Consider the following 71,832-nt stretch of genomic DNA (forward strand, 5'->3'; position numbering starts at 1 on the left):
AGACCACTAAAGGGTACCTGAGTGGCTCAGTCGGTTAAGCACCTGCCATTGGCTCAGGTCATGACCCCAGGGTTCTGGGATCAAGCCCCATATGGGGGAGCCTGCTTCTCCCTCTCCCTCTGCCTGCTGCTCCCCCTGCTGTGCTCTGTCAAATAAATAGATAAAATCTAGAAAGAGAGAAAGGAAAAGGAAAGAAAAGAAAAATGGCAAGACCACTGTGGAGGGCGCCTGGGTGGCTCAGTGGGTTAAGCCGCTGCTTTCGGCTCAGGTCATGATCTCAGGGTCCTGGGATCGAGTCCCGCATGGGGCTCTCTGCTCAGCAGGGAGCCTGCTTCCCTTCCTCTCTCTCTGCCTGGCCTCTCTGCCTACTTGTGATCTCTCTCTGTCAAATAAATAAATAAAATCTTTGAAGAAAAAAAAAAAGACCACTGTGGAAAGGGTTAGTAGTGGAATCTCTTATGAAGATATTTGACATGAATATGATCCTGAGTAATTTTAGCACAGACCTTAATTATATGGAGTGATAATAGATAGCAATGAACAGCTACACACTATAAACTCTACATGTCAAACAAAAGGAAATGGTGAGGGCGCCTGGGTGGCTCAGTGGGTTAAGCCGCTGCCTTCGGCTCAGGTCATGATCTCAGAGTCCTGAGATCGAGTCCCGCATCGGGCTCTCTGCTCAGCAGAAAGCCTGCTTCCCTCTCTCTCTCTCTCTCTGGCTGCCTCTCCGTCTACTTGTGATTTCTCTCTGTCAAATTAATAAAAATAAAATCTTTAAAAAAAAAAAAAGGAAATGGTGACAGGATACCCTTAAAAAAGAAGCACAAGAAAAAATATCTGTCTAGTGAGGTTGTAGGATCCTCTATTCAGGATTCTTCTCCGGAATGGTTCTAAAATTGAGAAGCTTTTGGTTTTTTGGTGGGGGGGATGGGCAGAATATGAATAAAAATTATTCATTGTACTTGAATGACACTTGCAACTAATGGCTCTTCCTTCACTATAGGATTTTGAAGCATATTTTGTTGAGGGAAGAAAAGAGAAGCATCAAAGTCCTCCTGTTAAGGAGAGTCCATTTATCAAAGAACAACCAAACTTTTACCAAGTGAGAAGGCTGCTGGGGGTGATTTCAGAAATGAGGCTTCTATATAGCCAGGGAAAAATACAACAATCTAGCAGATATGCAAAATAATTTCCAACACACATTGTTTGAATCAGCCAACCTTTATGAATGCTACATACCCAGTCCTTTTATTATTCCTTATTACTGGGTGTAAAAAGAAAACTCAGAATACCAGAAGTTTGAAATTTTAACAGAGGGGCAAGTGCCTTAGAAAAATGTAACTATTTCAGAATTTTATAACAGCAAAGGGGTCCTACTGATAATCTAGTTGAAGTTCTTCCCCAAATTTCTATCTATTAAGGTAACTGAGGTCCTCACTCACAGACTAAATGACTCACAAGGTCAAAACTCTCCCCTCCTGTGGGCACCTGGGTGGCTCAGTGGGTTAAAGCCTCTGCCTTCGGCTCGGGTCATGGTCCCAGGGTTCTGGGATTGAGCCCCGCATCAGGCTCTCTGTTAGGCGGGGAGCCTGCTTCCTCCTCTCTCTCTCTCTCTCTCTCTCTGCCTGCCTCTCTGCCTACTTGTGATCTCTGTCTGTCAAATAAATAAATAAAATATTAAAAACAAAAACAAAAAAAAAACTCTTCCCTCCTGCCTTTTTGTATATATCACATATTTGGGCTGCACTCCTGAAAACACTAGTTTATTTTAGCTAGAAACAGTCTGTGTATCTTATCTACTTCAATCTTTTAAAGCTATATAATACAAAAGCAATTATGTTAATCCTTAAAATGTCATACCAACAAACTTGTGATATATTGCAACCATTTTATTAATATGAAGCAATGAGATAAATCCTTTAACAGGAGTACTGATTCACTATCATGATTGTGTATCAATACCATGATGCAGTATCATACTTGTTTCAGTCAATTTATGTGTGAATTACTTTCACTTCCACATGTATAAAACAGAGATTTCACTGTTTGAAAGAATAGCACACAACCATGCACCTCCTCTTTCTGGTTTAAATGCATGTAAATACACTCATGTACACTGGATTTTTCATGACTCAAGGACTTAATAATACATGAACAACTTTTCAGTACACTATTTCTGCTCTTTTTCTTTCTTTTTTTTTAACTGAAGGGGTTCGGGAAAGCAATACTGTGGTACAAAAGACCTTTTTAAGGTTTCTTCTGGAAAAAATGTTCGAGAATACAGTTATAGTCCTATAATGACTGTAATCAAGATCATCCTACAAGGACATGAAGGTTGATTCGCTCTCCTGGAGAGTTTCTGATCTTAATAAGAATATTATGACGGGGAAAAATAATATAAGCACATTCTGGCAGAAGACTCTCCTAGAGAGATATTTTGAACATATTTCAATCCTAGAATGACTATAATGAGATGACATGACAGTTGAAATCATTTTGCCAAAGAAGTCTGTGTCTAAAGACACAATGTAATTAGAATTTTTTATGTTTTGTGAAAATATTAGAGGCCATGGAAGCAGAAAAATGTAGCACTGTAACAAAGAAAAAGGAAACACTTATAAAGAATAAACAACACGTGAAAATTTTAAATGGTATCTAATAAATTTTCATGTCAAATCTTTTAACTAAACATATAAAAATTTTAAATGGCAACAAGTAAATCTTCATGTCAGATCATTTAACAAAATCCACAAATAGATTATAAAAATTGAACAATCATAATAAATGTCTTATGTATAAAGTTTTAAGGGAAAATTTAAATTTCTACATTATTCTGTTTAATCAAATATTTGAGGAATTTTAAGTACTGCTGAGGAGCAGTTGATACATTTCTAAAATAATTCAGTTATGAAAATATCACAATTAAGGTTTGGCATAGTAGCACTCCAGCAATCCTCAATCATCCACAAACGTTAACCGTCCAGGCCCTTCATTCTTCATCCATCTCCTGTATCTCTTCCATCTGGGGTCATTTGCCAATTTTTTCTTTAGTTCTTCTTCTTGTTCTTGTTTATAAACCTGTACATATAAATAACACTAAATGACTTTACTACCCAAAGGGAAACATTTGTCATTATCTTATGGCATATTTACATTTTTCAAATATAACTTTAGGTAAACGTTTCCTATGAATGTACTGACTTGTCTTCTGAAGACCATGCATCTAAAAATACTAAGCAGTTAAGCACCTTAACATTCGGTGTTAAATTAAAAAAAAAAAAAAAAAAAAAAAAAGACAAGAGCTTAGTAATTTTTGTCACTGGTTTCTGTAACCTAAGAATATATTCCTTTCCTCATTGACATCATACATCAGCTGAGTTTAATCATTTTCTCTCTACAACTAATGTTCAATCTTAAAGAATCCCATTTTATTTCTTTAATATGGTGCTCTGAAAAAAAATTTTTTTTTAAGATTTTATTCATTTATTTGACAGACAGAGATCACAAGTAGGAAGGGAAGCAGGCAGAGAGCCCGATTTGGGACTCCATCTCAGGACCCCAGGTTCATGACCTGAGTCAAAGGTAGAGGCTTTAACCCACTGAGCCACCCAGCACCTTGTGCTCTGAAATTGATGACTTTCAGTATTTGTTGATCTTAACCAAGGAATAAAATGACCTTAAGTATACAACTGTCTCCAAATTCAAAGATAATTACTGGTTTTTCAAAATATTTTATTAAGGTTCCCAAAAAGGGTTAACAAACCACACAGGTTAAGGACAAAGAAAATCTTCATTTCTGTAACTTTTGTGGAAGTCAGATGAAACTAAATGGACAAGTTTTCATAACCAGTTTCATCAAATTTTAGAAAGAAATGACTTTACTTCCAAATTTTGGGAAGTAATGACTAAGATCACCTCATAGAATAATATGATAATTCAGGATAGTACTCCATGAAAGATCCAGTTTTGTGAACTGGGCTGCTTACCCTACTTAAGAGAAAACTTTTCAAGTACTTTAGGAGCAAAGTAGTATGTTACCTTCCATTTTTACATTAATTACAAGCAGGCTAACTATATCTACTTGCCAAAACATTCTGGCAATTCATAGTAAGTTACTTAAATATAATTCCAACTGGTACTCTACTTTCAGTAAAACCTATTTAGGATGCCACATATAAAAAGGAATGTCTATGAAACTAAAAACACAAATACATTCAGATTTCTTAAGAAGATTTTACTATACTGGGGCGCCTGGGTGGCTCAGTGGGTTAAGCCGCTGCCTTCGGCTCAGGTCATGATCTCAGGGTCCTGGGATCGAGTCCCGCATCGGGCTCTCTGCTTAGCAGGGAGCCTGCTTCCCTCTCTCTCTCTCTGCCTGCCTCTCCATCTACTTGTGATTTCTCTCTGTCAAATAAATAAATAAAATCTTTAAAAAAAAAAAAAAAAAAAAAAAAAAAGAAGATTTTACTATACTGTATTCTTTTTATTTTTTAATATCTTTTTAAAATTAACATATGTATTATTTGTTTCAGGGGTACAGGTCTGTAATTCATCAGTCTTACACAATTCACAGCACTCACCGTAGCACATACCCTCCCTATAGTTTGTTTTGTTTTAAATAAACTCTACCCTGATGTGAGGTTCAAACTAATGACCTTGAGATCAAGAGTCACATGCTTTACAGACTGAGCCAGCCAGGTGCCTCATCACTGTGCTTTATTCTTATCTTTAATACATTAGCCAATTAATTCTGCCTAAAACCTAAAATAATATCATTATGATGAGATAAATAGTTCCTTTAAGACTTCAGCTAAGCGGCTGATCACCTCAAGGTAACTGACAATTATAGAATATAACATTTATTAAGCTGCCCAAACTTTAGAGGCATTTTTAAGAAAATGAAAGTAACCTTTCATACATAAGTTAGTTATTACACAGAAGCATCTGTGCTCTGTTTTGAAATGAAGTTATTTCAACATTTCCATGTCCTCCTCCCTCCCTTATTCCCATGTTTGCTTTGTTTTTTAATCCCTGTAGCTAAGTTTATATGATTGAAAGAAAATGTGGGAAAGAACAAATTTTAATTAGAGCAATTAATAGAAAGTTGTTGTGACATGCTTGCAATCATACATTATTATCCCACTGCTGTTTAACATAACAAATTAGACCATCATAAAGATTTTTAGCATGAGTCAGTTAAAATATTGGAAGTTCATCTCTTAAGACAAATTACAGGTTAAAAACTTACTTTCCACTACCAAATATAGTCACACTTTCAATAAAAATAAGACCTTTATTCATAATTTTAAATCCTGGATTTCAGAAACTGGAGTGCATTTCTATAATCCCTTCTCCTACACCAAATTTTAATTTCATAAGTAAGATGACACAAAAACTCCAGCAAATAATTACTCACCTCATAATTCTCCTTTATCCAGAGCTCTCGTTTAAGAAAAGTTTCTTTCTGATGATCTTCTAGACTATCAAACTGAGATTTCGACATCTTCATGGATTTCCGTATGATATATAGTCTTTCTTCTTCTCCATATTCTTTACCTTTGATGTTAAAATTATAGATCCACCGACAATACCAGACTATATATGAGCACAGGTGAAAAGGTGCTAAGAGAATTTGAAACAGGAGAAGATCACATATCTGGGGTTTCTGATAGCCTCCCTTTATATCTATTTTACTTTTTATAATGTTTTTTATGATATTCTCCTCCTCGTCACGAATTTCCTCTTTGGACTTTTTGTTTCTGCCCTTCTCTTTGGCTTTTCTGAGTAACCCCTGCTGCTTGGCAATCTCCATGGCTTGGATACGATATTTGGGCACTGTGGCTAGGTAGCTGATTGCCTTGTCGTAGCTGTTCCACCAGCTGAAAAACTGAAATATTTAACAAAGAAAAATAGGTCATTTTTACTATCAAAGTGCACCCTGGTGAACACCATCCCCCCTACCCAAAGCAATTCTGATTAAAAACAGGGACCTCGGGACGCCTGGGTGGCTCAGTTGGTTAAGCAGCTGCCTTCAGCTCAGGTCATGATCCCAGCGTCCTGGGATCGAGTCCCACATCGGGCTCCTTGCTCGCAGGGAGCCTGCTTCTCCCTCTGACTCTGCCTGCCTCTCTGTCTGCCTGTGCTCGCTCTCGCTGACAAATAAATAAATAAAATCTTTAAAAAAAAAAAACAAAAAAAAAACAGGGACCTCAAGGGGTACCTGGTTGGCTCAGTCAGTACAGCATACAACTCTTGATCTTGGGGTCATGATTTTAAGCCCCACATTCAGCATAGAGCTTACTTAATTTAAAAAAATAGGGACCTCAATCTTCTTTCTCTGTTAAGTAAAAGATAAACCTGAATAATGCCCACCCACATGTACATGGCACCTGAAGCTGGATAAATCAGGTAAGCCCTAACCTAGGCCAAAAGCCATTAATTCAGAAAGGAGATACCCAAGATTAGGTGATGAATCAATAGAATCATATCACATCTATGACTTCAAATCTACCATTTGGCTTTCCCTAGATCACCATTAAGAAATCTTTCTTTTGTTTTTAAGACTGTGAGACTGTGATCTACGTTCTGGCGGGGGAAGAGTTACATGGCAAAACTTGCCGGTGAGGAACTTGTTTAAAAGAAGAAAAATCACAGGCTATAGACTAAGGCAACTATATTTATTCCCATCTCTTTCCTAAACCATCTCAATATATACAGTTAATGCTCATCATATTCTGAAGTAAAGGATTCTAACATGTTTGAACTCTTATTTGACTGGAAAACATATAACTTATTTGATAAATATACATAAAGGGTTTCATTAATTGTCAGGAAACATCCTATTCTTCAATTTCCACATTTCATTTGCTGTTTTACTGAAAGAATACTGCAGTTATACCAATAATATCTTGAAATATTATAGTAGCACTCTATTAGGACTAGGGGGAAAAATGTTACCAGGGTATTATATCTAAAACAGAAAGGCAAAATTATCCCTGCTTCCCCTTTGAAAGGAAAATATTCCTGCAAAAGCAAATATATTTAAAATGCACAACCTTAGTATTCAATAGTAATTCTTTTTGTCATATAAAGTGAATCCTATTTCTGGGAATTAAACTAGAGAAGCATTTTTCAGACTAGCAAATTGATTCATTCTAGTCACCTGACATGTTCCTTTCCTCTAAAATAAGACATGATAGCTGTGGTTAATTTAACAGTAGGAAAAACTCATTTCAAGCTGAAGTTAAATTTTTATGACATTTAAAACAACATCAAAGATTACTATTTTAATCTATTTCAGTAGTTTCAACCAAAGCAAAACTGCCCTTAGCAGGCAGTGGAAATGCAAGGGACATTTTTGGTTGTTACAGTGATGGCAAGCACTTCCTGGCATTTGGTGGATAGGGGCCAAGACTTGTCAGGTCATATTAAGAAATTCAGGTTTTTCACAAATATAATGGGCAATCATTGAAAAGTCCTACAAAAGTAATATTATCAGGTTAGGAGGGAAATACTCTAAAAGAAACAATGAAAAAAAGATCTTTGTTGGGTTTTCTTATTATATAATGATGTTATTCATCAATTTCTTGGATTTGCCACTGACAAAGATTCCAATGTTAATAGGTTGGTTGAATAAATGATTACTTTTCTAGTCTAAAAAATAGTAGCCTCAAGTACAGGTAAAATTTTACAAAAAGGTACTTCTAATTCACTTTTAATAACCAGCACTAGGCAACGTGCACTCAGGAACACACATGCAGACACACACCTCCATCAATACACACCTGAAACACTGAAATAGCACATACACTGACCAAAATCACAACTCTAACATCCACTTTAGGGGCTAAGCGCCTGCTGTAGTAGTGGTAGTAATGGCTATAGTACTCTTCTGGGTGATCCAGCATGTAGTCATAATCTTTTCGTGTTTCTTCATCCTGTAAAATAACAAGATACCCAATTTCATAGGGTATTTCAGAAAATGGCCATAATTTATAATCTGTTAAGTCAAAAAAAATTTTATAACCATGTACAATTAATCTGAATAAAAGTGAAACTATCAGAATCAAAAAATTCCCTACCACTCTTCAAAAGCACATATTAACTGGTTTCTAGAACTTTCATATTAGGTATAACCATAATAAAAGTAATCTCTCCAAATTCTCAAGTATTGTTAGTCCTCCTGGAAAAAGAAAAACATTTTAATAACTATTAAGCATGCCGTTTTAGCCAGTGTTATGGTGGTAATAAGGATGTTGTGTTCTTGTAACTTAAGAAAACATGTTGATACCTTCTCTCAATAATTGTTGATAGGGGGGCACCTGGGTGGCTCAGTGGGTTAAGGCCTCTGCCTTTGGGTCCTGGGATAGAGCCCCACGTCGGGCTCTCTGCTCGGCAGGGAGCCTGCTTCTTCCTCTCTCTGCCTGCCTCTCTGTCTACTTGTGATCTCTGTCTATCAAGTAAATAAATAAATTAAATCTTTTTTAAAAAATTGTTGATAGGAATAAATGTTTGTCTCTACTACGGATATTCACAATCCTTTTCTAGCCTTGTGTAGAAAGTTTTCTGTTAAAAGCAATGATTAAGACAATAAAATGCAGACGAAGCCAGTCTGTGCCTATAAAACTGAATTATGCTCATCTCAAAGAAGCCTTGATGCAATATAATGGTGTTTAACTCTGTGACTTCAAGTGGTATTTTTAGCCTCTCTGAGCCTCACTCTTCCTCATTTGTAAAACAGATGGTATCTGCTCTACTAGTTTTAGTGTTTTGAATATCAAATGGCAACATTATACAAAAACACACTACAAATACATAACACATTATAATACTATTATTTTTTTTAAAGATTTTATTTGTTTATTTGACAGACAGAGATCACAGTAGACAGAGAGGCAGGCAGAGAGAGAGAGAGCAGAAAGCCCGATGTGGGACTCGATCCCAGGACCCTGAGATCATGACCTGAAAGGCAGTGGCTTAACCCACTGAGCCACCCAGGCGCCCTATAATACTATTATTAACATTGTCACAGCCCAGCTCATAATAAACTAACATATACATACTTCTTAATCATACAAACACATTGAAAAAAAAAATCACTGCATTCTGAGTGTTCACAAATAAAACACTTCTTAAAACCTTTAATTTTAAATAGGGATAAATGCAAATCTCTTACTGAGCTACATACACTGAAGAACAATTAAATTGGGTTATGATTTGATTTTTTTTTTCTTTGTCACACAGGAAACCTATTTTGTCTTTTTTTTTTTTTAAAGTAAACTCTACCCCCATGTGGGGCTTGAACTCACAATCCAGAGATTAAGAGTTGCATATTATAGCCAGCCAACTGAGCCAGCCATGCACCCCCATTTTTTCTTTGTTCAAAAAATGTTAGAGTAAAACCACAACAAATTCTTTACTCTTATATAAGGGAGTATACTATAAATCATTAGGAAAATTTAAAAAACCTTTTTTAACCTAGAGGATGTCTTTCTAGGATGAAGTATTCAACATTCATAAAGTTGCAAATACTTAACTAAAGGCATTTCAAAATCTACACTTAGTGCTTTCCTACCACAGACAGAGGCTCTTAGGTCTATTAGGGACCACCTAATCCTCCAACGTGCAGTTTCTTAGATTTAAAATAATGACATAGCTAATGACAAAATATCTTCTGTACCATTAAAATCATATATTTTCTACTAAGAATTCTGAATTTGTGGAGCATTTGGGTGGTTTAGTAGTTAAGCACCTGACTCTTGATTTTGGCTCAGGTCATGATCTAGGCTCCTGAAATTCGAGCCCCATTTCGGGCTCTGCACTCAGCATGGAGTCTGCTTGTCCCTCTTCCTCTGTTTCTTTCCTTGTGCACACGCACTTTCTCTCATAAATAAATAAATAAATAAATAAATAAATAAATAAATTTTATTTATTTTATTTTTTTTAAGAATTCTGGAAGCACCTGGGGGACTCAGTCAGTTAAATGTCTGCTCTGACTCAGGTAAAGATCCTAGAGTCCTAGGATTGAGCCCTGTGTCAGGCTGCCTGCTCAGCAGGGAGCCTGTTTCTCCCTCTGTCCCTCTGCTCCTCCCCTGACTTGTATATGCTCTTTCTCAAATAATTAAAATCCTAAATTTAAAAAAAATTTTTTTTAAGAAATTAAAAAAAAAAAACTCTGACGGGGCGCCTGGGTGGCTCAGTGGGTTAAGCCGCTGCCTTCGGCTCAGGTCATGATCCCAGGGTCCTGGGATCAAGTCCCGCATCGGGCTCTCTGCTGAGCAGAGAGAGCCCGCTTTCCTCTCTCTCTCTCTCTGCCTGCCTCTTTGCCTACTTGTGATCTCTCTCTGTCAAATAAATACATAAAATATTTTAAAAAAAGAAAAACTCTTGGGACACCTGGGTGGCTCAGTTGGTTAAGCAGCTGCCTTCAGCTCAGGTCATGATCCCAGTGTCCTGGGATCGAGTCCCACATCAGGCTCCTTGCTCTGCAGGGAGCCTGCTTCTCCCTCTGACTCTGCCTGCCACTCTGTCTGCCTGTGCTTGCTCTCCCTCTCTCTCTCTCTGACAAATAAATAAATAAAATCTTTAAAAAAAAAAACCTCTGAGTTTGAATGACAATTCTCTTAGGTTCAGTACCTTCAAAATATTTTTTACCTCTGACTAGAATTTCAAACTAGATAAACTAGTATCTAGTAGAATTAAATATAAATATATTTAAATTCTATTCCATAGGACTATTTAGAGGGTCAGTATGAGAACTGTTCTATAAGGAGGGCTGAGCTCAGGCTGTTATCATTTTCAGATTTACTCCTTGAATGTTCCTTTCTATCAAAAAAGATTTTCTGTGATAACTGCCACACACCTCAATTGTCAATGTATTATTCTTTCTATAAGCAATTATCATACTTTAGAGCTTCTAACCTAAAGAGGGTAAAACTTTATAGGACAGACAGAAACTTTATAGGTCACAGATAGCTCTGAAGACTAAAGCCTACAACTCTTTTTTTTTTTAAGGTTTTATTTATTTATTTGACAGAGATCACAATTAGGCAGAGAGGCAGGCAGAGAGCTGAGCAGAGAGCCCGATGCGGGGCTCGATCCCAGGACCCCGGGATCATGACCTGAGCTGAAGGCAGAGGCTTTAACCCACTGAGCCACCCAGGCGCCCCTAAAGCCTACTACTCTTGATGTATCTCATTTTGAGTACCTCAAGACATCTTTTAAGAATTTTTCGATTTTTCCCTCCAGTTTTTGCTTTTTGGACTAATTTTATAGAAATGTTCTGCTTTTGGCCTAGAATCTGTGACTTTTAATTCAGCTTCCCAATCTTAGCAGATGACTTTTGAAATGTATTTCTTCAAATACGATTCTTCTCCTTGTTCCAACTAGATTACATGTCGTTTTGAAACCAACTGCCATACTGAGGTCAGATTCCAACAGATCTCCAGCATCCTTATCTATATAGAGCCATTTGCCCAACTTGACTGTATTCCTTCTGGTTAAAGTATACAGCAAGATCTTTGAATGTCATTAAAATCTACTATGTGAATGTCACAGATCCAATAATAATATCCTTCCTTCTTTTTTCCCTTATCTTAGTAAAGGTCACAATCCACAGAATGCAGAAATCCCTATTTGAACAGTTCACCCAGATCTTCCACTAGGGTCACCATCTTCTCCCTGGTCCCTAAATGTGTGACTTACTTTACTGAGTCTTGAGCTCCTCTAAAATAGGATGGTCAACTAACACTTCAACAAACAGCCACTCCAAAATCTGTACCTTGTGTCTGGCGTCTCTCCTGCAACCAGGACTCTCTAATAAGTCCTCAAATTAACTAATTCCTGCAGAAGATTTCAGGATCAAGTCTGACTTCTCTTACGATGATTTTCTTTTCCATGGTGGGGGGGAGGGTCACCATAAATTTATGATCTTGTTTTTAAAGACAAGAAGAGTTGGCCACCTCCTTGTTACAGCATTAGTTAACCAACATCTTTACTCTTGGGTTTACAGCTTTCTCTCCAGAATGAAGAAAATTATTTTAGGTTGAGACATGCAGAATACACTTTGGAAGGTGTTCCAGGTTGGCACAAATTGGAGAGTTAGTTCTCAATAGTCTAAATCAAAATCCTACTCTCCAGTAACCTACAAAGTTTAGAATCAATCTAGTAAGAACACAAGGATAGAGGAATATTAGCAAAAAAAGACAAGACAAGAGACTGGGACCCCACTGAGAGCTACAGGCACATACTTATTTTAAAACCAGTATACTTATTTTTTCTCCTATCCATCTTAAAACTCAGGTAGTCCCACAATTGTTTTCATCTTCAGTGCTGCCCCATGGCTTATTAAGTAAGCTAAAAATTCCCTAGCATCCAACAAGACCTCCATAATTAATCCACTCCCACCTAGCAACACTTGCCCCTCTTCTGCCCCACAGCAAACATCAGGTAATTTCTGCAATTTGGTGTGTTCTTACAATACAGCACACTCTTTCATACCTATGTTTTTAAACATATAACTCCCTCTACCTCAAATATCCATCCCTTTCTTCCAGCCTCAAGAGCTTCCATTAATCCTTTAGGGCACAAACATAACTGCTTCAGATTTAGACCACTCTTATATTACACATGTGACCTATTTATTATAGCACTTATCACATTGTAATCATCAGGGTTTTTTTCTTTCCTTGAATAAGAACTTCTGGAAGATAGGTAGGGTGACTGACACTTTAATCTCTGTATATCCAAGGCCTACCACAGTGCCTGGCATTCAGTAAATGTCATTTAAAAAATGAGTACAATTTTATAAAAGCTCTCCCTCACTATAAACATCCCTTGAGCCATACAGGTCTTTATCTCACCAGGAAGGCTGGATGGGTGATTATTTCACAAAAACCTTGACTTAGCGGAAATGACTGCTTGATTTCACAGCTTATGAAAACATGCTACTGTGGCTAAAACGGCTTAAACCTTAAAACAGTTTAATGTCTTACCTTTCAATAAGGTAGTACTTTTTCTTTCAGCAATTTTGTGGATCTTAAGGTCCCAGGGTCAGGAGATTCCAACTTCTTTCCAAAACCAAAACCTTTATACTTGTTTCTTCCTCCTCTCTGTCCTGAGCCTTGACAAGCAGGGCAAAAAGCTCCTTGTTTCTAATGTCTACAGGAAAAAATGGTGCTTCTGCTGGTGTCCACTCCACTCCCAATCCTTGTGGGCACATGCAGGAGGACTGGAACATAACCACCAATATCTAGATCAAAAGTGAACAAGAGGAAACCCACAAGCAAAGAAAGCACTGAATCCTTCCTTCTCTTAGGAAAATGATCATTCTCCCCCCTCCCCAGAGGCAAAAATATATTACGTTCTTGCCCTTGAAAGAAATAATGAACTGTTTGATCTCAAGATACATAATTGCAATAATTTGATATTGCAACCACCTTTACAGTAAAAATTTTCAGTTACACAGATAGTAGAAACCATTTTAGGATGTTAAAGGCCAGGAATCAAAAATATATGAAAATATAATATATTTTGTACATTTTTTTAAAATTCTGTAAATTCCATTTAGTTAGCACATACTATATTATTAGTTTCAGGGCAGAATTTAGTGATTCATCAGTTGCATATAATGCCCAGTGCTCATTACAACAAGTGCCCTCCTTAAAGCCCATCACCCAGTAACCCCTTACCCCCAACCACCTCTCCTCTAGCAGCCCTCAGTTTGTTTCCTATCTTTAAGAGTCTCTTATGGGAGGCGCCTGGGTGGCTCAGTGGGTTAAAGCCTCTGCCTTCGGCTCAGGTCATGATCCCAGGGTCCTGGGATCGAGCCCCACATCGGGCTCTCTGCTCCGCAGGGAGCCTGCTTCCTCCTCTCTCTCTGCCTGCCTCTCAGCCTACTTGTGATCTCTGTGAAATAAATAAATAAAATCTTTAAAAAAAAAAAAAAAAGAGTCTCTTATGGTTTGCCTCCCTCTCTACTTTTATCTTATTTTTCTTTCCCTTCCTCTATGTTCATCTTTGTTTCTTAAATCCCATATATGAGTGAAATCAGAGGTATTTGTCTCTCTGATTTATTTTACTTAACATAATAAATAAGTTCCATCCACATCATTGTAAATGGCACAATTTCATTCTTTTTGATGGCTGAGTAATACTCCAGTGGATATATATACATATATACACATATACATATATATATATATATATATGTATATATCTTTATCTTTATCCAGTCATGAGCTGATGGACATGTGGCCTCATTCCATAATTTGGCTACTGTTTATAATGCTGCTATAAATACTGGGGCACATGTGCCCCTTCAAATTACTGTTTGTATCCTTGGATAAATACCTAGTAGTGCAATCACTAGTTGTAGCGTATCTCTATTTTTAACTTGTCACAGAAAACCCATACTGCTTTCCAGAGTGGCTGTACCAGTTTGGATTCCCACTAGCAGTGTAAGAGGGTTCCCCTTTCTCTACATCCTCCCCATCTTGAGTTGTTAATTTTAGCCATTCTGATAGGTGGGAGGTGGTACACCTCATTGTGGTTTTGATTGGTATTTCCCTGATGCCAAGTGATGTTGAGCATTTTTCATGTGTCTATTGGCCATCTGTATGTGTTCTTTGGAGAAATGTCTGTTCATGTCTTCTGCCTATTTCTTGACTGTATTTTTTGTTCTTTGGGTATTGAGTTCAAAAAGGTCTTTACAGATTTTGAATATTAGCCCTTTATCTGCTAAGTCATTTGCAAATATCTTTTCCCATTCCATAGGTTGCCTTTAGTTTTACTATTTCTTTTGTTGTGCAAAAGCTTTTTATCTTGATGAAGTCCCAGTAGTTCATTTTTTAAGATTTAATTTATTTATTTGACAGAGAGAGACACAGCAAGAGAGGGAACACAAGCAGGGGGAGTGAGAGAGGGAGAAGCAGGATTCCTGCCAAGCAGGGAGCCCGATGCGGAGCTCGATCCCAGGACCCTGAGATCATGACCTGAGCTGAAGGCAGATGCTTAACGACTGAGCCACCCAGGCATCCCCCACCCCATAGTTCATTTTTGCTTTTGTTTCTCTTGCCTTTGGAGATATGTCTAGTAAGAAGTTGCCATGGCCAAGGTCAGAGAGTTGCTGCTTGCTGGGCAGCAACTCCAAAAAACGCCAAATTTTTAATAGGATTTTGATGGATTCCTGTCTCATATTTAGTCTTTTATCCCTTTGGAGTTTATTTTTCTGTATGGTGTAAGAAAATGGTCCAGTTTCATTCTTTTACATGTGGCTGTCCAATTTTCCCAGCACCACTTGTTGAAGAAACTTTTTTCCATTGGATATTCTTTCCTGCTTTGCTGAAGAATAGTACCATAGAGTTGGGGGTTCATTTCTGGGTTCTCTATTCTGTTCCATTGATCTATTCTTCTGTTTTTGTGCCAGTACCACATTGTCTTGATGATTTTAGTTTTGTAATATAGCTTGAAGTCCGGAATGTGATGCTATCAGCTTTGGTTTCCTTTTTTCAACATTCCTTTGGCTATTCAGACTCTTTTCTGGTTCCATACAAATTTAGGATTATTTGTTCCAGCTCTGTGAAAAAAGTTGGTTGTATTTTGATAGGGATTGCACTGAATGTATAGATTGCTCTAGGTAGCATAGACATTTTAACAATATTTGTTCTTCTAATCCAAGAGTATAGAACATTTTTCTATTTCTTTGTGTCTTCCTCAATTTCTTTCATGAGTGTTCTATAGTTTTCTGAGTACAGATCCTTTGCCCTTTTTGTTAGGTTTATTCCTAGTTATCTTATAATTTTTGGTGCAATTGTAAATGAGACTGACTCCTGATTTCTCTTTCTTTTGTCACATTGTTAGTGTATAGAAACGCAACGGATTTGCCACTTTGCTGAATTCCTGTATGAGTTCTAGCAATTTTGAGGTGGAGTCTTTGGGATTTCCACACAGAGTATCATATCTTCTGGGAAAAGTGCGAGTTTGACTTCTTTGCTGATTCAGATGCATTCTATTTCATTTTGTGTCTGATTGCTGAGGCTAGGACTTCTAGTACTATGTTGGACAACAGTAGTGATGGTGGACATATCTGTTGTGTTCCTGACTTTAGGGGAAAAGCCCTCAGTTTTTCCCCATTGAGAACGATATCTGCTGTGTTCTTCATAGATGGCTTTTATGATATTGAGGTATGTACCCTTATCTCTACACTGTTAAGAGTTTTAATCAAGAAAGGATGCTGTGCTTTGTCAAATGCTTTTTCTGCATCTACTGAGAGAATATGGTTTTTGTCCTTTCTTTTATTAATGTAGTGTATCACACTGATTGGTTTGTTGATGCTGAGCCACCCTTGCAGCCCTGGAATAAATCCCACTAGGTCGTGACGAATCATCCTTTTATTGTACTGTTTAATTCTACTGGCTAATTATCTTGTTGAGAATTTTTGCATCCATGTTCATCAGAGATAGTGGTCTGTAATTCTCCTTTTTGGTGGGGTCTTTGTCTAGTTTAGGGATCAAGGTAATACTGGCCTCACTGAAAGAGTTTAGAAGTTTCCTTCCATTTCTGTTTTTTTAAACAGTTTCAGAAGAACTGGTTATTATTTCTTCTTTAAAATGCTCGTAGAATTCCCCTGGGAGGCCGTCTGGTCCTGGACTCTTGTTTGTTAGGAGATTTTTAATTATTGCTTCAATTTTCTTGGTGGTTATTGTTCTGTTCAGATTTTCTATTTCTTCCTGTTTCAGTTTTGGTAGTTTGTATGTTTCTAGGAATGAACCACTTCTTCCAGATTACCGAATTTGTTGGCATATAATTGCCCTATAATGTGTTTTTTATTTTTTTTATTTTTATTTTTTTTTTTAAGATTTTATTTATTTATTTGACAGAGAGAAATCACAAGTACACTGAGAGGCAGGCAGAGAGAGAAGGAAGCAGGCTCCCTGCTGAGCAGAGAGCCCGATGCGGGACTCGATCCCAGGACCCTGAGATCATGACCTGAGCCGAAGGCAGCGGCTTAACCCACTGAGCCACCCAGGCGCCCCCTTTTTTTTTTTTTTTTTTTTTAAAGGCCCTATAATGTGTTTTTTAAAACGGTATTTCTTTGATGTTGGTTGTGATCTCTCCTCTTTCATTCATGATTTTATTTACTTGGGTCCTTCCTTTCTTTTTCTTGATAAGCCTGGCTAGCAGTTTATCAATCTTATTAAGTCTTTCAAAGAACAAGCTCCTAGTTTCACTGATTTGTTCTACAGGTTTTTAAACTTCTGTATCATTGATTTCTGCTCTGATCTTTATTCTTTCTCTTCTCCTGTTGGATTTAGGCTTTATCTGCTGTTTCTGGTGGGGTTTTTGTTGTTGTTGTTGTTTAATTAGAGAGAAAGAGAGAGTACACATGTTAGGGGGGAGGGCAGAGGAAGAGGGAGAGAAGCAGACTCCCTGCTGAGTGGTAAGCCTAATAGCCTAATTTGGGGCTTGATCCTAGGACTCTGGGATCATAACCTGAGCTGAAATCAAGAGTCAGTTATTTAACTGACTGAGCCACTCAGGCACCCTATTTGCTGTTCTTTCTCCAGCTCTTTTAGTGTAATGTTAGGTTGGGTATTTGAGACTTTTCTTGTTTCTTAAGAAAGGCCTGTGTTGCTATATAGTTCCATTTTCACTTTCATTTGCTTCTATGCATTTTTTAAAAATTCTTCTTTAATTTCCTGGTTTACGCAGTCATTCTTTTTTTTTTTTTTTTTTTTTTAAAGATTCTATTTATTGGGGAGCCTGGGTGGCTCAGTGGGTTAAAGCCTCTGCCTTCGACTCAGGTCATGATCCCAGTGTCATGGGATAGAGCCCCGTGTCAGGCTCTCTGCTCGGCGGGGAGCCTGCTTCCTCCTCTCTCTCTCTCTCTACCTGCCTATCAGCCTCTGTCTGTCAAATAAATTAATAAAATCTTTTAAAAATAAATAAATAAATAAAGATTCTATTTATTTATTTGAGAGACCGACAGAGATAGTAAGAGAGAACATGAGTAGGGAGGAGAGGGAGAAGCAGGCTCCCTATAGGGAGCCTGACACAGGGCTCAATCTCAGGACCTTGGCATCATGATCTGAGCCGAAGGCATATGCATAACCAACTAAGCCATGCCAGTGCCCCCTCCCCACCCACCATTCGTTATTTAGTAGGATGCTCTTTAACCTCCATGTATTTGTGGTCCTTCCAAATTTTTTCTTGTGGTTGACTTCAAGTTTTAAAGCATAGTGGTCTGAGAATTATGCATGGCATAATCTTGGATTTTTTTTGTACTGGTTGAGACCTGATTTGTGGCCCAGCATGTGATCTATTCTGGAAAATGCTCCATATGTACTCGAGAAGAATGTGTATACTGTTGCTTTAGGATGACTATATCTGTTAAATACACCTGGTCCAGTGTATCATTCAAAACTCTTGTTTCCTTGTTGATCTGTTTAACTGATCTATATTTTGCTATGACAGACATTATTATTTTATTATTATATTGTATTATCATCAGTAAGTTTCTTTAATTTTGTTATTAATTGGTTCATATATTTGGCTACTCCCAAGTTAGGGGCATAAATATATACAATTGTTAATCTTCTTGTTGGATAGACCCTTTTATTATGCTATAGTGCCCTTCTTTATCTCTCAGTATAGTTTTTGGTTTAAACTCTAGTTTGTCTGATATAAGGATGGCTACTCCAGCTTTCTTTTGATATTCACTGGCATGATAAATGGTGCTCCAACCCTTCACTTTCACTCTGGAGGTGTCTTTTGGTCTAAATTGAATGTCTTATAAACAGTGTATTGATGGGTCTTATTTTTTTATCCATTTTAATACCCTGTGTCTTTTGATTGGAGCATTACTCCATTTACATTATTGAAAGATATGAATTTACTACCATTGTATTACTTGTAAAGTCACTGTTTCTGTACATTCTCTCTGTTTCTATCTAATCTTTGTCACTTTGGGGCTCTCTCTTCATTCAAAGGATCCCCTTTAATAGCTCTTGCAGGGCTGGTTTACTGTTCACAAATTCCTTTAGTTTTTGTTTGTCCTAGAAACTCATTAGCTCTCCTTCTAATCTGAATTCTTGCTGGATAAAGTATTCTTGGCTGCATATTTTTCCCATTATCTTATTGAGTATATATCATGTCAGTCCTTTCTGGTCTGCCAGGTCTCTGTGGACAGGTCTGTTGCCAGCCTTGTTTCTTCCCTTGCAGATTAAGGGCCTCTTGCCTCAAACTACTTTCAGAATTTTCTCTTTATCTTTGACATTTGCAGACTTCACTATTATATGTTGAAATGTTGAACTATTTTTACTGATTTTGAGGGGGGTGGTTCTCTGTGCCTCCTGGACTTAAATGCCTCTTTCCTTCCCCAGGTTAGGGAAGTTCTCAGCTATAATTTGTTCAAATAAACCTTCTGCCCCTCTCTCCTGCTCTTCATCTTCTGAGACCCTTATTATTTGGATATTATTTCACTTATGGAATCACTGAGTTCTCTAAGTCTCCTTTCAAGATCCAGTAGTTTTCTTTCTTCTTTTCAGCTTATTTTCCACCATTTTATCATCTACATCACTGACTCTTTCTTCTGTCTATTTCATCCTCATTTTTATAGCCTCCATTTGGGACTGCATCTCAGTAATAGCATTTTTATTTTCTGCCTGACTAGATTTTAGTTCTTTTATTTCTACAGTAAGGGGTTCTATAGTGTCTTCTATGCTTTTTTCAAGCCCACTAGTATCGTTATAATAGTTGTTTTAAATTTAGTTCAGACATCTTACTTATATTCATACTGATTTAATCCCTGGCAGTGAGTACTACCTCCTGTTCTTTCTTTTGGGGGAAATTTCTCAGTCTCATCATTTTGTCCAGAAAAGAATAGAAGAAAGAATGAGAAAAACAATAACAATAACAACAGAAAAAAAATGCACACACAAAATAAATCAGAAAAAAACAAAAACAAGAAGAAAAATAAATAAGAAACAAAAAAATAAAACAAAACACTAGATCCTGGGTGTGTTTTGGTCTGCTTGTTAAGGGAAACTAGATCTCAAAATAAGAAAGAAAATTTATATACATACACACACCACACACACACACAAATATATATATATATATATATATATATATACACAAAAATAAAATACAAGGAAAAGAAACAAAGAATAAAATATATGTATACATATATATAAAAATAGAAATTGAAAAAATAATAACAAGAAAAGGATACTGAAAGACTAAAGAATAAAAAAAAAAAAAACCACAAATGCTATATATACTATTTTCCCCAAGAGCTGTAGCCATCTATGATCAGTAAATTTGGTGCAAGCCACTTGTTCCTGGTCATCTTCTGGGGGAGGGGCCTATGGCACTGATTCTCAAGTGCCTTGTCCTAGTAGAAATGTGCCTCCCTTGCCAGGGGCCCAGGCTCAGCACAAGCTGCTCTCGGTTCCACTATGTGGCACTGTTTTGCTCTCTGAAGGCTTCAGCACTGATGGGTGGGGAAAAAATGGCAGCACCCTGCTCTCTAGTCCTAAAGCTGAAAGTTCAGACCAGTGGGCTCTCACAGAAAAGCAGTCAATCACTCTCATCTCCCTGGTTTCTGTCTGAACTCTGCATTCACCCGGCCTGGGATCAAGCATTTTTATCCCAGGCACACCACTGAGTTTCAAAACTCCACATTTTACAGTTTCTGGTCACACAGACCTGTGCTATTCCTCCCACCATGCTTCTGCCTTTTGCTTGACACCAGCCAAGAGAGCTGCTACACAACTGTGTAGCAGTTCCTGGGTTTATGGCAACCCAGAGCAGTAAGCCAGCACCTAAACTTGCTGTTTTCAGCCATGTTCCCCACTCTTGTACCTGGGAAACCTGCCACACTCAGGCACCCCTGTTCTTCTTGTGACTCCAGGGATCCTGATACCAAACTCCCACCTGGGATTCTGCCCTGTTTTGCCACCTAGGCACCTTTAAGCCAGGGACTACCACACTGTAGCAGGCTTCTAAAAGTTCTGATTTTGTGTTCCACTGCTTATAATGCTTTGTGGTAGCCTTTTTTTTTTTTTTAAGATTTTATTTATTTATTTGACAGAGAGACAGTGAGAGAGAGCATGAGAGAGGAGAAGGTCAGAGGGAGAAGCAGACTCCCCATGGAGCAGGGAGCCCAATGTGGGACTCAGTCCCAGGACTCTGGGATCATGACCTGAGCCAAAGGCAGTCGCCCAACCAACTGAGCCACCCAGGTGCCCTGTGGTAGCCTTCTTAAGCAAGCTCCCTCCCCTTCATCATAGCCTCCAATATATCATCTCAGATTCAAGTCTCCCCATCTCCTACCTTGCAAAAGTGATTGCTTTCCTATCTGTAGAATTGCATTTCTTTTCTCAGATTTCCAGTTGATTTTGCAGGTGTTCAGAATGATTTGATAAATATCTAGCTGTTTGAGGGACCAAATTTAGGGTCCTCTAGTCCTCCACTATCTTAATTCCCTCTCTTTTGTTCATTCTTTTTTTTTAATTAAAGATTTTATTTATTTATTTGACAGAGAGAGATCACAAGCAGGCAGAGAGGCAGGCAGAGAGAGAGGAGGAAGCAGGCTCCCTGCTGAGCAGAGAGCCCGATTCAGGCCTTGATCCCAGGACCCAGAGATCATGACCTGAGCCGAAGGCAGCAGCTTAACCCACTGAGCCACCCAGGCGTCCTCTTTTGTTCATTCTTAAAAATATGTACTAATCCCATTGGGGTGACTGGGTGGCACAGTTGGATGAGCAACCAACTCTTGGTTCTGGCTTGGGTCATGATCTCAGGATCATGAGATTGGTCTCCCATCAGGCTCCACACTCAGTGTGGAGTCTGCTTGCGACTCACTCTCCCTCTCTCTCTCTCAAAAAAAAAAAAAAAATTAATAAATCTTTTAAAGAAAATTTATTAACCCCATTTTTAAAGAAATACATATATATAAATGATCCTTAAAAAAATAATATCTGTTTCCCTAAATTTATTTCCAAGCCATTACATCTTATTAAAGAGGAAGAAAATTAACTGCTATCAGTTCTATTTCTCTTCTTGTTCCTTGACCCTAGTCACTAGTGGAACTATCTTCTCATATGTCTTCTCTTCTATCTACATGTGGCCTCAACAATTTCCATGATTTGCAGTATCACCAAATTACTAGTGACACTCAGATCTGCTTTTCCTGTGTCCTATTTTCAACTATCTCCTAAGCATTTCCTAAATGTAACATAAATATCTCAACGTAAACAGGCTCAAAACCCAAATCTGTCCCTCCATGTTTCAGTTAAGAGTAGAGTATCACCATCCACTTGGTTACTTGAGCTTTTAGAAAACTTAGTTATTTCCAATTCAGCAAATAATTATGCAGGGCATTAAGTCTTGTTTTAGACTCAAGGGAGAATAAAAAGATAAGATAATGTCCTGGTCTCAGGAACTTTCCCATCTAGAAGAATCTAACAAGCAAGAAAAATGCAATTTGATGTGCTAAACAATAAAGGACTAACTAACCCTGCCTGAGATCAACTGGTAATGGGATCCACAGCAGAGAAGAAACGAGTACTGGATCCTGAAAAGCAAGTACGATGTAGTTAAACCTTGTTCCAGACCAAGGTAACAGCAAGTGTTAAGGTACAGAAGCATCAATGAATAGGAAGAATTCACTGAAGCTTGAGCACTAGGGAAATTCAGGAAGAAAGGTGTACTAAATGTGGCCAAAAAAAACTGATTTGGATAAGAACTGTAGAAAGGACATCATATGCCATCCTAAAGTGCTAGAGTGTTGTCTGTGCTATCAAAAATGAAATGTTTTAAAGAATGAGAACAATAGCACTGAATAGTTGTGTTTATTTTTTGAAAGTTCACTCTGACAATATTGTAAAGAGGAGAATGAGGGAGAAAGAGATTTTAGAGACTAAAAAGTATAATAAGTAAGACTTAATGATCAAGGGAGTTAAACAACCAATCATATTGAGGATTAACAGTGAAGTTTCTTTCTTTCTTTTTTTTAAGATTTTATTTGTCAGAGGGAGAGTGAGAGAGAGCATAAGCAGGGGGAGCCGCAGACAGAAGGAGAAGCAGGCTCCCTGCTGAGCAAGGAACCTGATGCAGGACTCGATGCCAGGACCATGGGATCATGACCTGAGTCAAAGGCAGGTGCTCAACTGACTGAACCACACAGGTGCCCTGAAATTTTCTAATTATAATCACTGTGTGGACCATGTTACTCTGTGCCCCAAAGCATATGTATGTAATCTCTTAAGATTCTCATGACAGGGGTACCTTGGTGGCACAGTCTAAGTGTCCAACTCTTAGTTTTGGCTCAGGTCATGATCTCAGGGTGGTAAGATTAGCACCACATCACACTGTGTTTAGTGCAGAGTCTGCTTCTCTCTTCGGTTATGCTTTAGCAAACATAACAAGATTGATTTCCAAAACGTTTAATTTTAGGTAGCTGTGCCACAAATAAGACCACAACTGAAAATATGAACCTAGAGAATACACAGATTTTAGAGTTGTCACAGATATGATTGAGTTTCATCAGGAAGAGCTTGGAAAACAGAAAGAAAAGAATACCAAAGGACAGAACTCTAAGGAAAAGCAATGTTTAAGGTGTAGGGAGAAGAAAAGAAGACTATGAAGACTGAAAAAACACAACTAGAAAGATAGGAGAAACAGGAAAGAATAACACTGAGGGATTCAAAGGAGAGCAGCTTAAAGAGCTATATGGCCAACAACGTCAAATGCCACAGATAGTTCCAGGAGGGAGAAATGAAGAGCAGCATTCAAATCTAACACTTAGAACACCACTATCCGCCTTAAGAGCAATTCCATTACAATGCTGGTATACATCAGTCTACAGTACCTTCTTGGAAAGATAAGGAAATGAAGTGAAGATGGCCCACAGTAAAAAAAAAAAAAAAAAAAAAAAAAAAAAGAAGGTAAGTGTGACTGTAGCAAAATGAATTGAAATACACCAACTAAGAAGTTTTCAAGTTACCAAAGAGGAATTGAGATTCCAGAAAATGGTGGAAATGAATTCAGACAGGAACCTTCCAGCCTTCCCAAACCCATTCTCAATATTGCTACCAGAATTTTCTTTCTGAAAGAAACATCAGACTGTGTTATTTCTCCACTTTAAAACGTCTGGCCACTATTCAATACATAAAGTTCAAACTCCTAAACACAGATTAAAGGGTTGTTCATCAAACATCAAACTGATCCCAAAGATGTTCCAGTCTCCTGAAACATTTTCCCTACCATTTACCTGACAGGCTTCTAACCTAGAAGTACTAGATCCTCTAATAGCTGTGAAAAATGCAGTAAAGGTTTTTGTGCTGTGAATATCTCAAAATGTTCTTTTATCTATGATAAATCCCCACAAGCTAATTTAAAATCTCAAGTGCTCAGCTTCTGGCCAGAATTATATCAACTCAGTAGTTTTTATGTCAATCAGAAGCTCTGATTGGTTGTTGATAACATCATGTGTCATCACAGAACTAAAATTAAACATATTTGGTGTACAGTCAACCTTTGCCCTAAGTAGGGAATAACAGCTAAAATTACGTTATCAGTAAAAAATAAAGAGCACTTTTGGATTCACAGCAGAAATGTACCACACCCTTCTTCTGGGCCCATGGGAGAAATCACTATCGATCATCTCATCTTTTCCACTAAACCCAGACAGGACTCAAAACCTTTGCAAATGTTTCAGGGAGTCATGACCAATCAGAGTTGACATGTGAAATGAAAACCATCTGCCAACAAGTTTACTTAATTTCTCTGTTTATCAGCATCACACTGTAATAGAAATTTACATGTTTATTATTTTTACAAATACCCAATTACTATGAATGATTAATCTGGATCAATGCTGAAAAAGAAACAGTAATACTAAGAAGTTCAGTTAGCTATTTTTCCCCAAAACAGAGAGTCCTTGGGAGAAATACAATAAAAGTGATCACTGGCAGAGAAAACACTCACTATTATATGATACCTCAGGAAACTACACCTTATTCCTGGATAAGTCTTGCACATTCATGTCTCCATGTTTTTGTTGATCAAGTTTTCCCTCTACCAGAAATGTCCCTTCACTGTCAACCTGTAATGACTGTTCTAGATCCAGACCAAAGAGTACATTCTTCTTCCAATCCCCAAAGAAGAAATAATTGTATCCTTTCAGTGCTGTAATATAATCTACATGTATCTTTATTATATAACTTAAATAAATATTAACCAAACAATAAGTATCTGTCTTCTTGTTATGTTAAAAGCTTAAAGGGAAGAACTGTGCTCTTTTGATTGTTATGATTTCGTCCCCTAGCGCCCACCTCAGTACCAGTTACAGAAAGGATTGAGTAGAATAAACTAAGAAGGAACAATGAACAGTAACATAAAAGGGCTGGGCATTCAGAATCCACCCCCCTCCACCCCGTGCCACATTCTTCATAAGTGCTAAATGCCTGCTACATCAATCATGCTGATAAAAAGAAACTAAAGTGTTCTGTGACTTCCCTGCCAAGACAAGGGTAGAGTAGTAAAAGGCTCTCACTACTTATGTTACCTTATCAGATAACCTTCAAGCCAGTAATACTGCCAAGACTTTTTCTGTTCTTTTGTGATTTTACAAAATGCTGTTAGTCTATTTTCCCATGTTCTAAGTACATTCTTTCCACCTGTTCCATCATTTGTTGATTTCCAGGCCATCTTTATTTCATCTACTTCATCCAACTCTTATCTGTATTCAAAAAGGATCAATGTTCTCACTTAAAAAACAAAACAGAACTTCTCCTTAAAAATAGAAGGCAATTTTTCACTCATGTGGGAATTTTTCATTCATAGTCATCCAATCTACTTTATCTGTACCACTCTTTAAAACTACATTTAGGATAAAAATGCCACAGTAAGCTTCACATAACAATGTCAAAATGTCAGAAATCCACTCAATCTATCTCCAGATACCAGTCTTTCATTTAACAAACATTCATTATCTGATGTGCCAGACACTGGGCTAGGTGCCATGGATATACAAACAAAAAGGCAAGGAGATGGTTTAGTGGAGAGGGGAGGGCTTCTCAGTATTTACAATGCAGTGTGATAAGTGCTATATCCACATAAAAAGATCTAATGTTGACACAGCAAGTGAGAGTCCATTTACTTAACTTCCAAAGTCCACGAATTCCCTGAATCCCCAGTAGTCAAATACACTAAATACTATTTCATTGTCTTAACTTTGCTTACATTATGAAGCAAATATAAAGCAGTGTGTGAGATCATAATGGTTTAAAGTGCTGCTGAGAACTGCAATTTTAAGTTACTTGAGAATATGAACTAAGCATGACTTGATGAAAGCATCTGACCAGTGCCTTTGCCTTCCATTATTACCCATCCTTCTTTTTCTCGTTTTCCTCAATCTCTCTATGCACAGGTAGAATCTGTGTTGCTAAAATAACAATGGTCAAGTGTGATAGTATCTTCTTGTTTCACCAACTGTATTTAAATCATGTTAGTGTACTTTTTTAACAACCATCATCAAAAACACAACAAAACACAACCCTCTCTCTCTCAAAGAGGCATGTATTTGACCAACAAAACCTCAGAGCCATAAATCTACTATATTTCACAAATATAAATTCCCATTTTGGTGATACATGTATTATCAATATTCACAGATCCTTGATTATTAGAAGTTTTGATACATACCACTATAAGGTTATAATGAAAATATAATATAGCTTCTTATATCACATACATTAAAAAGATTAAGAGAGTTGAACAAACTAATAAGAGAAATTAAAAGATTATAAAAAAATTATGGTGGTAGGGGCACCTGGGTGGTGCAGTCAGTTGAGCCTCATACTTGTTGACTCCTATTATGATCTCAAGGTGGTAAGCCTGAGCCTCTCATTGGGCTCTCCACTTAGTGTGCAGTCTGCTTGAGATTCTCTTTCCCTCTCCTTCTGCCCCTCCCCCACCGCTCGTGTGTGCACATGCGTGTGAGCACACTCTCTCTCTCTAAAATAAATAAATCTTAAAAAAAAAAAACCATGGGGGGAGGGAGAAAGAAGACTCTCAGCTCCAGGGAATTTACAATTAAATTATTTCAGAGTTCAAGAAAAGGAACAATTTCTGTTGGATACACTGTTCCAGAAATGGAATCTACTTGTGCACTTTACAAAACAAAACATAAAATCAGCTTCATCTTCCATCTGCCAGCAATAATTGCACATGGCTATGAAGGATGACATAGTCTTCCCACGTCCCTCCCTCCTTTTTGGCTGGCTCCTTAGATAAGTACACCTTTCACAGGGCTTACTATTATTCTTTATGGAGAAAGATATAGCATAAAACAAAAATAGCAAACAGAAATGAAGCGGTCCCAGGCAGACATCTGCTACATCCATGAGATGATAGTGGAATTCCATACAGGCTTCTGTATCTCCATTCCAGAGCCACTGGAACTCATCAACTTCTCCCACTATTCTATCTGACCTGCTCTTAGCAAAGGCCACATGGACTTCTTGCCCTCATTCTAGCCTACAGATATAACTTGAGTAAAGTAGTGGTTATATCCTCATTGCCTCAAGGGGATAATTTGGAAGATGAGGCTATCCAAACTGGATGACTCTAGTTCATTAGATCTCTACATTATCCAGAAATGATATTCTCTGGCAGCTTACTCATAATTTTCCATTATGACAGAAATAAAATCTGACCACTTTGTTTGTTTTTAATAAATTCCACATACGGGACGCCTGGGTGGCTCAGTTGGTTAAGCAGCTGCCTTCAGCTCAGGTCATGATCCCAGCGTCCTGGGATCGAGTCCCACATCGGGCTCCTTGCTCCGCAGGGAGCCTGCTTCTCCCTCTGACTCTGCCTTCCACTCTGTCTGCCTGTGCTCGCTCTCACTCTCTCTCTTACAAATAAATAAATAAAATCTTAAAAAAAATAAAAAATAAAAAAAAAATAAATTCCACATACAGCAAATCAAAGTCCTTTTCCTCATTTTAGGAGAGAGCATCTGCAATGAAGTCTGAACAATAAAGTTTCTGGAGGTGTTCCACTTAGAAGTCCATCTCTGTAACTTTAAAATAGCTTTCATGGAACTCAGGTCTGGTTTTCAAGGGTCCAAACCATCCCCAAACATCCCTTTCCTCTGACAGTAACACTGAATGGGGCTGAGGAAACTATAGCATTTTCTCTCACTCCCTCCTCCATCAGTGTAACTCCAATTTTTGTTTCCTGCTTAGAGACATTTGTAGTACTGTAAACCTCTTGTTGGGATCAAGATTAAACATGTTACTTTCTCCAGACGTACCAGTTTTTAACTGCCCCAAAGTGGACAAATTATTTTATCAAGCTTTTATTCACTGACAAATCAGTATTAAACTTTAGGGGAAGAAACTTTTAGAGGCAACCATTACAGATTCATCAAATCAACCTCCAAATTTGTCTCTTCGAGAAAATGGCAAGAATAGAGTGTTGGGGTTCCTCCCAGCAAAATTTCTCTACTGTCTGTCTTTCTTGGTTCATATCTTACTAACATGTTCACCACTCTCATGCCAAACCTACCCATTCCCAAACCCAAAAGAAGGCAGCAGCTGCCAGAGTTTCTGCTGCCCTGTCTTCTGGAAGTTCTCCATCCTCCCAAGGCTTCCTTATGTGTCACCAGAGCCTTCTGGCTGCTTGTCTGGAGGACTACCTTTCTTCACTGCAGAAGAACAAAGATTGGGACTTTAGATGCTGGGTTTCCCTGGATGGAGAAGTTCTTTCCCATTTTTCTGAAGTCTTTCCTCAATCACTTTAATAAATAATAAGCAACTAACCCTCTGGTGTCTGCACTTTCCCTAGTCCCCACCCATTCTTCAGTCAACTGCCAGTGAGAAGTAAATCTCACCAGTGCTAGGGAGAATACAGTGAACTTGGCATACTCATTATAGGAATCCATATTATATAAACTACACTGGAAAGCATGAATGAAGAGCCTATAGGTCCCTGATTCAGTATTTTCAGCTCTGGAAAGCTGTTCTGAACAAATAATCCATGGTTAAATTATAGTATACCCACTAGAAGTAGTCATTAAAAACAGATTACAAAGCAACATGGAAAACTTCACCTCAAAAAAAAAAAAAAAAAAAAGCTAGAAAGAAACACCGTAGGACTACAATTGCTGTTACATTAGCATGATGGGACCCTTAAAGCAGTAACACTTCCATCAAATATGATTTATACTTTGTGATTCCTTATATGGTTTGATTTTTGCAGTAGCAGAAGAAAACAGGAACAGGGTACATCTCCCCATCTCCAAAGGACTTGATAAAAACCTTTGTCAAATGACTACACCCATATTCACAAAATTTTTCCTGACAGAACTTCTGAGTCTTGAGCCCCAAGTCATTAAGTATGTATTTGCAGGTCCTGTATAGGGGATTTCTCACATTTATTCAATTCTTATTGAGGACTGAACCCTTGTGAGGAGATATCATGGCTTTAATTTTACATATGAAGAAACAGCTACTGTGACATATTAAGTCACTATCCAAGGTCATACTGGGATATAGGAGCCAAGAGTCAAATATCCGGTCTTCTGAGTGCTTGTTCATTGTTCTTCTTAGTGTTTTCCTAAATCCTTAAACCCAAGCTAAATGTCACGTTTATTTTTATTTTTTTAAAGATTTTATTTATTTATTTAGAGAGAGATCCGGGTGAGGGGCAGAGGGAGAGAAAGAATTCCAAACAGACTGCCCACTGAGAGCGAGCCTGATCTCACGACCCTGAGATCAGGCATGACCTGAGCCGAAACCAACAGTCCGACGCTCAACCCACTGAGCCACCCAGGTGCCCCTAAATGTCACATTTAATACCATCCCCAGAAATCTAGTTATGTCAAATTGGCGCCATCACAGTCATTCAATATTGGAGACCTTTCCTATATTCTATCACAGATCTTGGTAATAATAATCACCCTGCTTTCCAAGTGTGAGCTGCAAGTTTTTAAAGTGCTTTCACTAAACTGCAATATACCCAAGGCTTTGCATAACAGAAACTGTCACAAAAAGGAGAGGGCTAGCTGTCCTCCAAGACCCGAGGGGGTTCCCATCTTTGTCAATGACCCGTGCGTGTGGGTTCTTTCGCACTGCCACGTCGGAAATCCCAAACATCCTAGGGGTCGCGGCAGTGGCCCCGCTAGGAGCCGGGGTCACCGAGAACCCTGCTCCGCCGGCCAGGAGTCCTCGCTGCCAATCCGCGTCCCCAGATCTCACCTTAAGAGTCTCGTAGGCGGTCGCTACCAGCAGGAAGGCCTCTTCCGCGCTCTGCGGCATCCGTCCGGGGCCCTCGTCGCCAGGCTCAGGCCGGTAGCGGTCGGGGTGGTAGCGCCGGGCCAGCTGGCGGTAGGCCCGCGCGATCTCCGCCTTGCCCGCCGTGCGGCTCACGCCCAGCACTTCGTAGCAGTCGCGCGTGCCGCAGTAGAGCCCCTCCACCAGGGCCCCCGCGGACCGCGCTAGCAGCAGCGCCAGCAACAGGGGCGGCAGCAACACCAACCAGCACTGGCCGGCAACGCCGGCTCCCCCGCGCGGAGCGAGCGGCGCCGCCATCCCGGCCTCCGCCGCGGCTCCACCGGCCAAGCGGCTCTCACCGGTGTGCCGGGCTCGGTCTCCGGGACCTAGCTCCACGTCAGCAGGCCGCGCCTCCGCGCAGGCGCACAGAGCGCGACTGCACCAACCACTTCCTTCAGGACCGTTGCTAGGGGAGAAAGACGCCTCAGTCGCTCGGCCGCTTCCGGTGTGTCACAGCCTTCCTAGATCCAGCGGCGGGAGGGTTTTTCTTACCGGAACTAAAGGATGTCTCAGTGTCTGAGGCACATGTAACCAATGTGTGCAGAGCGCGTTACCTTCCACGTGGCCTGCATCATTACTTCACCTGCGGCAATTGATAGTCTGGCTCTCTTGCCGTCTGGTTATCCATGTGAAGAAGATGTGTGCACAGAATTTTAAAGCCGAGTGTCCAGGCCGGACGCCTTCCTTTCACTAACCCTACGCCGTCTTTCCAAAAGGAAGATGAATTTAGAGGCTCTAGGCGCTGACTCTGCCTGCTAGGGACCCTTAAATTTCATGACCATCTAGTTCAGATGTGGAGGTTAACATTTGGAACGTATAATTTTTTATTTTTATTTATTTATTTATTTATTTATTTTGCCAAATAAGAGCTGTATTATTGTAAGATGGTTAGCAGCATCCCTCTATACACCAGGTACCAGTAGTACCACCACGCCAGTTATGACAGTCAAAAATGTCCCCAGATATTGCTAAATGTGTTCGGGGTATAAGGTGGCCAGAACAAACACAGGTCACTCAAATTTTAATTTCTGACAAAAACAAATAATTTGTTGGTATAATTATGTCCCAGATATTGCATGGAACTCTACTATTGCACGAAGAATTTTGCCTCAAAAATGTGCTTCTACCATTCAGTCAGTACGTATTCATTGAGTTTCTAATATGAGGTAGGCGCTGTTGGAGGTTCTGAGCTCCTAGTGGTGAGAGTAAGGCAGATGAGATTTTTTTTTTTTTTTTTACGATTTTATTTATCCATTTATTTGACAGCACAAGCAGGCAGAAGAGCAGGCAGAGGGAGAAGAAGAAGCTGACCCCCTCCCTGCGCCGCTGAGCTGGAAGCCAGATGTGGGGCTTCATACCAGAGCCCTGGGTGGGACCAAGCAGAAGGCAGACGCTCAACCAATTGAGCCACCCAGGCGCCCCGGTAGACAAGATTGTTGATCTCAGGGAACATATATTTTAGTACAGGATGACAGACAATAAACAAGCAAATAATAAACTTTAAGATATAATAAATTCTTTTAAGAAAATGAAACAAGGGAGAGACATGTGTGACATATAGCATACATATATAGCTATAGATAGGAGAGCGAGTGATTTAATGCAAACACATAAGAGAGTCACCAAGCTGAAATTGCTAGAGTCAGGGTCAATCGTTAGAGTCAATTCCAGGACATGTAAAGGACAAATAGAAGATGACTTGAAGGGTGTGAGGGAGTTTTGGACTAAGAGAGTAGTGAAGTAAATACCAAGAAGGGAAAAGAAGGCAGAGGCAAGAAAAGTACGTGAAGTTTTTCAAGAAATAAAAGATAGCGCATATGCCTGGGAGTGGGGAATAGGAGTGCAGAGCATGAAATTGGAAGAAGCTAGATTGTGAGAGGTCAGTTTCTTCCATATTGAAGAAGTTGCTCTTTAAGAGCAATGGAAAGCCAGTGTGAAAATTTAAGTAGTAAAGTGGCACCTTCAAATACGCGCATCAGAACAATTACTCTACTAAGAGAATGAGTTGGGAGATTTCAGGACCACCATTATGAGACAGTTTTAAGAATCCAAGTAAAAGGGGCACCTGGGTGGCTCTAGCCATTAAGCATCTGCCCTTGTCTCAGGTCATGATCCTAGGGTCCTGGGACAGAGACCTGAACTAGGCTTCCTGTTCAGCGGGAAGCCTGCTCCCTCTCCATCTGCTGCTCCCCCTGCTTGTGCTCTCTCACTCTCGTTCTCTCTCAAATAAATAAAATCTTAAAAAAAAAAATGAAAACATACTTCTGTTCTGTGAAAAACAAGGCCAAAAGAAGGGAAAGACAAGCCACAAACTGAGAAAATATTTTTGAAAGATACATCTGGTCAAGGACTGTTATCCAATATATACAAAGAACTCTTGAAACTCAACAGTGAGAAAACAAATAACATTATTAAAAAGTGGGCCAAAGGGGCATGTGGGTGGCTCAGTCAGTTAAGTATTTGCCTTGGGCTCAAGTCAGGATCCCAGGGTCCTATGATTGAACCCCAGTTCGGGCTCCCTGCTCAGTGGGGAGTTTGCTTCTCCCTCTCCCTATGCCCTTCCCCCTGCTCATGCTCTTTCCCAAATAAATAAATAAAATCTTTTAAAATAAGATAAAATATGGGCCAAAGATCTTGACACCTCACCAAAGAAGGTATAAAGATGGAAATTAGCATATCAAAAGATGCTTCACATCTAATGTCTTCAGGGAAATGCAAATTAAAACAATGAGCTATCCCTGCATACCTACTAGAATGGCCAAAATCTAGAAAACTGTCAATACCAATGCTAACAGAGATGTGGAGAAACAGGGGCTCTCATTCATTGCTAGTGGAAATGTAAAACGGTACTGTCATTTTGGAAGATGTTTGGCATTTTCTTATAAAACTTAACATATTCTGGGGCACCTGGCTGGCTCAGTTGGAGGTTATGCAACTCTTGATCTCAGGCTCGAGAGTTCATGCCCCATGTTGGTTTATAGAGATTACTTTAAAAAAAAAAAACTAAAAAACTAAACAGTGTCTTACCATATAATCCAGCAATTGCACTCCTTGTGCAATTTATCCTTTACCCAAAAGAGTTAAAAATTTATGTCTGCAGAAAAACCTGCACATAGATGTTTATAGCGGCTTTATTCATACTTGCCGAAACCTGGAAGGACCAAGTTGTCCTTCAGCAGGTAAATGGATAAATTGTGGTACCTCTAGACAATGGAGTATTAGCACTACAAAGAAATGAGCTTCCAAGCCATTAAGAGATATAGAAGAAGCTTAAATGCATATCATAAGTGAAAAAACTGATCTGAAAAGGCTGCATACTGTATGACTCCAACTGTATAATATTCGGACAAAGACAAAAGTACGAAGACAGTAAAAAGATCAGTGGTTGCCAGGGGTTCGAGGGAGGAATGAAAAGGCAGAACACAGAGAATGTTTAAGGCAGTAAACGTACTTTTTATGACACTCTATTCACAGATCCATGTCGTTATACATTTGTCCAAACAAAACGTACAACACCAAGAATGAACACTAATATAAACTATGGATTTGGAGTGATTATGATGTTTCAGTGTATGTTCATTAATTATAGCAAATGTACCTACCACTCTGATGGGGCATATTGATAATAGGGAATACTGTACATGTGTTGGGGAGGGGACATATGGGAAATCTCTGTACCTTCCCCTCAGTCTTGCTGTGAACCGAAAACTGCTATGAAAACAAAGTTTTTTAAAAAACCACTAAGGCCATGCTTTGTAATTCTTTGTATTCTTATAGTGTCTTTATGTAACTAGCATTCAATAAATATTTTTCAACTGATGAACAAGTTGAATAAACATGGTAAAATAATTTGGAGTTTTGGGGTTTTTCTATATATCCAGTGGTGAAACAGTAAAAATAAGAAACCACTACAACCATGGATTTTAGCCTAGTAGATCTACACTGTCCAACTAGAGCAGTAGGGTGTCACAGTTCATACTGCCAGATAGGTGACATTTGTACCACCATGCTGGATGACTACTGAACAGTCTGACCACAAGTCCTAGGCCAGTGAGCATGTATGTACAAGGAAACGGTAGATGTTGGCGAGAATATGGAGAAGGTGGAACCATCCTGCACTGTTGGTGGGAATGCAAACTGGTACAGGCACTCTGGAAAACAGAATGAAGGTTCCTCAAAAAGTTGAAAATAGAGCTACCCTATGACCCAGAAATTGACCCCAAAGATACAAATATAGTGATCTGAAGGAGACATGCACCCACAATAGCCAAGCTATGGAAAGAAGCTAGATGTTCATCGACAGATGAATGGATAAAGAAGATGTGGTATATGTAATTTACACACACGCACACACACACACATTTATTAAGCAGCCATCAAAAAAGGAAATCTTGCCATTTGCAATGATGTGGGTGGAACTAGAGGGTATTATGCTAAGTGAAATAACCCAATCAGAGAAAGACGATTATCATATGATCTCACTGATATGTGGAATTTGAGAAACAAGGCAGAGGATCATAGGGGAAGAGAGGAAAAAATGAAATAAGATGAAACCAGAGAGGAAGAGAAACCATAAGAGACTCTTAATCTCAGCAGACAAACTAAGGGTTGCTGGAATGGAGAGGGGTGGGAGGGGTGGGGTGGCTGCGTGATGGACATTGGGGAGGGAATGTGCTATGGTGAGTGCTGTGAAATGTGCAAGACTGATGAATCACAGACCCGTACTCCTTATTTTATATATATATATATTATATATGTTATATATATAAATAACATATATTATTTATATATGTTATATAAAATTAATAATATATAATTATATATTAATTAGTATATGATTATATATTATTAATTTTAGATAACATGTATGTTAATAAAATAAATATATAATATAATAATAAATATAAAAATAAATAATTGTTATAGAACTTTGTATCCAACAAAAAGAACATGTGTTCTTTTCAAATACATAAAGCAGTCACAACAATTTACCATGTATTAAAAAATAAAGGAAATGTTGATAAATTTAAAAAAAAAAAAGAATGTATCTTCACTCTCCATTTACCTGAAATGAGAGAAAACCTCATTATAATTTCTGGCTATAAGACTTTTATAAGGTCTTTCCAATCAAACTGAGCATACTTTTTTCATACCTACATTGACTTGCTTGGTTCAAAAATTGATTTAAATTATGTAAACAAAAGTTACACCTACATATCCACAAATCAATAAATGGTTGAAAAACAACCATTCCAGAGGCACCTGGGTGGTTCAGTAGGTTAAAGCCGCTGCCTTCTGCTCAGGTCATGATTCCCGGGTCCTGGGTTCGAGCCCCGCATCCGGCTCTCTGCTCTCAGCGGGGTCTCTGCTCTCAGCGGGGAGCCTGCTTCTCTTCCTCTCCCTCTATCTGCCTCTCTGCCTATTTGTGATCTCTCTCTGTCAAATAAATAAATAAAATCTTTAAAAAATGACTTAAAACTAAAAAAAAAACAATCATTCCATATACAACTTGAGATATTATACTACTTTAAAGTTATCTATAATTATAAGGCAAGGAATAAGTACTACAAGACCTTTTTAAAAAAAATTGAATATTATAAAACTAGGAAGGGATGAAAAAAGAAACTAATTCAAAACCAGCATTGCTTTTGATCTTCCTTTAGGTCAAATCTAGTAGCCTAGATGTCTGCTAGTGTGAACGAGGTGGTTTATGGAGTTAGAACACCACAAATCTCATTGCCAAACTCATTTTAACAGAGGAAGAGGGAAAGAGAATCTTAAAATGGGCTGTGTGCCCAAAACAGAGTCTGACCTGGGGCTCAATCTCGCAACACAGAACATGACCTGAGCCAAAATCAAGAGTTAGACCCTTAACTGACTGAGCCACCCAGGCCCCCCTACCAAACTTGTTTTTGAATTTTTCAGAATTCTATGAATATAACCTCTCTTCTGCTTTCCTGATATATGCCTACTTTTTAAAAAGAGGTAGTATCTGTTTCTTCCCTATCACTTCTCTCAGCCATCCACTTGAAGGGTGGGGGAAGGGACATTTCTGACTGCATTAGTTCTTGTTGTTTCTCACATCCAATTTCCTTTTACCTGTTCAGCCCACTCAGTGACTTCTGTGGAGAAATTCATTTTACAAGTCTTCCATCATCTGGCATTCTTATTTACGACAAGAAAAATCACACAACTCCCAAACTCACATACCCCATTCCTACTGGGCTTATATCCTGGACCCACTTGGTCATCAGGTAGACAGAAGCCAATTTTTTATTTGTTGACCACCAGAGAGCCACAGATAAAATCTTGCTGAGCAGAAATTCTGGAGAGAACTCATCCTGGCCCTCTACCTCTGACTGGTTCCAGTGAGCTGGAAAGAGACCATGCCAGTTCCAAACTGTCCACGAGAGGGTGCTACCCATTTCTGCTCAGTCCGTTAGAGATGTGTGATGACTAAATTCCACAATTTACAATGGTTTCAATTTTTCTCAGCCTTCCCTCAAAATTCTTGAATGAAGCATTTTTTAAAACCAAGGGTCTAGGGGTGCCTGGGTGGCTCAGTGGGTTAAAGCCTCTGCCTTCAGCTCAGGTCATGATCCCAGGGTCCTGGGATCGAGCCCCACATCGCGCTCTCTACTCAGCAGGGAGCCTGCTTCCTCCTCTCTCTCTTCCTGCCTCTCTGCCTACTTGTGATCTCTGTCTGTCAAATAAATAAATAAAATAGTAAAAAAAAAATCCAAGGGTCTAAGTAGGGAAAATAAACCTGATTGGTTGCATAGACAGAAGAGAAAAGCTAAACATAGCTCCAATGCCCACTCCCCTGGCATGCTCCATAATGGGATGATAGTTACAAGGATTTTGCAGCAATCATGTCATTTAAACACTGGCGTTTGGCTCTGTTTTTATATTTTTTTATTTTTTTAAAAGATTTTATTTATTTATTTGACAGAGAGAGATCACAAGTAGGCAGAGAGGCAGGCAGAGAGAGAGGAGGGGAAGCAGGTTCCTTGCTGAGCAGAGAGCCCAATGCAGGGCTCGATCCCAGAACCCTGGGATCATGACCTGAGCTGAAGGCAGAGGCTTTAACCCACTGAGCCACCCAGGTGCCCCAGCTCTGTTTTTAAAAGGAAGAAACACATTTGTAAAGAAATATCTCCAATATGCAAAGGTAAATCTATTTACTTTTTGTCTAAATAATGTGTGAAATTTGGTGAAGAGTTATTTCAGAAATAACCACTATGATAAGGTTTTACATGGGAAATTTAAGGACATATGAATCTACTAATTAGCATAATACCCACTCAGATCTGTCTGGTTCCTGAGTGTGGCCAGGGGATAAAAATTTGAGCGCCTTTCGTCTACAAGAGGTTTTCGTCTTTTTGTTATGGAAAGCATTCTAGTTGATACAGAAGAGGTTGCTTATGCAGGAGAAAATAACCCAAGTAGCTTAAGAAATTTAGAAGAGATACAGTCTATGTTCATTAACCTTTAATAGGAGGAGAGAGCTTCCTCATCATCAGAAGAAGAAAAGAGAAGATGGGTACAGATGCAGAGAATTTTGTAACTTTGACCATGAAAAGCCAAGATCTCTGTTCTAATGGTTTTTAATTTTTTCAGTGAAGCCTAGGGTAAGATTATCTCTTGAGAGCTGAGGTTTGAGAACAGAAGTAAAAGTGTAAAACTGTTATCACACTGTTTGAAAAAGCAGATTTATTGGAGAATGACTGGGATTCATGGGTGGGGTTGAGTGTGCCAGTATGTTGCTTGTGATCATTCAAGGAAAACCAGTCAGTCTGGTTGTGCAATTTTCTCCAGTAATGTTCAGCTGCTCCTGAGAATGCATGGAAAGGTCAATAGTTGGTTTTATTCAGGGTTAGTTTTATGCCATGGTGATTGATAAAGGAAGAGAGAAGCAAGGAAACTGGAGACATTTGCCAGGCAATAATTATAATGAAATACCTTGAAATCTTATATGAACTAGATTGGACTAAAATTCATACTCACTATGATAACAGTAATGAAAGGCCAGCAAGTCAAGAACAGGGAAAGAAGAGCGCATCAATGAAAGATCTATAGGTTATGAAAATTGAGTCTCCTAGATGACCTTCTTGGTGGCCTGAGTTTCTTTTAGGAATAGGTCAGCCACCAGGATGTCAGTGGTACTGAGTGGACTGAGGAAGTGACAGAGACAAAATTCTATTTTGTTTGGTGTTTGGGAGTAAGATGCTGGGAATTGCACATCACATGCTAGGATGCTGAGCAAGGGGTGAGTTGAGATACTAGAGGGTATTCAGAAATGCCAATTCTCTTAAAACACTCTGCAACTCTATCACTTGGCCACTGATCAGTGGTTTTGGATAATGGCCAGATACATTTAGATTTCATGGGTCATTAATACTATCCTTCAAACCAGGAGAAAGATGGGGACCATATGTGTGTATGGGAGAAGCTAGATGATGGTGCCATCATTGTGCAATAAGATAATTATGAATTGAATCCCTTAAATCTACATTTAGCAATAGGAGTGAAAAATGAAATTCTTTCTTAATCACTTTTGGTTGCCACATTGTGTTTCTTTGTACAGGCCTGCATGTTTTTATACTTTATAATTGTCAAGAACTATGAAGGGGCAGAGGTTTTTACCTTCCTTTGTAAACTAGCCAGTTAGCCTGGCACAGTTTCACAGATGCTGGCAGAAAGCACAGACTCCTGGGTCAGAGATACGGGACTTTATCACTCACGGCACAGCAAGCAGCACCACGTTCATGTCCATTTTGGCTCTCCACCTGCACCCCCCAGCCCTCCATGGGTAACACAGGGGGGGCCCAGGTAAATGCTGTGATGAAGTAGATTCGCATCCCAGTTGAGGAACTCTGAGCTTAGGGCACCCAAATCTTTTATAACAGACACTCACATGCACCTAGGGGAGACATTACACTAGACAGAAAACAAACCTATCCCTCTGATCTTGTGGGAGACCTTATGTCTTCCCAGGCTATCTGGCATACAGAGACCTGGAGAAAATCGTCCAGAACACAAATGGTCGGTGCCCCTGCTCGCAAGCATGAAGAAACAAGGAGAATTGTCTCCTGATAAAAAGAATAGTAGTCACACTCACGTAGTGCTTACTGTGCATTAGGAACAGTTCTACGTAGTGCTTAATATACATTAGTCTTTAGTGCTTAATATACATTATGTCACTTCATCCTCACAACAGTTCTATGAGGTTATCCCCATTTCACAAGTGAGAAAATGGAATTTTATGATAGTACAGAATGGTAGAGTGTCTATAATGATTTAGATCACTGGAGACTCTGACTTCCTAAGGTCTGAAAGGGGTTTGATGCTTGTTTGTTTGCTTGCTTGTTTTTAAAGTAGGCTCCACCCCCAGCATGGAGCCCAACGCAGCAACTGAACTCACTACCCTGGGTTGGGGACCTGAGCTGAGATCAAGAGTCAGCCACTTAATCAACTGAGTCACCCAGGTGCCCCAACATGATGTTTATTTTTAATAAGCCCACAGGTGATTCTGATAGACACCAAAGCTTGAGAATCACTAATTTAAAGTGCCTGGCTGGCTGAGTGGTGCAACTCTTAATCTCAGGGATATGAGTTCAAGGCCCATATTGGGGCTAGAGATTACTTAAAAATAAAGTAAAAAAAAAAAAAAAAAAGATAAGCATCATCTTTCTAATTCCCTCAAATATTTAGCAAAGCTTTCTATTCCTTTCTAAATTTATGCCTACAAATTTTTCCCTTTTATTTTTTTCCATTTTATTTAAAACACAGGATTTTTGAGTTCTTGCTATATAAGGGAGATTCAGAATCAAAAGAAAGAAAACCAATTTCTTTCCAATGAAGATGTTTAGAGAAAGTACAGACTTTAAAGATTTATTTTTATTTTTATTTATTTGTCAGAGAGAGAGCACACAGGCAGGCAGAGTGGCAGACAGAGGCAGAGGGAGAAGCAGGCTCCCCGCTGTGCAGGAGTCCAATGTGGGACTCGATCCCAAGACACTGGGATCATGACCTGAGCCGAAGGCAGCCGCTTAGCTGACTGAGCCACCCAGGCATCCCTAGAAAAAGTACAGACGTTAAAAGGACTGACTCGTTAAGTTTAAAATACAACATGTATTTAAAAGAGAAGAAAATCACAAAATTGCCAACATTCCAAGTTCTTAGTGGAAAAACATATTTTCTCACATGATGATGATAGCCACAAATGTTGCATATCCACAAAAGTTCAGTACTGAAAATGTCATGGATAGAATTATGTTAGTAAGTGACTTACAGGGAAAATTCAAGTTTCATTCATTCTGGGGACTAGAATAATGCAGGGCAAAAAAAAAAAAAAAGAAAAAGCATGTAGGGTGATGACCCTGTTTTTCTTTTTTACATTTCAGAGTGTGAAGCTTTCTCTACATGACTGAGAGATGTGATATCCATACTTACCTGCAGCGGTGACAGGACAAGGTGTCATTTGCATCCATATGTGTGCCCTTTTAACAATTTTGGGGAGTGTGCGTGTCCTTTTTACAATTTTTATTAATTTAAACCATTTGTCTAAAATTCCTTTGAAACTTATTTTCTCTTTCAGAGTCCATGAACTTTCATATCTGTGATTTTTTTAAACAATAATTATATATGTTATTTAGACTGAGCAGTCTCCTAGCAGGAGACAGAGGGCCACCCACCAAAGGGAAGTATGCAGGGGAAAGGAAACCCAACGGTGGCTGGGGAGACGCCCTTCTACTTGAGCCCGAAGGGGTCAGGGTACAGAGGTGTGCCCAGAGGCTGCCTGAAGGAGCTGTGCTTTTAAACAATGCCAATCCAGGGGCGCCTGGGTGGCTCAGTGGGTTAAGGCCTCTGCTTTCGGCTCAGGTCATGATCCCAGGGTCCCGGGATCGAGCCCCACATCGGGCTCTCTGCTCAGCAGGGAGCCTGCTTCCTCCTCTCTCTCTGTCTGCCTCTCTGCCTACTTGTGATCTCTGTCTGTCAAATAAATAAATAAATCTTTAAAAAAAAAAAAAAAAAACAATGCCAATCCAAAGTAATCTGACAGGAAAAATCAATACCAGACCCACCAAAATCAAGTGTAAGTTTGAGGGAAGGGGGCAGGATTTGTGAAAACAGCATGGAGAGTGGATCTGGAAGGCAAATGAAGAAAATCAAATAGAGTTGCTCCTGTCTCTCCCTGAACGTTAGTGTTTTCAATTGCTTGTTCTTAACACAGTGCACTTTGGTCCCTACATTAATAATTATAACCCTTACTTATATAGTCCTTTGAGGGTGGAAGTTGTTTTCAAGTACACTATGTCACAGTTCTGTTTTTTGGCACATAAACATGTACATCATGTTTGTGATTATATACAACATGTACATAAACAAGTCCATAAACATGTATCATTCTGTGATACAAATGAAGCAATTTAAAAGAAGCAAATTAAGGCACGTTAAAAAAAAACTTTTAGTTGGGGTTAACTAAATAATAACCAATGAATTCTTTATTCATTCCCAAAATAAGGTTTTTTCTCCCCCCACAGTAAATTCCCAAGTCAGAGAGGCTGCTTCAGAGAGAATCTTGTCTCCTGAACTTGAGCAGAACTTCAGGGTGCTCCCAATGTAAATTTACCTTACTTCCACTCCACAAATGCCTAGTCACAAAAGTACTACACCTACATGTATTATTTTTAATGTTATAACAAGAAAAAAACACATAGTTACTGTATAATTCATGAGTTCTATATCACCAATAACTTTGACTTGAATAGCAACAACATTGTAAAAATAGTTTGCCTTCACCCAAAATTCTTTTGATTTAAAGCAAACTAATTAAGCTTTGAGTCAGAGTTTATTCTATGATGATGAGAACGTAAAACAGATTTTAAAATGTCTCTGAATCCAGGGGTACCTGGGTGGCTCAGGTGGTTAAGTGTCTGCCATTGGTTCAGGCCATAATCCCGGTGTCCTGGGATCGAGCCCCTCATCGGGCTCCCTGCTCAGCTGGGAGCCTGGGATTCTGCTTCTCTCTCCGCCCCTTCCCCCTGCTCATGCTGTCTGTCTCTCCCTTGCTTTCAAATAAATAAATAAATAAATATGCCCCAGTGCACATTGTACAAGAACATTTGCAAAAAAGACAAACAATACATTAAACACATCACAACAGTTCCTATAGTAGCAGGAGGAGAAGAGTAGGGAATGGGGTCTTTTTTAAAAAAGCATACCAATTAGTGACAGAGAATTTTTGGCAGACCAGTGGTGATAATACACCATAAGTTATGAGTATGAAGACCTCAACCCTCTGGCCCTGAGGTCCAAAATCCTATACAAACAGTGAAGAAACCATGACCCCTCTCTTAACAGGGAGACAGAAAGTTTTGCCACAGTCCAGCTCCATGGTCACAAGACAACCTGTGTCTCTCTTTTTAATCTGAAATATTTGGCCCACGTGGTAACATCCAATTGCAACATTTCCTTGCCCCACTGACTCTACCAACTGAACCACAGTTGGGCACCCCTAGACATGCATCTTCTGTCCTTTTTCTTTCTGCCTAGAATATGGAGATGCTGCCCAGTGGTACAATAAACATTCTGTGACCATGGAAGAAAGCCTTTCACTCCAAATGGAAGTAGAAGAGTCTGGTTTCCTGAGCAGTGTCCTGGGATGGAACCCTGTGTTGAGTCCCGCATCGGGCTCCCTGCTTAGCGGGGAGCCTGCTTCTCCCTCTCCTCTGCCCCTCCCAGCTGCTCAGGTTCTCTCTCTCTCTCTCTCTCTCTCTCTCCTCTCTGTCTTTCCCATGAGCTCTCTCTCTCTCTCTCTCTCTAATAAATAAATAGATAATAACCACTCCAGATCAACCAGGATCTCTTTCCCAGGTAGTCACTGTGACTCAGCTTAATGGCTGAAATGAGCTGTCATGATGATGAAGCTCAGTACTGGCTGTTGCATGATCACAGGGTCAGTCAGAATATGGATTAGAGGATCAAGGAAGAAGATTTGCTCTTTACTTTGCTCTAAGACAAAATCTTATTCAATTCAGTGCTCTGACCTTAGGTTTCAAAGAACTCTGATCTAGCAAGCTGAGGGAACACGTCACTTAATACAATCGTGCAAGTAATAAGAAAATGTATCTCTTCAGATAATACAGATGTGAACAGCATAAAAAGCAAAACTCATTGTTATCTGGTGACAATTACTTCTGATGCTTTTCTATGGCAATGTGCTTTTAAAATGCACCTTTTTTTTCTTTTCTACAACTTTCACTGCATTGGTCTAGTGAGATAATGCTTGTGAAATAATTATAAAACTGGATAGTAATATTATTCTCATAATTGAAAGAATCCCTTAATACATGTAAGATACTACATTTGGAGAGAGAACAATTATGCCTCTTCCCACAGCACAATGAAATGTGGCCAGTGCAGCACCAACTAGGAGCCCTTAGTAGCTAATTTCTAAGCCTCACAATAGTCCAGGGAAGTAAATATTTTAATTATCTTCCTCAGAGCCTAAGGGATCTGAAGTTCAAGAAGTGAAATCAATTAGAGATCACAGAGTTAGTAGGAGGGTTGAGATTTGAATTCGAGTTAACATGCTCAAAGCCCTTGTTCTTTTCATTGTTCATTTTATCTTCTAATATAGGTGAGATGGGTTCCTCTTGCAGGTAAGAAGAACTTTAGGAGAGTTCACACTTATGGGATCTCTGTAAACAACTATTGGTAATGTTATTTTGGATATACAAATATATTGAATGTCTTGGAATGTCACTCTCTCGTCCTGGTTTCCCCTCTTAGTCCCTCTTCCCATCCTCCTATCCATTTGGCTAGTGTCTGATACAATTATTTCTTTAAAAAATTTTATTTGAGAGAGAGAGAGAGAGAGATCATGGCAGAGGGAGAAGAGACGCAGGCTCCTCACTGAGCAGGGAGACCAATCCCAGGGACTGGGATTCATGACCTGAGCCAAAGGCAGATGCTTAACCAACTGAGTCATCCAGGCAAAGCTTTAGAGAGGTAACTGAAGTTAAATAAGGTCATAAATGGGTGCGCTCTAATCTGTGATTGTATTTGGAGACAGGACCTTCAAAAAGATGACTAAATTCAATGGAGACTGTTAGGTGGAGCTTAAAGAAGAAAGATACATCAAGGATGCGCATGCGCAGAGAAAAAACCCTGTGAGAACAAAAAGAAGGTGGCCATCAGCAAGCCAAGAAGTGTGGGCTCAGGAGAAGCCAAACTGGCCAATACTTTGATCTGGACATCCAGCTTCCATAATTGTAAGAAATTTAAATTTCTTTTGTTTAATCTATCCAACTGATGGTAATTTGTTATGCAGCTATAACAACCAATAGACATTCTCAGAGACACCCAGATTTCTTTCAGCTCTTCTGTTGAAAGCTTTTTTTTTTTTAAAGATTTTATTTATTTATTTATTTGACAGACAGAGATCACAAGTGGGCAGTGAGGCAGGCAGAGAGAGAAGGGAAGGCAGGCTCCCTGCTGAGCAGAGAGCCCAATGTGGGGCTCTATCCCAGGACCCTAGAATCAGGGCCTGAGCAGAAGGCAGAAGCTTAACCCACTGAGCCACCCAGGCACCCCCTCTGTTGAAAGCTTTCAAGTCACCATACAAACCAACTTTCCTGCAAAGCTGGTAATACTACACACCTAACATCTGATTATCACTAAATTTTATGTTACTATTTTATGTTGAAAGCTGAGAAGTCTGTCTCTTGGAGTTCTGAATCTTTGACTCAGTGCCTTGTTAACTGAAAGCCTAGCAAAGAGAAGAGAGGAATCCGACCCCTGATGACATTGACTAGTTTAGGTAACCCAGGCCCAAGCTTTTCAGTCTTTAATTGGCCCCTGATTGGTTTAGAGACATTTCAACCAATGAAAGGTGGAGGAGTCTTGCTAGGAAATTTGTGACATGGATATTTTTCTTTCCTTTAGGTCCGTAGAGCTACTGCAGCCACTGTGTCACTCTGAGGGAAGCAAGACTTTCTGATGCCCAGAAAGCAGTGTAATAGGATAAAATATGCCAGATCTTGATTCAGACCAGACCTGAAGCCCATCCTACTTCTAGTCACATGAACCAATAAATCTCTCTTATTTTTTAAGCCAATATGAGTCTTATGTAACGTGCAAGCCACCCCCCACAAAAAAACCCCAAAACAAAAAACCTATTCTAAATGATACAGGTAGGTGCAAGGGTACAAATCTGAATAAAGTCAGATCTCATCCTTTGGGGGAGCTTAAATTCATTTGCACTGATCAAATTGGCAAAAAGTGAATACAACAATAATACGTTTTGATGTTAGCTTTCGGTAACAGAAACTCACCAACATTGATGGTAGGAATGTAAACTGCTATTTTTGGAAAACAATCTGGTAATATATTAGGTGTATTAGTCCCTGGCTGGATCAGAACTCAGTGGGAAGTCTGCTTGAGATTCTCCCTCTCCCTCTCTCTGCCCTTCACCCATTCTCTCTCTCTCTCTTTCTAATAAATAAATAAATAAAAAGTAGAAAACTCTGCCCTCTGCTCAGGGATCCTGCATTTGTCTCCTTCCTGCCTGAGCGGGGAAGGCTGCAGCTGGTTCTCCTGCACACCATCTTTGCACCCAGTTCTTAGTTAGGAACTGTTGCAAGTACAGTTCCATCTGGGCAGGGCTCTGATGGAGACCTTTGTTATTGGAAGCACACCCCTACATACACACACACACACACACACACACACACACGCACAAACTTGCAGGAGCAGCTCCGCCCTTGGGGGAAGCCCCACCCTCTCCCCCAGACGGCCTTAAATTCAGTCGGTGGGCGCTCTGCTGCACAACCCCAACCACATTCTCTGTCTTGGTAGTGGAACCTGCGGACTTGGGTAAGTAAACATCTCCGCCCCGCTCTTTTTTCCTGCTGAGTTCCTAGAATTCCCTATCACGGAACGTTTGCGCGTTGTTTTCCCTCTCTTGCTTAATAACTTAAGAGTCTTGCACTACAAGGAAAGGGAAAGCCAGATGTCCCGATCGAAGCCCACGGGCCCCTCCTTGTTCTTGGAGGGTTCGGAGACAAGCTGGAACCAAGCGCACCGCCTGTCGGCATTTGGGTGCACGAGAAAGCTGCCTTAGCCAGGGCGGCGGCTGGCCCAGAAACTTGCGGCACTGCAAACCTGGGACCATTGTGGAAGGGTTCGGAATTCGGTTAGTGGAGACGGGCGTGTGCGGGAAAGGAGGTGGGAGCCAAGGGCGAGTGTGGCTGAGGGCACTGCACCCGGACACCCTCCTTTGGTGGGTGGGACTGTCCCTGAACTTCGGCTGCCTCTGAAGCCACATCCTTTCGAGGGGGGCGGAGGACGACTTCTGAACTTGCAGCGAGGTCAGAATTCGCACATGGCTGCCTTTTTGGGAAAAGTGACATGTAGAAGAACGGGGCTGCGGATTCGACTGCCGGGAACGCTCCCTTCGCAAAGCAAAAGGATCCAGGGCGCTGCCGTGACCCGCGCCCAACATGCATATTCATGAGGGGGGCTGGGCAAAAGAAAGTTCAGTGTGGAACTGGGGCAGAGGTCGTCCGAAATCCAGGGAGTCCGGGTCCTGACTGATTGAAGTCTTGACAGCCCGCAAGGGTCGGCATCGTCCGCTCTCCCGTCCAGTTCGCCCGGAGTCTGCGCGCTCCGACAGCCCATGTGAGATGAGTCTTTGCTTTTGAAACAGCGCTGGGAGTTTTGCCGTCGATACGCTGCGTCCGCTTTGGTTGGGCTGATTTCCGGCCAGGTGAAGACAATTCGTTTTTGCGTTCCCTCCGTTTCCATAAAATCCCAAACTACCGAGGTTCTTGCAGTCCCTTGGAACGCGAACACGCAAGCGGGGTCGGTGGGGCGCGGACCGCAGAAAGAGCTGACGGCCAGAAATGACTTCTCCTGCGGCCGGAAAGCTCCGCCTCAGTTTTCTCTGTTCCGGGGACCCCCTCACTTTCCTGTTTACTCTGCGGCGGGACCGCGGAAATAGCGACCGCGGACCCGTCCGCTAGAGGTAGAGGCGCACACGTGAGGAAGGGGCGGCTCCCGGGGGACTCGGGGGAGATCCGTCCAAGCAACATGCCCCGATCCCAAAGCTCTGGGGCCGCCTGAATCCTCTCTCTGGTTTCCTGTGGAGGCGAGCGTAGACCTCGGATTTCCTGTTTGGTGGCCGAGTCACCTCGCCCCGGAGCGGAGCGGCAGCGCCACGCCGTGGCGTCCGGAGGCTGAGACTGGTGGCCTCGGTCCACTTCCGTTCGCTTCGGGCGTTGGACGCTCTTTCTCAGGATTCGCTGTGTGTGAGGCGAGGAGCGGAGTGTTTGCCGGCCGCGGAGCTGTCCGGTGCCCTAAGGCAACCCCCGCGGTGGCTGGGAAGGATGTGTCCGTTTTAACAGTTTGCCCTGTCGTGGAGATTTCTGAGGAAGCCTCGGTTTCCTCATTCGTGCTCTCTCCACTGGCAGTGATAGTAATGCCTCAGTCTGAAAGGGAATTTATGGGGGTAAAATGAGATGATGCGTCTGAAGTGCTCAGCACAGTAACAGAAATGTAGAAAATTCTTAATGAATGTGGTTGGCGTGAAATGGTCCTGGAGAGAAGCAGACGATGAATGGATCCTGCTGCCGGGCTTCAGGGCAGGGGCTGGGAAGTCATCAGAATCCAGTCACGTCCTGGTAGTCGTCTGTGTGTTGACTGTGTTCCAGAAACTTCAGGATGGTTCGTGCTAAGAGCTGGACCCTGAAGAAGCACTTTGAAGGCAGTCCTACTCACAGCGACTTCGAGTTGAAGACGGTTGAACTCCCGTCCTTAAAAAATGGAGGTAAGTCACAGATTTGCGCTGAAAAGGACTGTATCGGTTAGCCTTTGCTGCACAATAAAGTACTTTGACATTTAGTGACATCAGACGACATGTATTGGCTTACAATTCTGTGGGTTGGCAATTTGGGCTGGATTAAGTTGGTGGTAACTCTAGGTTTCATCTGGGCTAACCGTTCTTGGAGGATGGACCTCACTCGTTCGTCTGATGGTTAGCAAGCTTTCTGCAGATGTGTGTGCCTGAGGCCTCTGGGTGGCCTTTCTAGCAGGCTGGCTTCTAGCCAGCTGTGAGCTCTGTCTTCTCAGTGGTCCCACTGATCTAGAGCACCAGGTGTTAGCAAGTACATTTTAAGCCTCTATTTATATCATGTTTGCTGCTATGCAAAGCAAGTCACATAGCCATGTCCAAATTCAAAAAGTGAATTTTTTTTTTTAAAGACTTTATTTATTTGTCAGAAAGAGAGAGAGAGAGAGCACAGGCAGACAGAGTGGCAAGGAGAGGCAGAGGGAGAAGCAGGCTCCCTGCAAGGAGCCCGATGTGGGACTCGATCCCCCGACGCTGGGATCATGACCTGAGCCGAAGGCAGCCACTTAAAACCGACTGAGCCACCCAGGTGTCCCGGACACAGACTTCTTGATGGGAGGACGACAAGGAGGTCCCACACAGCGATGGGACATCTTTGTGACAATTTTGCAATCTGCTACAGAGACTTTCTCAAGGTTTTCTGTTTGAAGCCTTGATGTCATGTGGGAGGAGGATCCCTCTGATTTCTTTCATAATTGAAATGGTACATGTTTGTGACTTTGACAAACGCTAGGGAGGATTTCCTCTCTGTCCTGGCAAGCCTGATGATGGGGTAAGCAAGTGGGGTAAGTAGAGCCTAACAGCCGTGTGCAGAGCTCAGATTATCCTGTGCACAGACAGGAGGGAAAAACTCTCATCCTTCACTGAGGAGTCTCCCATCCCATTGGGGGAAGTGGAAGGACAAGGCAAAACCCTACAGAAATCTAGGATAGAGAAACAGTAGCACATAGCATGTTTGGGGGTTAATTTAGTAGCGCAGACAATAAGGGGTATTTACAGGTGGGTAGGCAGGCTTGGAGAAAGGGGCATGCAATCAAATAGCATAGTCAAGTTCAGTCCCATCTAAGTTGGGATAGATAGCCAGGACCCAGGTTCAAAATTCCAGAGAATGTGTGTATGAGGGTCACTCCAGCAAAATCTATATTCTTTAGTCCTAACAGGGGCTGTCAGTGAAACCTTATGGGAGCACGGGAACATAGTGATTATAAATGTGGCTCTGACCAAGTTCCTTAATCTAAGCCTAAATGAAATGGAAAGAGTAATAGTTGGGAATATCATATGAAATAATCTATGTAAAGCCTGGAGTGAGTTCTGAGAAAATCACATGATGACGATGGTGATGGTGAGGCTGATGATGGTTTGGGCTGGACCCCGCTTGTCTCTTCAATAGCAAGTGCAGAAGGGCAACCGTGAAGCAGAAAGACGATCTTATTTAGAATGTTTACTTTGACTGTTTATGTAGAATGCCAAAGTCAACAAAGGCATCAAGCACTGAGTTTCTAATTGCCTGTGGAATGCTTTATTTTATAGAGGTCCTGCTGGAAGCTTTGTTCCTTACTGTGGATCCGTATATGAGGTATGATTTTCCTCCTAAAAAGTTATGTGTTGTGCTTTGGACCCTGTTTTGAAATAGTCCATCTTTTAAAATATCCAACTGATTGTCATTCTCCCAGTTGTCCCAGTATTATATCGGTGATAAGATTCATGGATGCTCATCTTTGCCAGCAAAGGTTTGAGACGTTTGATGAGAGATTCCCTTGGCCCCTCTCTTTGACCACCATTTCCTATCTTAATATGCACAATTTGCCTCTCACTGTTCGCAAAAAAGTAAAAGACTAAAGAAACCCAAATCCAATTTGTCCATTTCACTACTGACAACTAATTTGGGTAGAGGAAGATGGTAAGACTAAAATAAGCTTTTTTTGCCTTCCATTTAACGTATTCTTTTAATTTAATCAAATATGTGTACCTAGTAAACAACTCAGGGAAGGGAGGGAATAAAAGCATTTGTGCGGCACTAACTTCTCAGTAATTTTGCTTATTGGTAAATAATGTAGTCATCATTCTTTAAAATAATTGTTTTCAGAGCTGATCAATAGAGATTCAAATCTGAGGTAAAAAACAAAGTTTCCAAATGTTAACTAACATCCTTTTTTGTGTGGTTAGTAGGATTCTGTGACGATTCCAATTTGTAAGCCTTTTCAATCAATTCTCTTGCCAACCAATACCAACCAATTCCCCTGCCAAAATCAAGAGTCAAACGCAGCCCACAGAGCCACCCAGGTGCCCTTTCCCAAGAAGTCTTTATGTTTTAAAAATGGATTTTTTTTTTCAGAGTGGCATCCAAAAAATTGAAGGAAGGTGATGTGATGATGGGGCAACAAGTGGCCAGGTATTTCTTTGTGTCTCCATGTCTGAGAAATATGTCTCTCCTTTACCTTCTTCTGGGTCTGCTTCTGTCTATCATCCCTATAATTTCTTCAGCCCATGTGATTCACTCACTGATCTTGGAAGCAGCTTGGGGAACCTTGCCCCTTTCCTGACTAACTGGGATGGAGGGAAGCCAGTGAAATTACCATCGCTACTTAAAAATTACTTAAAAAATTATAATTGTCCAACTTACAATTATTGCAAAAATTCAAATAAATTAAAAATTAGTATCATGGAAACTGGAAGATCCCTCATCAGCTGAAACTTAAGAGGTGACTGTTGTTAATGTATTATTATTTCAAAAATTGTTTAGTGCACCAACTAGTATTTATAATTTTTCTTAAATAATGGGATTATATGCCCTTCAATAAATTGCTTTTTTTCACTTAATATGTTATGGATATCTTTTTGATAATAAGTAAATATACTACCTACCTTTTAATGGCTGCAATTTTTTTTTTAAATCAATCTCTTTTTTCTCCCAAAGATTTTATTTATTTGAGAGAGACAGAGCACACATGGAGGGGGTAGGCACAGAGGATGAAGTAAACTCCCCACCTAGCAGGGAGCCTGACACAGGGTTCAAACCCAGGACTCCAGAATCACAACCTGAACTGAACTCAGACGCTCAACCAACTGAGCCACCCAGGCATCCCTTAATGGCTGCAAATTTATCCCATTGTTATCTGCTGTGTAACTAATCTGCTCCTAGTAGCAACCGTTTCCAGTTTTTACTATCACAAATAGTTCTACAAGGAACATGTATGCGTCTTTATGTGTATGTCTGTGTATTCTCTGCCTACTTGGATGAATGTTGCTTCACATTAAATTCCCAGAAGTATAAATTATAGGTCAAAGGAGATGCATATTTATTTATTTATTTATTTATTATTGTAGAGAGAGAGAGCACAGGTTTGGGAAGGGGCAGAGGAAGAGGGAGAAAGTCTTAAGAAGACTCTGTGCTGAGCACAGAGCCCAGTGCAGGGTTCAATCTCAGCACTCTGAGATCATGATTTGAGCCTAAACCCCATCAGATGCTTAACCAACCTTGCCACCAAGATGCCTGAGAGATGCCCTTTTTTTTGGAATGTGCAATCATCTAATTTATAAGAAGATGTAACAATATTTTAAATGATACAAAATATCAATTTCAAAATGACATCAAAAAGTGAGTGTATTTAGGGGCACCTGGGTGGCTCAGTGGGTTAAAGCCTCTGCCTTCGGCTTAGGTCATGATCCTGGGGTCCTGGGATCGAGCCCCACATCAGGCTCCTTGGGGAGCCTGCTTCCTCCTCTTTCTCTCTCTCTCTGCCTGCCTCTCTGTCTACTTGTGATTTCTCTCTCTCTGTCAAATAAATAAAATCTTAAAAAAAAAAGTGAGTGTATTTAACCATACTCAGCTCATAACAGAGCAAATGGGTAAGAAGAGTAATTCATGCTATAGCATATTGTTAATGCGAACTGGCAACAGAAAAAGTTGGTCAAGGAAGGCAGAAGAACTCTTAGTTCTTAATTAATTAATTCTTAATTCTTTTAAGAATTAGAACCAAAGGGCTCCATTATTTTCTAGCATCTGCTCAACGTTGTACCTATGTTAGAAATGTACATGATGGGAACTCCAGGGATCTTCTGGATTCTTCCTTTAAGGTCCTGGTCAACTGTAGCCACAATATAACACTTGTGCTCAGTTCCTCTCTTTATTAAGCAGGCATCTGCATAGATTCCTTTGTGTGTGCATGGTAACCATTCAAATCTTGGATCCTTGGAGGTCTTTAGAACTACTCAATACTTTTGCCCCAGTGTCTCAGTTTCATCCATTACACAGTCAGTTATACAAGGGATACACTTAGCATAGAGACAGTCCATCATTGATTGTACTAAGTCAAGTTTGACTTTAATGGAAAAGTTGATGAAGTTGGTATCAACCAGGATGTGGTATGGTAGGCCCAGCTGGGTGTTATAAATTGCTTTTTCTTACTTAATATGTATACACACACATACATATAAACCACATCTTCTTAGACCATTCTTCTATAGGTGGACACTTGGGTTGCTTCCATAGTTTGGCTATTGTAAATAATACAGGTAAACATTGGGGTGCATATATCTTTTTGAATTCAGGGGTAAACATGAGAGTGCACATATCCTTTTGAATTAGTGTTTTCATATTCTTGGGGCAAATATCCAGTAGTGGAATTACTGGATCATATGGTAGTTCTATTTTTAATTTTTTTTTATAATTTTTCCATTTTTTTAAAAAGATTTCATTTATTTGACAGATCACAAGTAGGCAGAGAGGCAGGTAGAGAGAGAAGGGGAAGCACGCTCTCTGCTCAGCAGGGGCTGAGATCCCAGGACCCTGAGATCATGATCTGAGCCAAAGACAGAGGTTTAACCCACTGAGCCACCCAGGAACCCCTATTTTTAATTTTTTGAGGACTCTCCATAACTTTGTCTGCAGTGGCTGCGCCAGTTTGCATTCTCATAATATACATTTCAAAATATATCATTAAGATTGCTGTAACACACCCCAGAATATTAGCCGTTATCTTTGTATTGTGGGATTAGAACTGATATTTCTATTTCATATGTCAAATTTTCTAAAAATGTTACATAGCTTCATGATCAGGGGGAAGACAGTAAAAAATGGTAACAGTGGGGGAAGGTGGGAGAAAGAGAGTCCACAGATGAGACTAAAAAGAAGCAGCTTAGAGGGGGAGGCAAAAATCCCGGTGAAGTCAGTATTATGGAAACCAATGAGGAAGAGTCTGGGTAGCCCAGAGTGTTATAATGAATGAGGAGTGTCCACTGGATTTTGCGATCAGAAGTTGTTGTGACCCTAGTGGAGTAGCAGGGCTGAAAGGCAGGTTGCGCTGGAGAGGACAGTGCTATAGATTTGGGAAAAAGGAGAGACTAGGGATGGAGGGCAGCCCCTGAAGAACAGAATAGGCTGGTGTCCAGGGCACCTTGAGCCCAAGGATACATGCCTCTTAGAGAGAAATGGGTGAGGACGGGGACAGATGTAGATCCAGTTCAGAGAGTTCCTCTGATAATGGCCCATATTTTCTCTCAAGGAGGCGGAGGAACCAGCAGCAAGGAATTATGATGGAGAGATGTGGTGGGATATTTAATCATGGATTATTAACTTTAGTGCCCTTTTAGGAAACCACCCATGCAGCATTCCAACTCCCTTGAAAGAGGTTTCCCATGTTGTAATGTGCTTTATCTTCCAGAGTGGTGGAAAGTAAAAACTCAGCCTTCCCAGCAGGAGCTCTGGTAGTAGCTTTTTCAGGCTGGTCGACGCACTCTATTTCTGATGGGAAAGATCTGGAAAAGCTACCCACAGAGTGGCCGGACACCATCCCAGTGTCTTTGGCTCTGGGAACAGTGGGCATGACAGGGTGAGTTTCATGGGTGTATTTCATTTTGTTTAAAAACATGACATTCTGGTTTTACTAAAATAGTTTGTTCAGAATGTGGTCAGCACATAGGGTGTCTTGTGGCTATCCAGGCTCCAGAGATTTAACATTCCCCCAGAGTTTGTGTTGCTTCCTTCATTGGACCTCTGTTTTCTCTGCCAAGCTGGAGATGTTCGTGTGTTTTGCTCTCCAATCTGTTATTGATTGAAGTCCCCCTTAGACCAAAGTGTGCCTTTAATTTTTCCTCTAAGATTCCTTTTCTGTTGACTTCATCTTACCTCTTTCCATTTTTAGAAGGGTGTGATGTTTGGGAAAGGCCTTGTGTATCTTGGGTCAATATGTCTAACTGAGAACTGATTTTAAAATTTTCTAGAATGGAGATTGGGATGGGAGGGGTACTGATTGTCATGGGTGTAATGACACAATCAGAAAATGCACCTTCTGCTTTGCATTTGAGGTTACGCTAACTTGTCTGGCACACTCTGGCTTCAGTGTTCATTGGGACGGTGGTTCTGTTGATTCATAAGAATCACCTGGTCATATACAATCCAGGTGTTCGTGTTCCAGCATTTCTGAATCAGTGGGTCTGAGGTCGGGCCTGGGAATCCATATTTTTTATAAAACTCCAGTTGATTCTGAGGCTGGCGGTACTCCATCTGACTTTCAAAAAACACTGTGGGAATATTAGCTTTTAGGTCCTTAGAAAAAGTGCAGATTTCTGTGCCTTTCCCTGCCTCACCTTCAATTTCCAACCCTGATGGGTCCCCAGGTATACTCAGAGGCAGACGTATGTATAATTTCTGTTTTGTATGGAAATAACTTTACATGAATTTGTCTGAAATTTTGCAAGTGGCTTAGCAATCACCATAGTGGATCCAAATTTCATTGGCTCAGACTCAGGGGTGCTAAAACATAATAAATTCAGTGATTGTTCACATTGTTCAGGTTTAAAACTCAGAATTTCCTTTTTTTCTTATCCCTAAGGTTGATGCAAAGCTCCAAGGGCTAACACAGATTCTGTGTCAGGGAAGGGAGACAACAATTTCTTGAACTTGATCTGTCTTAGTCTTATACCGGTCTCCTTTTCCCACTGAGTCCTCTGCCACAGCGCCTTCCAAGCTGGTGGGTTCTTCACCCAGTATTTGTCAGTACTGTCTGAACTGCATTTCTGTAGACCCCGTAGTTCTTTCTTTGCAAGCTGACTTTGATATCACCTTTGGGATGAGATGGGGAAATGGCACAAGTTCTTCCATCCCACTTAGGAGCCATGGGAAACTCCCAGTGTCTCTCCGGGACCCACTTGTGCCTAGACACTGCATACCATTCTGTCTGTCCTGTTGATGACATGGAGGCTTTGCTCACAAAGTTCGCTCTCTTCCTAGGGCACACATGTTCTAGGACACACTGTTGTAGGATCCCTCGAGTGGATCTTCTCTTGCTTCTGAGACTTGACCTAGGGATTGACAGATGCAGCCCCTTTCCATCCAAGTCTCCATTTCTTCTCTAGTTCCCATCATCTTTATTCCTAAGGAGGAGATGGACCACTAGTGGTCAGTAATATTCATTTCCTGTGGGGTTTTGTGTGTGTGTGTGTGTGTGTGTGTGTGTGTGTGTCTTTTACTTGGACCCACAGCACTGGGCTGTCGAGAAGGACTTCAGGATGTATATGGATGAGTTATAGGGGAAATCAACAAATCTATCCACATATCTTTAATTTCCTTCCCTCAGGCTAACCGCCTACTTTGGCCTACTTGATATCTGTGGTGTGAAGGGTGGAGAAACAGTGATGGTTAATGCGGCGGCAGGTGCGGTGGGCTCTGTAGTGGGGCAGATAGCTAAGCTCAAGGTAAGTGGCTTCTTCAAGTGCCAAACATTTACTCAACACCCACAGTGTACAATGAGAACACAACAGTGAACAGAGCAGACTTTCCCCAGTTACAGAATTCAGTGGAGTGGGTCTTGTTTAGAAGTTGAAGATACATTCAGAATATAAGAGATTTCTGAAGAACTACTCTCTGTACCAATACAGTCTCTGGTCTCATCCTGAAAGTGCTTTTCAGGATGTTCTCTAGTTCCTCTATGATTAGATAGGATCTAGTCCAATGCTTTAGCCCAGATCAAAGAACAAGGAGGCAGTCACCGGGAGGGCTGACAAGGGGCCTGAGAGTCCCAGAACTGAGCCCAGATTATAGTCTAAAGGACCACTGTACCAAAAGATAGCATGCAAGTAACTGCAAGAGAAGACCAAAAATAAAGAAACAAGAGAGTCTGGGCGCCTGGGTGGCTCAGTGGGTTAGGCCGCTGCCTTCAGCTCCAGTCATGATCCCAGGGTCCTGGGATCAAGTCCTGCATCAGGCTCTCTGCTCAGCAGGGAGCCTGCTTCCTCCTCTCTCTCTCTCTCTGCCTGCCTTTCTGCCTACTTGTGATCTCTCTCTGTCAAATAAATAAATAAAATTTAAAAAAAAAAAAAACAAGAGAGTCAAATACAAAGGTTGTCAAGCCAGCAACTTAAAATGAGCTATAAACCACAAAACCAGAGACTGGTCAGAGGCAAGCAGAAGTTACAAGTTGGGTTGTAGGCTGATTCAAGGACTAATTTCACCTATAGATCTATTGGCCCATATGGTTATCTTCATATATGTGGCTCAGCACTTAGGGTGTTATTGGGGAACCTGACTGTACTAGCTAGGAGGGGGGTTGATCCATGCTTTTGACTTAAAAATGGTTTCCATTTTTTCCCTCCCCATTTAGGGCTGCAAAGTTGTTGGAGCAGCAGGGTCTGATGAAAAGGTTGCCTACCTTAAAAAGCTGGGATATGATGTTGCCTTTAACTACAAAACAGTGGAGTCTTTAGAAGAAACTTTGAAAAAAGCCTCTCCTGATGGTTATGATTGTTACTTTGATAACGTGAGTACAAATTGGACTTAATATCTTATTTACTAACAAACTACTATACAAAAGAATACGCTTCTTGAGTTTCCACCTAAAATATGTAAAGAGAGTATATATGCCTTTAAAAGAACAGGTGTGTTGAGATAATAATTTACCCATTTTTAAGCTTTGAACCTAGTGGTTTTTAGTACATTCACAGAATTGTACAATCATCACCACAATCAGTTTTAGAACATTTCATTATCCCAGAACGATGATGCTATACTCATTATAGTCACTCCGTATTGGTCCCCCAAAGTGGTCTTTTGTGACTAGCTTCTTATGCTATACATTAGCATGTTTTCAAGTTTCGTCCATGTTGTAATGTGTCTCAGGGCTTCATTCCCTTTTTTTATGACCACATAATGTTCCATTGACTGGATATACTGTATTTTATTTATCCATCCATCAATTGATGAGCAGCTGAGTAATTTTTACTTTTTGGCTATTATGGTTAATGTTGCTATGAACATTCCTGATCAAGTTTTTGTGTGGATATATGTTTTCATTTTTCTTGGGTATATACCTATACATGGAATTATTGGGTCATGTGGCACCTCCATATTTAACATTTTGAGGAACTGACAAGCAATTTTGCAAAATGGCTGCACTGTTTTACATTCTCACCAGCAGTGTATGAGGGTTCCAATTTCCCTACATCCTCATCAACACTTACTATCTATGATTTTTATTATGGCTATCCTTGTGGGTTTGAAGTAGAATTTCACTGTGGTTTTGATTTTCACTTCCCTAATTGCTAATGAAACTGGATGGCTTTTCATGTGCTTATTGGCCATTTGTATATCTTTGGAGATATGTCTGTTCAGGTCTCTTGCCCATTTTTCAATTGGGTTGTTGGTTGAGTTTTAAGAGTTCTTCATAAAAACTCTGATAAGTCCCTTATCAGATATAGTCAATTCTCAATATTCTTGGTAGTTATATTCTATCAAGCACCACCAACCCTGAACCATTGCTTCTAGGGGAATTATGTACATTTATATACATATTTCAACTTGATGATCATCTTAAATCCTAAAAGCAGTTCTTCCCTACAAGCTTCTATTTTTTTTATTTTTCTTTTCCTTTTTAAAAAGATTTTGTTTATTTGACAGAGATGGGGAGAGAGGAAACACAAGTAGGGGGAGTGAGAGAGGGAGAAGCAGGCTTCCCGCTGAGTAGGGAGCCCAATGCTGGGCTCAATCCCCTGGACTCTGGGATCATGACCTAAGCCAAAAGCAGATGCTTAACGACTGAGCCACCCAGATGCCCCTTTCTTTATTTTTCAAAAGAGAAAAGGAGGTTCAGAAGTGGTAAGAAGCTTACCTGTGGCTGCCCCACAAACTCATCCCATATTTGGGATTCACACTCCATCTAACCAGCCCCAGAGCTGGAGCTTTTTTTATCTACTCTGCACTGCCCTCTACGCTTTCCTTCCCCAGTAATCTCTGGGAGAGCTGAAAAAAGAAGACAGAGCCTTGGCCTTTGTTGACCTTGCCTGGGAACTTTGTGTCTCTTCTGTGGCTCTAGGCTTGTCTCCAAATGATCAGACAAGCTCTGTGAGTGTTGATTTCCGGGTTATAAATAAATGTTAGCAAGTAGTCCCATTCTCAAATACAGAATATACTAATAAGGAGGATTGGCTCTGGTTTGCAATTCTTTTCTCCTGTTCTCTGAGTTGTTTTTCACTTTCTTTTTTGCTTTTCTTTCACTTTCTTGATGGTGTCCTTTGAAACACAAAAGTTTTAAATTTTGATGAAGGCCGATTTATTTCTCCTTTTGTTCGTTGGGCGTTTGGTGCCATGTCTAAAAAGGCCTTTCTTTATCCAAGGTCACAAAGATTTACTCCTATTTTTTTTCTTTTTTTCTAAGAGTTTTATGGTGTTAGCCCTTATATTTGGGTCCATGATACATTTTAAGTTAATTTTTGTGTATTGTGTAAGAAGGGGTCTGATTTCATTCTTTTCCATATCCAGTTATTCTACACCATGTGTTGAAAAGACTATTTTTTCCTCCAATTACATTGTTTTGGCCCTCTTGTCAAAAATCAATGAACCATAAAGTAAGGGTTTATTTCTGGACTCTCAAGTTAGTTCCATTGATCTATATGTCTGTGCCCACACTGTCTTGCTTGGTACAGCTTTGCAGTACGTTTTGAAATTGGAAAGTGTGAGTCCTCCAGCTTTGTTCTTGATGTGGCTTTTAAGTATTTTTTCCATGCTCTTGGATAGGGGCAATGAGATTACTGAACTGATCAGAGAACTCCAAAATATAATAAAATAAAACGTATAAGTTATATATAGTATGTTCCTACAAATAAAAATGTCCAGCCTCTCCTGTCTTTTTCCAACTGCAGTTTTCTGCACTGCTGTGCTAACTCAATCAGGTTTTTTTTTAAAATTCTAGAATAAATTTTGTGAAATGATGGCTGTGACTTCTCCTGAGTCTTCTAATGTTTAGATTATTTAACATGGGTTTTGTTTTCATCCTATCTGTGTAGGTAGGTGGAGAGTTTTCAAACATTGTTATTCCCCAGATGAAGAAATTTGGAAGAGTTGCTATATGTGGGGCCATCTCTACATACAATAGTACTCGCCCGCTTCCCCCAGGTAATGAGCTCGTGCATGTCATCACAGAGGCAGAAAGACAGGACAAGGAGAAGATTCACGGATGTGCTATAGGCCAGTGACTATCAAAATGTTAAAAAGCCTTCCTGATATTCTTGATGAAATAGTGTTTATTAAACTAAAAATATGTAATTTCATATATTTGTACTAAATAGCTTATATCACATTTTGATACCGAGAAATAACAAAATCTAAAAATATAGAAGCGTGTTGATAATTTTTAAAAGTTTTAGTTTTTTACCTATTGTTTTGGGCAAAGTTGTAAAAAGGAAACCATGATTTGGTTTAGAAACAGAACACCTTGGTCTGGCTGGTGCAGTGTAAGGGTTCTGTAGGATACTTGAGACGTTGCTGGAGGAATGGGGTTGGGGGGAGGATGACTTGACGGGTGAAGGGAACAATGAGCTGCCATTTCCTTCTGATGGTAGTGGTGATGGTTCCTAGAGCAGCAGGACACACTGGCTCCCCCAAACTGACCATTTCCAATGAGAGGGAAAGAAGTGTGCATTTCCCCTCTGTTCCTGGATTGTCCTTGTTTTGTTTCTGCTGTGCCTCTGTCCCCCACTGCTCCACTCTCCTATGCAGACACTGCCCCCTCCCCTCCATAGCACAGATCCAAAAGCAGTATCAACTTGAGAACTGTATTCCTTAAGTCCTGCTTCTCTGAGAGACATGGTACAGGCCTCTTACTCCGTGGGTGGGGAGATGAATGACAAGAGGACCAGAGGCTTTTTTTTTTTTTTTAAGATTTTATTTATTTACTTGACAGAGATCACAAGCAGGCAGAGAGGCAGGCAGAGAGAGAGAGAGAGGGAAGCAGGCTCCCTGCTGAGCAGAGAGCCTGATGCGGGACTCCATCCCAGGACCCTGAGATCATGACCTGAGCTGAAGGCAGAGGCTTAACCCACTGAGCCAACCAGGTGCCCGACCAGATGCTTTTTAAATCTTATCAGCAAGAGACTAAAAGATGGATGGGTCTTCTGAACTCCTCATACAGAGTCCTTCTCTACAATTCTTTTTTATTTTTTGAGATTCTTTTTTTTTTTTTTTTAAACTTTATTTTAGAGAGAGAGGGAGCCAGTGCAGGGAGAGGGGCAGAGGCTGAGGGAGAGAATCTCAAGCAGACCCCAAGCTAACACGGGGTCTGATCCCACAACACTGAGATCAAGACCTGAGTAGAAACTAAGAGTCAGTCACTCAGTAGACTGAGCCACGCAGGCATCCCTCAAGACTGCCACAGCTCTGTGCTATCCGTGAGATTACAGATTTATCTGTGCCCCCCCCAAAAAAAAAATAAGGAGAAAAAAGAACAAAAAGGAATCTTGGAGAGTGTCATTGGCATGTGGGAGGATAGCCATAAATAAATTGGGTGTTCATTCCGTGATGGGTTTCACTCATGGGAATGAAACCCTAGAGCCCAGCTAGTCAACAACCCCACAACCACATTGAGACAAGTGAGCGAGACTGGAAGAGGCTGAGAAAGGACAGCTTGTAGATTCCCTCTTGGTTGTGAAAAATCAAAGACACTACCTTCTCTAAGAAGACTCCAGGTACATTTAGCAGTCTTATTGTCAGGGACTTTTCCCCCTGTGCTTTCCTGACTGACTGATGCTAAGCTAGAATCATGGGAAATCTTCTGGCTGCCCATTGAGCAAAGCTCCAGGATGCATTTTCTTGACCATAGTCCAATTAGGTACAGCCAAATATTTTGGGTCCAGTAACTTGATCTAGTCTTTTTAGCAATTACGGTTTGGAAGTTCAGCTGCTCAGATAGGTCTTTGAGACATCAGCTGGCCTTGTCCATCCATTTTAGACAAGATTCTGCCCTGCCTCTGATCTCCAGAAATTCTGACATATTTCACTGTTAGGATAGTTCAGAGGTAACTAATTATTTTCCGGCTTTAATGCCACATTAAAGTGCCACATTCTTTTTTTTTTTTTTTTTTCTTTGATGGGTTTTAACTATATTTTGTTTTATTTTTTTTAAGATTTTATTTATTTCAGAGACAGAGCATGAGTTGGCAGGGAGGAAGCAGAGGGAAAGGGAGAGGCAGACTCCCGCTGAGCAGGGAGCCCAACATGGGGCTCAGGCCCAGAACCCTGAGATCATGATCTGAGCTAAAGGCAGATAGTCAGCTGAGTCATCCAGGTGCCCCAACTTTTTTAAAAATTTAAATTCAATTAATTAACATATAGTGTATTATTAGTTTCTGTGATTCATCAGTTGTATATAATATCCAGTGCTCATTCCATCAAGTGCCCCCCTTTAATGCCCATCACCCAGTTACCTCATCCCGCCACCCCCCTCCCCTGCAGCAACCTTCAGTTTGTCTCTTATGTTTGTCTCCCTCTCTGATTTCATCTTGTTTTATTTTTCCTTCCCTGCCTCTGTGTTAAAATGCCATATTCTTATTGATCCCAATAAAGAAACTGTATTCCCATCAGGGTGGATAAGCCCAGAAATAGTAGTTCATCCCCTTCCAAGAAGAGGAAATAAGGATTCCAATCCCTAACCTAAAAAGAAATAGGGTTGCTGTGGGTCTTCTGAAGAAGCCCTCTTTGTGCCAGAGCAACCTAGCGTCTGGACGTGCCACTCTCCTGTGTCACCCTGATGTCTCACTCATCTTGCAACAGTTTCTTTTGATTTAGGAAAAAGCCCCATTTTTCTTACTGCTCCTGTGACTTTCTTCAAATACTGAGTGGGAACCTTCAGCTTGAGTGATGCCAGTCACCAAGGACGTCACAAAAAAATTCTGCCAGTCACCTTGGCTCTTCTTCCTGGGCATTTTCACCTGACTTCCTGGAACTTTTCACCCTATGCTCAGGGCTCATTCCCTCGGTTTCTGGTCCCTTTGGATCCTTGGGAAAACAAGCCAGACAACCAACACAACCTTTTCTTTCACACACAGAAGGGTACTACCTTCTTAATAGGCTGCCCGGTAGCCTAGGGCTTTTTCTAGGCTGGTGGTTCTCAAAGTGTGAGCCCAGGATCAACAGCATCACCCTCTCCTGAGGACTATAGAAATATAGATTCTTGGGATCCACTCCGTATCCACAATCAGAAATTGGGGGAGTAGCCAGCATCCTCTTCGCAGCAGCTCTCTATCTGATTCTCATACACACCAAATTGCGAGACTGCTGTTTGGGCCGACTCTTGGTATCCCCAAATGACGAGGCCTGGGACAGGTAGAATCGCTGAGCCTCTTGATCTGTTCTCTCTTGGCTCTCTCAATAGCTTTTTTATATCTGCTTTGAGAAGAGAACAAGAGGGCTATGCCATAGAATGAGTGCAGTAAGTCATAAAGAAAAGAACATGTGAAGTATCAGGGTATTTACGCCTGAGTAGCACAGAAATATTTCCACAGGTTATCTTCAGGACCTCCTTCTGTTCCATAGAACTGTTCAGGACATTTTTGGTGGGTCTTGCCCCTAGCAGGTGAAGGCTGAACATCCGCTGCCTGGCCTGTGTAAGGGCTCTGAGTGTGTGTCAGTCCGATTGCTGCTGTGACAAACTATCTCAAGTTTAGCGGCTAGCAACAACACAGATTTATCATCTTATAGTTCTGGGGATCAAAAGTCTACAATGGGTCAGTAGGGCTGAATTCTTTCTGAAGGCTCAACAGGCTGTTAACTTGCCTTTTCCAGCTTCTAGAGGCTGCTGCGTTCCCTGGCTCTGGTCCCTTCCTCCATCCACAAAGCCCGCAGCACAGAGTCTCCCAGTATCTCTCCCTCTCTCTCTCACTCACTCTGATCTGTGTTTCCAGCATTGCACATTTTTTCCTGCTTCTGACTTTTCTGCCTCCTTTACAGGGACCCTCGTGATTATAATGGGCCCACTGAGTAATACCCAATAATCTCTTCAGCTAAAGGCTCTTTAACTTGATCATAGCTGCACAGTCCCTTTTGCCATGCAAGGCAATAAATTCACAGCCATCTTTGGGGACTGTGATTCTGCCTGCCTCAGAGGCCAGGTTGATTTATGGAGAGCCCCATGGATTGGAAACCAGTGGAGAAATCGAGAACAGTGATGTGACTTGTACTGCTTGTGTTTTTGCCATGGCCTGTCACCTAAATGTGTCCTCCCGTTCACAGGCCCACCCCCAGAGAACATTATCTATCAGGAGCTCCGCATGGAAGGGTTCATCGTCACCCGCTGGCAAGGAGAGGTCCGCCAGAAGGCTCTGAAAGACTTGCTGCAGTGGGTCATGGAGGTAACTGTCCCCTCGTTGCACACAAGAGCCTATTCCCTCTCCACACTATAGGTTTCACCTCCACGGTGAATACAGGTGCATCTCCCTGCTCCCCCTTTTAGAATAAAATCCCAGAGAGAGATGTTTACACTCACTGTCCGCAGTTCCTCTCTGTCCATTCTTTCTTTCTTAAACCCACGTATCAGGCTTGTACCCTCTCGCCATTCTACCAGATTGCCTTTGTCAAGGCTGACGATGTCCTCATGCTGTGAACTGCAAGGTCAGTGGTTCACATCCTGTGGCTGTGGTGAGCATTGACAGAGGTGATCACGCTCTCCTCCGTACCCTATCTTCCCTGGGCTCTCGGTTTTCCTCGCAGATTTGTCCTTCTCAGAGGATCTCCTCCTCTGCCAACTCCTTTCCTGCTGTACAAATTAATAACAGAGTGTCCCAAGGGACGGGACTGGGTTCACTGGGCTTCTTTTCTTCTCTACCCATAGTCTACCTATCCCTTACGTAGCTCAGCCTGGCTCTTGGCCTTAAATATCCTGCAGATGCTGACGGCTCCTGAACATCTGTCTCCAGCTTGGGGCTCTGTCCCAGACTCTCGGCTGCTCAGCAGCAGCTGCACGCGCATATGTAATACACATCTTTGACTCAACACGTCAAAAACTAAATATGTCTTGATCTTTCCTGCCAGACCCATTCCATATACAGATCTCACCATGTCAGTTACAGCAATTCTATCCTCCTAGTTGCTCCATCCAAAAACCTTGAAATCATCTCTTTGATTCTTTTCGTTCTCTCCTACCCACACCTCCTCTGTCAGCAAATTCTGGTGGCTCAACCTTCAAGATACCCGCAGAATCTGACCAGCTGTTCCACCACTGCTACTTCCACCCATGTCCAGGCCACCATCCGTTCTAGCCTGGATGTTGCAGGAGCCTCTGTGTGATCTCCTGACTTTATGCCCCAACAGACAATTCCCAACACAGCTGCCAGAGTGACCTTTTTTTTTTTTTTAATTTTTATTTATTTATTTATTTGACAGACAGAGATCACAAGTAGGCAGAGAGGCAAGCAGAGAGAGAGGAGGAAGCAGGCTCCCTGCTGAGCAGAGAGCCCGATGCGGGGCTCGATCTCATGACCCTGAGATCATGTCCTGAGCCGAAGGCAGAAGGCTTAATCCACTGAGCCACCCAGGCGCCCCCAGAGTGACCTTTTAAAGCACAAATCAAACCATGTCATTCTTCAGCTCAGATCTCTGCAAAACTCCCCATTTCATATAGAATAAAACCTACAAGGCTATACTTGATCTGACCTTCATTACCTCTGCAATTTTATTTCATAGCATTCACCCCCTTGCTCACTCTGCCCAATCCCTCCCCACCTCCCTCTGTCCCTCTGTAACTGCTTCCTTAATTCGCTCATTCCCTTTAGGACTTTGTCAAAAACTACCTGCTGAATGAGGCAACTTTTAAAATGGCCCTATTTTAAATTGCAATCCCCCTTCATTTTTAAAAATTTATTTATTTGTGGGGAGAGAGCATGCATGTTAGTGTGCGTGCGCTTGCAAGCCAGGGCGGGTGGGGGGAGGACAAGCAGATTGTACACTCAGCACAGAATCCACTGAGGGGCTCGATCCCATGACCCTGAGATCACAACCTTGAGATCATGACCTGAGCAGAAACCAAGAATCTGATGCTTAACCCACGGAGCCACACAGGCGTGCCTGCAATCCCTTCATTCTTGATCCTCCTTATCTTGCTTTTACCCATAGCAATCATTACCTTTTAACATAATGTATTCTATAATTCATGTATATTTGTCGCCCCTCTCCCTCTGGTGAGAATGTAACCTCCACAAAGGCGGTGACATTCGTGCATTGTCGAATACATCCGGAGATGCATATAATCGTGCCGTGGCTCTTCCAGGCCCTTGGTTGGTGTCTTAGGGCCATGGCCTCAGATCCACAGGAGAAGTCTATCCCCTTGTCCTGTGCTGTGATCCTGTCCCACCGTAGACCACATGGTTATTCAGAACGCTGCATAGCAACCAAGGGCCATCATTTTAGTGTTAGAGGCGAAGCGGTATCACACTTCTAAGCTCCTGGCTTGATCATCATTTCCCAATCCAGAGCAAAAGATTGCTCTTCTGGCAGCCATGGAGTTTGGTGCTTTTCCCAGTCCAGCACTTGGAGTGCTGAGCTGGGCTCTTTCCAGGAAGCTGAGAAGAGCTGAATGATTTTTAAGTTCCCAGTGTGGAGCCTCTTTGTCCCTGTTGGTGAAATCTGATCTATCCCTCCCACGGTCACAGCTGATGACACAAAGCCACTGTGCTGGGGTCCTACATGCCTCCTGACAGAGTGGACCTAATGACAGTTTTGTTTTCAGTAACTAGTAAAATGGCCTAATTTCTCTCATTTTTTTTTTTCCTCATCACTTCCCCTTCTGAAAAATACGCTTTTCTTTTAGAATAGTTTTCAATTTACAGAAAAATCACAAAGTTAGGGGTGCCCGGGTGGCTCAGTCGTTAAGTGGCTGCCCTTGGCTCAGGTCATGATCTCAGGGTACTGGGATCAAGCCCCAAATTGGGCTCCCTGCTCAGTGGGGAATCTGCTTCTCCCTCTGCCTCATCCCCTGCTTGTGCTCTCTCTCTCTCTCTCTCTCTCTCTCTCTCACTGTGTCTCTGTCAAATAAATAAATAAAATCTTTAAAAAAGAAAAATCACAAAGTTAGTACAAAGAGTTTCCCTGTATGCTGTACTTTTTTTTTTTTTTTTTTTTTTTTTTGACAGAGATCACAAGTAGGCAGAGAGGCAGGCAGAGAGAGGGGAGGAAACAGGCTCCCCGCTGAGCAGAGAGCCGAATATGGGGCTCAGTTCCAGGACTCTGAGATCACGACCTGAGCCGAAGGCAGAGGCTTTAACCCATTGAGCCACCCAGGCGCCCTTCTGTATGCTGTACCTTAATTTACCATATTATTAACACTTTTACATAAGTATTCATCCTGTACTTTGAATTTTTAAACTTTGGGTTACAGCTTTTAACCCCTTTCCAGGTTCTTTTCCTCTTTAAGAACAGGATAAAGCTGGGGCTTTCTAGTCAAGGGTTCAAACCCCAGCTTCCATAGATATTAGTGGCACGACCACCAGACAAACAGTCCCTCCATAAATCCATACCGGGTGCTGAGCCATCACTGGAATATATTAGGAAAGTAAGTGATGTTCGTATATTAGGAAAATAAGTAAGTAACTCCGGTCTCCACGTAAGGCCCCTTCAAAAAAAACCTTGAAAATGTAAATTAATTCCACTTAGTAGACTGCCTTGTAGTAGAAAGAAAAATAAATCCTCACTAAATGAACCCTTCCCTCCCACACTCCTAAATGAATATTCAACATATATTGAAAGAATCTGGGCTGGATGTGAAGGCAGACTATTACACTGCCATGGTATTTACATTTGCCGAACAGGCTCTACCTCTTCAGGGATCAAAGAGGCAATGATGCTATGTCATGAAGCTACCGGAAGGATTAAAACAGATAATATCCTGCAAGGGGGCCCCTTTTTCCATCTTCTTCCATCTCCTCTGAGATCATTACCTTATTAAACTTTCCCATATAATTTACTTAGAAATTGCTTGTTTACTTCCTGTGACACTTCTCTTATTATTATGCTGTGATCTAATACCTATTATCAAAGTTTTATTCGGACTTTGTGGATCATGCCCCGAGATAGATTAGAAGTTCATGGGGGGACAGAGCCTCCATCTTAGATTTCCAGGTTTCTTATAGTGTACCTGATTAATTTGCTGCTATGATGAGAAGAGTATCATTTAGAATATGATATTAATCTGCTATATTTGTTATCGTTCTGATACAGGGTAAAATCCAATACCACGAATACATCACTGAAGGATTTGAAAACATGCCAGCTGCATTTATGGGAATGCTGAAAGGAGATAATTTGGGAAAAACAATAGTGAAAGCATGAAAAAAATGACACATGGAATCTAGCATTTGGGTGATTAATTTCTTTTTAACCATTTAGTAAAAATGTGTATTACCTTCATTATCTAAGAGACAGTCATTGTGATGAGTTTGATCTACCTAATAAAATACATTTAACTGGTATGTAATTGGAATAGAGAGTGAAAATTTCACAGTGAATAATGGCCAATCACCTCACTCCCTATTACTGTTCCTTCTGGCTTATGGTGCAAACTAATGGTTTGGAGTCCAAAAGTTTACTGCTTCTGTGACTTTGGAGTTCTGATTTTTTTTTTTTTTTTCTGATCTGTAAAGTGAGGATAGTATCATCGGCTTTATATACGTATTACAAATTTATTTAAAACACCAGCATAGGGGTACCTGGGTGGCTCAGCCCATTAAACATCTGACTCTTAATTTCAGCTCAGGTCATGATCTCAGGGTTGGAGGACTGAGTTCTGCGTCAGGCTCCAAGGTCAGTGGGAAGTCTGCTTCGGATTCTCTCCCTCTCCCATGATCCCTTTCCCCTCACTGCATACACACGGTCTCTCTAAAATAAAAAATAAAAAAATCTTCAAAACAAAACACAAACACTTGCATAATGCGTAGCCTGTATTAGGGCCACAGTAAATGTTAGCTACCTTCCTGTAGAAATTAGTGAAGTCATAAAGTTACCGCCCTCATTGCTTATTACATGAGAAGAAATAATCATTGCTAATGTATGGTGGTCTCAAGGCAGCTGAGTCTAATAACATCACACCAAGGAAGGGATTTATTGTTCCATAGGTATGTATCAATAAGTATCGATACAAGTTGTCTCCAGGGAAGAGAACTGAGGAATGCCTGAAGGGTAGGGATAAGAAAGAAACTTCACACTGTATAACCTTTTGTGCTTTTAAAATTCTGAATCTTACAAATTATTTACTTATTTACTTACTATTAAGAATACAATTAAAGAAACAAAAGTCCTTGCCCTCCCCATTCCATATGGGGAAATTAAAACATATGTATGAGTGAAAACTCAGGAAAGTGTGGGGGTACACTCACCCAAGATGGGCACCTCTGGTGTCTTTAACTCAAAGATATCCATATTGAACCTCCAGCAATTATAGTGCAAGTTTTCCCACCGTGGTGCTACTGGTGCCCATGGAGATTTCTGTTCTTGGGCTTCAATTCCAATAGCATAAGTCTCTGTATCTTCCTGACTCTCCAACTCTGGGGGCAGCCATTTGTGACCTCAGTTCTCTGCTGTCTCTCAAAAGACTTGAGCCTTCCGTTTCCTCAACTTACTTTTTGTCTGGACAGAGTGAGGACTTCCAAAGGCAACACATGCTGACCCAGAAACACAATCCAGAGCATTTATTTTTGTTCTAAGATTTAGTTATTTATTTGAGCATGAGTGGGGGGTGGGCAGAAGGAGACAATCTTCAAGTAGACTTCCCTCTGAGCGTGGAGGCTGACTTGGGGTTCAATCCCACAACCCTGAGATTATGACCTGAGCCAAAATCAAGAGTCAGATGCTTAACTGAGTGAGCCCCCCAGGTGCCCCAACAGCATTTATTTTTAATTTTGATAACACTTATCTTTTTTTCCTTTACAGTTACTGATTTTCGTGTCTCACCTAAGAAACCTTTGCCTAGCTCAAGGTCGTGAAATCTTTCTCCCATATTTCATTCAGTTTTAGATGTTATGTTAGATCCGTGACAGAGCATAGAATAGGGGATTGAGATTGAAAGCAAAGGAGCAAGAGAGAATTTTCTGGGGTCATTTCAGTGTTGGAGTGGGGATGACATAAGAGGAGGTATTTGTCAGAACTCATAAAGTGGTATGTTTAAATGTGCATCTTATTATATGTAAATTATACCTGAACACAATTTTTAAAAAGAAGAGAAAATATGACCAGTACAAAAAACATAGGCCACAAGACAGGAGCTTTCCAGCTACCAAACTACCACAGACTCCTGACTTACTCAGAGGGAGAGAGACAGACAATAATCAGCCAAGGTAAGGCCGAAGTCTGTGAGATCCACAACCACACAGTATGTACTTTTTGGGAAAGCCTCCCAAGCAGGCATTAATATTTTCAGCTTCAGAGGAGACAGGAGGAACACGGGCTTCCTGTTTCCTCCACTTCCATCTATATCTCCTCTGGAATTTATCTTGGTCCCAACAGTAAGATAGGTATCTGTCTTAATATTTTCCAAGTTATGAGGCAGTTTTTCCTACATCATTTATGGAATCCATCTTTCCTTCATTGACTTGAAATATATCTTTTACTATGTTTTCTATTTGTAGGTACTTGGTTCCATATCTAGACTCACCCACTCAAAACACAAAGATGTGTGTTTCATTGTTTTGCTACTAATGTGAATAGGATTTTTTTCCATTGCATTTTTAAGTTATTGCTACAGTTTGGGAAAAGTTTTAAAATACATTTATCAATCTATGCACAATTATGCATTTTTGTAATAAAGTATTAAAAGAATTCCCTTTTTAATACAATATTTCAGAGGGGCGCCTAGGTGGCTCAGTGGGTTAAGCCGCTGCCTTCGGCTCAGGTCATGATCTCGAGGTCCTGAGATTGAGTCCGGCATCAGGCTCTCTGCTCAGCGGGGAGCCTGCTTCCCTCTCTCTCTCTGCCTGCCTCTCCATCTACTTGTGATTTCTCTCTGTCAAATAAATAAATAAAATCTTTAAAAAAAAATACAATATTTCAGAATAACTCATTTTTTAAGCTTTATTTTACTTAAATTCAGTTAATTATGCATATCATTAGTTTCAGAAGATTAATTCATTTAAAATACTTGCCATAGAGTTTTAGCCTGATGCTTAACAGCATAATCCACGACTACTGCCAAGTGGCTAATTGGATTTGATATGATACAACTCATTGTGATTTTTGCCAGCATGCAATAGCCCACAATTCAAGTATTTGGAGTTTACATTCTGTGAACTTGTGTATGTTCCAAGAATATAATTTTTTCAGTGCAATTTCATAGTAAAGTGATAGTCAACAGCCTACAGATGAAGGATAAAGAATTTCCAGATAAAAAACCAGGCAGGACATCAACACTGACAGAGTATTATTAGCCCAATTGAAAAAGTTTTACAAGATCTACAGAGCTTCTAATTTTAAGGGAGTAAGAAATCTGCCTTCTTGTCTGGAAAATCATCCAAAACAACCTAGGGCATAAGAAACAGAAAAACAAACTCCATTTAAGAAAAATTAAGAGGAACCGGTAGGATTTTTGTAACCCGTTGTTATAAGAAAGACAGGCAATAACAAGTGATGGCAAAGAAGTGAAAAATCGATTTTGCTAATTACTCACACATTGCTGAGGGGGATGTAAAGTGGTGGGACCCCTTTGGGAAACAGTTCAGGAATTCTTCAAAATGGTAAGCAGAGTTGCCGTGTACACCACACTCACAGTTTCACTCACTGGTATACACCAAAGAATTGAAATCATATGTCCACACAAAAACTTATACCCAAATGTTCATAGCAGCATTATTCATAATAGCCCAAAGAAGAAACAACCCAATGTCCATCAAATGATGAATGACTGTAATGTGGTATATCCATACAATGAAATACTATTCAGCCATAAAAAGGAATGAAGTACTGATACACGCTACAACATAAATAGATTTTTGGAAACATCAGGCTAACTGAAAGAAAACAGACACAAAAAGCCATTCATTGTATGATTTATTTTAAAAAGATTTTATTTACTTATTTGGGAGAGAGAGTGAACGAGAGAGAAAGGGAGAGGGAGAAGCAGACTTCCTGCTGAGCAAGGAGCCTGCTACAGGACTCCATCCCAGTGACTCCCAGATCATGACCTGAGCCCAAGACAGACACATAACTACTGAGCCACCCAGGTGCCCCTGTATGATTCTATTTATATGGAATGTCCAGAAAAAACAGGCAAATTTAGAGACAAAGTAGATTAGTGGTTGTACAGATTGGTAAGGGGCAAGTAGGAAGTG

At 40.6% G+C, this 71,832-nt stretch overlaps 2 protein-coding genes across 6 annotated transcripts; one reads left to right on the forward strand and one right to left on the reverse strand.

Moving 5' to 3' along the window:
* Positions 1 to 1,877: 1,877 nt before the first annotated feature.
* DNAJC25 (DnaJ heat shock protein family (Hsp40) member C25) lies at positions 1,878 to 30,663 on the reverse strand. 3 transcript variants are annotated; one of them, XM_059141189.1, is made up of 4 exons: positions 30,273 to 30,663; positions 7,818 to 7,940; positions 5,420 to 5,890; positions 1,878 to 3,081 (listed from the first exon to the last, which is right to left on the reverse strand). In XM_059141189.1, the coding sequence occupies exons 1-4, from the start codon at positions 30,603 to 30,605 to the stop codon at positions 2,959 to 2,961; spliced, it is 1,050 nt and encodes a 349-aa protein (XP_058997172.1). In that variant the 5' UTR covers positions 30,606 to 30,663; the 3' UTR covers positions 1,878 to 2,958. The 3 variants fall into 3 exon arrangements, with proteins under 3 accessions (XP_058997172.1, XP_058997171.1, XP_058997173.1); XM_059141188.1 differs by having other exon boundaries at positions 7,788 to 7,940; positions 30,273 to 30,662; XM_059141190.1 differs by lacking the exon at positions 7,818 to 7,940.
* Positions 30,664 to 46,078: 15,415 nt separating this feature from the next.
* Positions 46,079 to 67,986, forward strand: PTGR1 (prostaglandin reductase 1). 3 transcript variants are annotated; one of them, XM_059141468.1, is made up of 10 exons: positions 46,079 to 46,229; positions 48,065 to 48,180; positions 49,792 to 49,837; positions 50,597 to 50,653; positions 53,925 to 54,092; positions 55,839 to 55,956; positions 56,862 to 57,017; positions 59,539 to 59,647; positions 63,758 to 63,876; positions 67,736 to 67,986. In XM_059141468.1, exons 2-10 carry the CDS (start codon positions 48,075 to 48,077, stop codon positions 67,844 to 67,846), a joined length of 990 nt encoding a protein of 329 aa, XP_058997451.1. In that variant the 5' UTR covers positions 46,079 to 46,229; positions 48,065 to 48,074; the 3' UTR covers positions 67,847 to 67,986. The 3 variants fall into 3 exon arrangements, with proteins under 3 accessions (XP_058997451.1, XP_058997452.1, XP_058997449.1); XM_059141469.1 differs by lacking the exon at positions 46,079 to 46,229 and adding an exon at positions 46,665 to 47,033; XM_059141466.1 differs by lacking the exon at positions 46,079 to 46,229 and adding an exon at positions 46,667 to 47,121.
* The last annotated feature ends 3,846 nt before the right edge of the window (positions 67,987 to 71,832 follow it).

The sequence above is a fragment of the Mustela lutreola genome, chromosome 12 (assembly GCF_030435805.1).
Source record: "Mustela lutreola isolate mMusLut2 chromosome 12, mMusLut2.pri, whole genome shotgun sequence".
NCBI lineage: Eukaryota > Metazoa > Chordata > Mammalia > Carnivora > Mustelidae > Mustela > Mustela lutreola.

Bases quoted from the DNA above. Each gene is read 5' to 3' on its own strand.
- DNAJC25 (XM_059141188.1), bottom strand. From the start codon at position 30,605: ATGGCGGCGCCGCTCGCTCCGCGCGGGGGAGCCGGCGTTGCCGGCCAG. The intron at 7,941-30,272 runs GTGAGATCTGGG...GTTATTTTACAG, and splicing joins CCGCCTACGAGACTCTTAAG to GATGAAGAAACACGAAAAGA. The intron at 5,891-7,787 runs GTGTGTATTGAT...TAAATATTTCAG, and splicing joins GTGCTATTTCAGTGTTTCAG to TTTTTCAGCTGGTGGAACAG.
- PTGR1 (XM_059141468.1), top strand. From the start codon at position 48,075: ATGGTTCGTGCTAAGAGCTGGACCCTGAAGAAGCACTTTGAAGGCAGT. The intron at 57,018-59,538 runs GTGAGTACAAAT...CTATCTGTGTAG, and splicing joins ATGATTGTTACTTTGATAAC to GTAGGTGGAGAGTTTTCAAA. The intron at 59,648-63,757 runs GTAATGAGCTCG...TCCCGTTCACAG, and splicing joins TACTCGCCCGCTTCCCCCAG to GCCCACCCCCAGAGAACATT.